The sequence below is a fragment of the Ochotona princeps genome, chromosome 15 (genome assembly GCF_030435755.1).
Source record: "Ochotona princeps isolate mOchPri1 chromosome 15, mOchPri1.hap1, whole genome shotgun sequence".
NCBI lineage: Eukaryota > Metazoa > Chordata > Mammalia > Lagomorpha > Ochotonidae > Ochotona > Ochotona princeps.
The window spans coordinates 15,785,038-15,857,126 of NC_080846.1; the positions used below are offsets into that span (position 1 = coordinate 15,785,038).

Consider the following 72,089-nt stretch of genomic DNA (forward strand, 5'->3'; position numbering starts at 1 on the left):
TTTGGCAAGTACAATGGACACTGAAGAAAATAGCTTAATGCCCTAAGAAGAGTTTTACATAAATTGAAACTCGAGCTTTTCTGGTATTTATGATATAATGCTGAAGAGATCATGAAAAACTGTAATGGTCCATAAGCTGAACAAAATTGAAGCTGCAGTAAAATATTGCAAATCATAATGAGAATTACACTATCATATAATGTATTATAGTAGATCAAGATACTACATAACTAATTCTATGACTCATGAAATGCTAAATAAACATGTAATACTAAAGAAATTGCATTTAGTGAAGTGTATTTTGCAGAGGACAATATTTTAGGGCTTCAGAACAAATGAAAAGCTGAGTGTAGCCATGCTCAAGGGAAATCCACTACACAGCAGAGTCAGAAGGCTACTGAGAAATCCAAGGATGCCTTCTAGAAATCCCTCGTGGTCTGTAATAAAGATGTGGCCAAGACTTCCTCTTGTTCTCTGGAGATCAATTCTTCCAAGGTCAAAACAAGCCAGCTTGGCATGTTTGAGAAGTAGATATTTCCACAGAGTTGCTAGATTCTAATTTGAGTAGCTCCACTCACACCATACACTACTATAATTTCTTGTCTCTTTGTCTTCACTCTTGAAAACTTTTAATTTGATCAAGTGATTGAAGAGTATACAAGCATTTTATTTTTTTACGTCTCTGACCTTTCTTTTTTATTTCTGGCAGCATTTCCCACCAAGCAATCATAAGATAGGTAAAACATTGATTTAGTACAAACTTCACTAGACTTTGGAAAAGAAGTGATGAGTTTATTTTGTATCCTTCATGGAAGAAATTTGTCTCTGGTATGGAAGAGCAGATGGTCAGGCTTGAGCTGCCCATACCCACGACAGTGTTTGAAACTGGGGATGAACTGGTAAGGACAAGATACATGCATTAGGGTTTCTTATATATTTCTAGATACCTTCATGGAAGAGTGAATCCAGAGGATGAGTTTTCTCATGTGAAACAACATTATTAGGGATTAAAACAGTTCCCCACAAAGATGACCAGATCAAGAAGAAAGATGTTTGAATGGAAAACCCCTTTGCTGCCATTGAATGAGCGAGCGGCTGAAATTTCAGGCAAGTAGCTGATTTTCCAACTGGTGCTCAGAGCAAACTGGAAAATAATCAAATATCTCATACTGCCTTCAAGTTAAAAAATAAATACATCTGTGTAAAATACATTCATTTCTAGCAAGTAATACAAAGTAACAAAATTCAAAGATTTTGTTGGAATTACAGAGTTATCAAAAATTAACCAAAAATGTTCACTATTGTTTAAAATAATGTAATTCTTATTTATGGAAACATTTGTCACATACGTTCAGATATAATCCTATCACCTAAACTATTAGATCAAATCATTAGTAATGAAAATATAATAATGAGTTAAGTATTGAAAACATAAATATATTCACTATGATCATCAGATTTGGATTCTAATAAAAAGTGAAGAGCTTTTATTCTGTCTTCTCAGTTTTAGTTTTCACCTTTGATGAAATTAAGATGATCTCTTTTCATTTTCAATGTTAGCATTTTGACATATTCATCATAGAAATCTATGACATATGATTGTTTCAACAAAGTGTGGTATTGTTATTTTACTTGAACTGGACACACAGCAAGAATTAGCAAGTTTGTTTACTATCTCTCAATAGTGTGGTTTGTTATGTGAAGATTTTCTAACTTCTCTTGCTAGGTCTAGAATCAGAGAATTATAAATAAGCCAAACACAAAAGTAGACTAACACACAATATAAAGAAGACAACCCAAATCAAATGGTGATCGACTATCTGCAGATGATACTTGGGAATTGTGACGCTATCAACCATGATGACTTACAGCTTTATTTGCTCTGTTTAATTCTGTCTCCTTGCTCATGTCTTCAGTAAAGGGGGGAACAAGCAGAGACACGGAGAGAGGATGAATCACACAGTGATCACTAAGTTTGTTCTCCTAGGTCTTTCTGATGATCCTCACCTTCAGGTTGTGATCTTTATCTTTTTATTCATCACCTATGTATTGAGTGTAACTGGAAACTTGACCATCATCACCCTAACTTTGGTGGACTCCCATCTACAGACACCAATGTATTTCTTCCTCCGGAACTTCTCTTTCTTAGAAATCTCATTCACCACTGTCTGCATCCCAAGATTTCTGGGGGCAATCATCTCTGGGGATAGAACCATTTCTTACAATAACTGTGCAGCCCAGATCTTCTTCTTTATCTTCATGGGTGTCACTGAGTTTTACATCCTCACTGCCATGTCCTATGACCGCTATGTTGCCATCTGTAAGCCCCTTCATTACACTACCATCATGAGCAGGAAACTCTGCACCCTGCTTGTGCTGTGTGCCTGGGTGGGTGGCTTCCTCACCATTTTCCCACCCCTCATGCTTCTGCTCCAGCAGGACTACTGTGCTTCTAACATCATTGATCACTTTGCCTGTGACTACTTCCCCCTCTTACAGCTGTCTTGCTCAGATACCAGGCTCCTGGAAGTTCTTGGCTTTTACTTTGCTTTGGTTGCTTTGCTCTTCACTTTGGCCTTGGTGATCTTATCGTACATGTACATTATCAGGACTATCCTGAGAATCCCCTCTGCCAGTCAGAGGAAAAAGGCTTTCTCCACCTGTTCCTCTCACATGATTGTCATTTCCATTTCCTACGGAAGCTGCATATTCATGTATGCTAATCCCTCTGCCAAGGAAAAGTCATCCTTGACCAAAGGAGTGGCCATTCTCAACACCTCTGTGGCTCCCATGCTGAACCCTTTCATTTACTCTCTAAGGAACCAGCAGGTAAAACAAGCCTTCAGAGATGTGGTCCACAAGGTAGTTCTTTCTGCAAGCAAATGAAATATTGAAAAGACATTGTAAAAAGACACTTTAAAAAGTTAAATCTCAGGATTTCTAAGCAGCTGTAGAAAACTTAGTCCTCTTTGTAGGGGAGATTTTCCCAGATCATCCTTCAGCTTCCACACCCATGTTTCCATACCCTTATTTCCATACCCTTATTTTTTATTAACTCTGTACGTCATTGATTGTATATTTTACATCTCCTCCATAATTTTTGATATTGATGTGTAATTATTTAAAACGTGTATAATTTAGTGAAGCAGACTTAATTGTATTTAGAGTATTCCTTTAATTACACACACTCTCATTTTGTATTGCATATGTTCTTTTGATACTTTGTGTGATTTTTTTATGTAATTCCAAGAGAAATATTGATAGTATCAGGTGATTGTAAATTCTTCATGTTCTCTATAATCATTCGTTTATGATTCTGTATTATTGTACCCTAGAAGTAACATATCTTGCTGCATAGCACATTGAATGCAGATCTCTGTTGTGTAAAATTTAATGCATGGCATCTTTATTTTCTTTGAAACTCAGTTCTTCTAATATAATAAAAATAATAAAATAAAAATATATAATAAAATATACAGATCAGTGTATAATTGTTTTAATCATTTGAACATCAATTTTATATTTGATCTCTTGGCTTGAAGAATAAGTCACTAGTGTACTGTGAGAGAATTTCAACTTCCTTTTTTTAACTGATTTTTATTAGATAGCTTTAATTTAAACATTTTTCTTCCTGAATTTTTAGGATCTTATAACTAAATGATATATTTAAAAATTCAAATATTTTGGGCCTGGTGCAGTAACCTAATGTCTAAAGGCCTCACCTTACATACCCGGATTCCATATGGGCGCTGATTTTAATCCCGATGGTACCGCTTCCCATCCAGCTTCCTGCTTGTAGCCTGGGAAAGCAGTGGATGATGGCCCAAAACCTTGGGACCCTGCACCTGTGTGGGAGACCCAGAAGAGGGTCTTAGCTCCTGGCTTCGGAATGGAGTGACTCCAGCTGTTGTGTCCCCTTAAGGAGTGAATCAACTGGCAGAAGATCTTCCTCTCTGTCTTTTTTCCTCTCTGTATATCTGACTTTCCAATAATAATAAAATAAATCTTTTAAAAATACAATTATTTATAAAACAATGAAAGTTTGGTTTGGACAGCCTTTATTATAATCAGAACTGTTTTGTCTTTGTAACTCAACTATGTGCTGCTAGTATCTGGAAATCAAAGCATCCTATATGTATGGTAATTACATACACCATGTAATTAAGAAATTAGCATGGTAACATTCTTCTGAGAAACTGATTATTAGGAATCATTATAATGCCTTTAAGTCAAGACTTGCCTGTAGTTTACACAATTTCAAATATCTTTTGCATATGCAAAACTCAGATCACCAATAACTATCATTTACTATGTTCTCAAAAATGTCAAATATTTTACCAAACACATAAGTATAATTATTACCTACATTGAAGATAAAAGTAGTAATAATGTTGATACTTACTAATGTTGTAGCACAAATATTGTAACCAATTTCTGCACTCTTACAGTGAACTGAAAAGCCAAGCAAAAGCTCTGATTTAGTCCCTATTTGGTTAATACAAATATTCTTCCTAAATAATATATTATGTTTATATAACTTTAGCAAAAGAAAAACAAATGTATTTTCAATATATTCAGATATTTTCATTTATTCAAATATTTGAATATTTCCAGAAGACATTGAGCACATCCAGGGTGGTATGAACTATTACATGTAAACAAGATAAAATGATGTTCTTGATCATCAATAAGAACATCAGAAAACTAAAGATACTAGCTTTTCACAACTAATACTAAAGTACTGATATTCTTTAGTTTGTGGGATTAGTCAAAAAATTGCATAGAAATGGTGTTTAAATCAAGAAATAGCTAAAAGTCTATGGTGTGAAAGGCTTGAGCTTGTTTGTAAGTCTATATGCTTCACAAATTTTAATCAAAATATTCCTGTTTTCTAATGATTATGTATAAAAAGGCCAATGTCAATCATTTTCTATATCTTTCAATGACGTCCCTCCTTGGCACTCACTATTTACTTAATGAATTCCCCTGAGCCAGTAAGAAACTCTCAGATAAAACACGTTCAAGTCCATTTGGCTAACATACTGCATAGAAAGGGACATTCTTTTTTACCCCTTGTTCAAATCAGCACTGGCAGAAAACGTAACATTTCTGAGGTCTGGGGAACTGTTACTTAGATTTTACTGAGGTATCATTGTAGGATCATATCATGTTCATTTGAAAATGTGCAAATGAAAAAGGCTTTTTAAGTGTTTTTGTATTACATGGAAAGGTACAGGAAGAAGAGTGTTGTACTAATCACCCAGGCTTACCTGTGTTTATACACAGATCTAAAGTGAAAAATAGGAGATAATTGCAGTGTCTTGCAATGCTCCAACAATTTTATAGGAATTATTGGTAACAACTAAGAGTATTATGGCTCAAATATTATTACCCTCTAATAAAAAAAGTGCATAATGTCTCAAAGCCATGAAAAGCTCAATTACCACAGTTATTTGAGAGCATAAATGAAAATTTTTGAACTAATTTCCAGCTTTGACATTGTTTTAATATTTAAGAAAGTCAGCAGAATTCCAGAGTGAATTATCAAGAACCAGGAAGTAAGTAACTTTGCTCTTCCTTAACACGATGTATGTTCTTCATTTTATTGAAGTATTTAAAATATTACTTTTATAAATTACAGATTTGAAATCTTTTTGATATTAAAAGCTAAATAATCTTTTATGAGAAGCTATAATGACATCCCAAGCAGGGACATAATGTCTTAATTGCCCCTTTTTTCCTGGGCATTTTTTTAACTGCTATGCTATGATGCACTAGATTTTTTTAAAATCATTCTCTATTTCCTCCTGCCCAGGATTTTATGACTGCCTACTTGTCTACTTTTCCAGGGCAGGAAATCTGTACTTGACCTTAGCCAAAAGGCTGAGAAGCAATGGGGCAGGAAATATGAATTTTATATTACAGTATTTAAACTGTTTAGGCCATGAGAGGTTTTAGCAAAAGAGTGTCCCTTTTCTTGTTCTTCTGTTTTGTTTGTTTGCTTGTTTGTTTGTTTTTGCTAACTCAGAAACAAAACATAAAGATGGTAAAAATATCATCCAAAAGCTGAAGTAAGACTATGGGAGACAACGGCAACACTGTGAAAAACTACTTCGTTTTCCATAAAAACTACTTCGTTTCCAAGGAAGATGATAATTCTTGTGATTAGTCGTTCCTCCTGCAGAACTTTACTAAACAGTGTGGGCCTCATTTCTCTTATCCTCATGTGAACAAAAGCCCCTACAGCCTTGAAAGGTTTTGAACTTTATGTGTAGACAGTGCTATGTTCCAACTGCATTTTCACAATATTGAGAAGATTTTAAGAATCAACTCTTTTCATATGACTTACAAAAATTGCTAAATATTTTGAAGAGAATTATAATTAAAAGGTGGCTTAAAAGAAATGGCATCTGGGCTCAGCAGCGTGGCCTAGTGGCTAAGGTCCTTGCCTTGATCCCATATGGCCGCTGGTTCTAATCCTGGCAGCTCCACTTCCTCTCTGTCTCTCCTCCTCTCAGTATATCTGACTTTGTAATAAAAAAAATAAAATAAATCTTAAAAAAAAAAAAAAAGAAATGGCATCTGTTTAAATGTTGGTGATAGAACTATTTAGCCATGACATGTAGAAGTGCGTTTGCAAGGAAAGGCATTCACGTTTGGTCTCGAGTAATTGGTACTTTAATACAAGGTACAATGGAAGTGGGAAAGGGTACTGATGGAGAAAAGCCATTTTTATTTTATTTTGTAAGTTATTCATTGTTATGTGTATTTTGAAATGCTAAACATAGCCTGACTTAAATATTTAACATCCCATAGGACAAGCATATTTTCTGTTCAAAGAAGGAAAATAAAGGATCAGGAATGAAAAACCACTCAGTGCCCACAGAATTCATCCTACTCGGGCTGTCAGATGACCCGGAGCTTCAGATTGCTATCTTTCTCTTTTTGATGATTACGTATATATTAAGTGTTACTGGAAATTTGACCATCATCACCCTCACCTTGGTGGACTCTCGTCTGCAGACACCTATGTATTTCTTCCTGAGGAACTTTTCTGTGTTAGAAATAACTTTTACAACAGTCTCTATACCTAGATTTCTGAGTACCATTATCACCAGAAACAAAACTATTTCGTACAATGATTGTACAGCTCAGCTGTTTTTCTTCATCTTCATGGGCATCACTGAATTTTACCTGCTAACTGCTATGTCCTATGATCGCTACGTAGCTATCTGCAAACCCTTGCACTATACAACCATCATGAACAAGAGAGTCTGCATGTTGCTTGTCTTCTGTGCTTGGCTAGCAGGATTCTTAAACATCTTCCCGCCAGTGATTCTCTTCCTCCAGTTAGATTACTGCAGCTCCAATGTCATCGATCATTTTGCCTGTGACTACTTCCCCTTATTGCAATTATCCTGCTCCGACACATGGTTCCTAGAAGTCTTCGGCTTCTACTCTGCCATAGTGATCCTGCTTTTCACGTTGGCATTGATAATCTTGTCCTACATGTTCATTATTAGGACCATTTTGAAACTCCCCTCTGCAAATCAGAGAAAGAAGGCATTTTCTACATGCTCCTCTCACATGATTGTCATCTCCATCTCTTACGGAAGCTGCATATTCATGTATGCTAAAGCCTCTGCAAAAGAGAGAGCATCATTGACCAAAGGAGTGGCTATTCTCAACACTTCTGTTGCTCCCATGATGAACCCCTTCATATACACCTTGAGGAACCAGCAAGTGAAGCAAGCCTTCAAAGACACCATGCAGAAAGTTATGTTCTTTTCTGGTAAATGAAAGTATTAGCAATGCTCAAAGAACAAAAATCCCCATAAAGGTTGTTATCATGCACACCCTCTCTCCAAACTCTTTTCTTGACTACATGAATTTTTCCCATTTCTGTATTAAAATCCCCCACACACACACATTGTACCGAACAAATTTGACAAAGTAAATACTGTTTCTGTAGCTTTTGAAATTTAAAATATTTTATTCAATTGCATTTGTGTGAATTAGAAAATTCTGTTAATTTTGATTTTGAATATAATAGAAGTGGTTTGCTTGGAAGACACACAAGGTTTTTAGTTTGATGAATATATTATCAGGATAGTATCAGGACTTTCAAAATTTCCATTGTTTGTAGTTCATAGAAATAATTGTTATTGGTGAACTTGATTCCATTTGGCATTTCAGAAAAATCAAATATCTAATGTGGTCAGAAAACTAAAATATCCACTTAACTATTTGAAGATGTTAGAAATTTTCCTACATTCAAATTGTGTGCCATTAGTTGTAGTTACAATGAGAACAGAACAGAGAACATGAGATGAAACAAAGCAGGGTTGCTGTTGTTTACATTTTTAGTGATTATTATAGTGCAGATCTGTTCTCTGTTTTATGTGGATTGGTTCCCTCAATTCTTCCAACAGCATTATGAGAATTCTTAACTAGGTTAATGTCAACAGCTTTATGAGCATTCTTAGCTAGGCTGAGTAATTGCAATGATTTGAATCAAACAGAAAATAGGCTATAAACTGACACAAAAATGTTTAAGAATGCAACTTTCAGGGGAAATTCATTTTAATCTGAGTGTCTAAGAATGACTGCAAGGTTTTTGAAACTTGGGAAAATGAAGCAAACATCCATAGTGACAATTATTTGCACCACAGCTTTGTACAAGGCAAGTTACACTAAATGTTTATTTATAAAATCATTTAGAAAGCATTATTTTTCATTCATAAGGAATAAAAAGTGTGAAGTTAAGATCAAGAGTTCAACATTATGTAAATTACAGCTTTCACATGCGATGTTTAAGTCTATTTTTGATACCACCAACCTTACTCTAAGAGTCACATACACTAACTTTAATTTGCAATGAAACTGATGCTCATATGAAATGCTAGGTCTGTTAAAGATTTTTCTAATGTGTGATTAATTAATTCAGGTTATACTTCTTATATTATGACAGGTTTGGGGATATGGTAAAGGGAAAGCCTAAGTCTTACTCAATTTTTGAAAGCGATTTAGTGGTGAAAAATAACAAAATAAAATTTCTCTTGATAAGAGGCCCAATCTGCAGGTAATATTATTGAGACAGACTGTCAGTTTTGTTGCTTTTTCTCCTTAGCAGTTTTATGACAGGTTTCATAATCATTACTTTATCTGTGTTCACTTTAGCCATGTTATTGCAAGAGCCATGTATAGGGGGCATTTATCCCTTTTGACAGACCCTCAATTTGAATGGCAGGTTAAGATGTAACTGCAGGTCCAGAGATGGCAGAGCTGGCTTTAGAAGCAGAGTGCTGTGGCGAGAACGCAGGCCGAGGGCTCTGTGGATTTCAGGCACCAGTCTAGAAGAAAGCCATAGGATTCATTGTGTTAGAAGGTCTCCACTCAGGTGCTTGAGTATATGGCCTTTCCACCTCTTTCCACTATTTGGAGAGGGAATGCACTTGTTTCCCAGATAATAATGTTTCCTAAAGAGCCCAGACTTGCAGTTTGCAGAAGGCCTTTATTTGACCTCATAATGAATTCCAAACCATCTAATTCCTCTTGAACTCATGTTCTTGGCCAACCTGCTCAAAAGGGAGACATTGCTGACCTGATAGGTATTGTTGAAGCTCTGGTGTTTACTACCAGCAGAGAAAACATTACTGGAACTGTGCTCAGCTCTTAAAGTCACCACTGGCTGGAGCAGTAACAAGCCTGGTGGAAAAAGGCTCTGTGTGTGTTCCTTCTGATGTTAACAGCTGGAGCTCCATACTGAGTGCTTGCTGACCTTTAAAAACTAAAGAGAAAACAGATTTCTGTTGAAATTGACTCAGTTGTCCACATGAATATTATTAGAAACACAAATAATACAAAATGCTGGAAGAAAAGAAAATCCCAACCTTCTGTTGATGGAAATGTAAGTTGTGGTAGGAATTATGGAGAATAGTTTGTAAGTTCCTAAAAAAAAAAAAAAAAAAGACTATAACCTAGCTACCATATGATAAAATAATTCCACTTCCAAGAGTATATCTCTCCCAAAATGAAATCACCATGTTCAAAGAGATATCTGCAGTCACATATTGGTGGCTGCGCTGCTCACAGTAGCTATTTATGGAATCAATGCAGATGTTCTTTAATGGATAAATGGATAAGCACAGTGTGTAAAATATGATAGTCTATCATTCTATCACTTGCATCAAAATAAAGCTATAGTACATTATTACATTATGGGAAATCAGAAACAAGACATACCACTCAAGGAATCCTTAAAAATATCATTGTTCTGAATATAGAATCATGATTATTAGAGATTGGGAAGGGCAAGGGAAGGCAATGAAGGATACCTTCCTACCGAGTGTCGAAAATAGTCACATGGAAGAATTAAGTTTGGATATTCTATTGCACAAGGTTGATGAAGGAGTACAGTTCATAATAACACGTATTACTACAACACAGCAAACTACTACTCCGAATGAATGTGGTGTAGTAAGAGAAAATAGGGATTTTTATTTTCCCTATCTTATCAGTAAATGTATACCTACGCATGTATTGTAGTTCTATGTTGCACTTTGAGGAATGTGATTATTAAATTCTTAAAATGTTTAAGGGAAAAATGTACATGTCAGATAAACTTGTCCAGATGTGATAATATGATTACTGGTTATGAGTTCAATGTTAATGAGTCAGTAACACAGAATGCACGGGAAAAGGAAGACAACTTAACCCACCTGTAAGTGTGATCTATCATGAAAGGGAAAAAATCACAATCTTCAATGCAGGACAAAATTATAGAAAAGATGAACACAAGATACATTTTGTGGATTCATGAGATGAACAGATTTTTTTTTAGAAAAAGCAAAATAGCAACATTATTGTGAGACTGAGAGAAAAGACCCTTAAGCTTATGTTAACCAGAATAAGGAAAATAGTGAACTTTGCAGTGGTGGCTGGCCTGCACACATACCCACTCTTCTACAGGCTTCAAGGCACAAGCTACCAAGCTGGAGCACTCGCAGGCTACTGGTGCTGGAAATGCCTCTGTCCTTTGTGTGATCAGTCAGGCTCACAGGGCTGAGTGGATCACACTGTGTGAGTGTGGGAATCTTGTTCTCAAAAGCTATAAAAATTATGTGAGTGCATAATAGTGGGGAATGTGTAGCTGGGTCTCTAGCCACTCAATGTGTCTGACATCAGAGACTAAGATTCATGTTTGCCCAAGGTAGACCATTGTAGGACATTGTACTCACACAGAAAACTGCACAGACTTTTTATGTGGTACATATGCTGGTATGAGTGAGGGATGTAGTCAACATGGCCTAACCCTTGTGTTGATCACTTTGCAAGAATGGAGGGAACGCTGCAATTATGCTAAAAGTCTTGATCATTGCCTCCTCTGTGTTAACGAAAGAGGAAATACACTCTAGACTCTCACCCTACATTCAAGCGCTGACCAGAGTGTGTTGGCCACACCCAATACACATGTCTAGCTCTCCTCTGAAGGAGTAGTTATTCCACCAAGTCATAGAGGCATCATTCAAACATTAAAAAAAAAAACTTTAACAAAGTACTCCTTCCAACAATGCCTAAAAATAAATGCAGAAATGCAAGAAATAAAAACAAGGAAGACATGATTCCCCCAAAGAAGCAAAACAATTCTTCAATACGAAGCAGATAAGATAGAGTACTATCTATCAGAATTCCCCCTGTGCACCTGGCTTATGTCAACGCCAAAGCCATGGTGGAGGAAGAAAGGCAACACAGATAGTCTCGCATGGAAAAAGGAGAGCTTTGCCAAGCATCCAGACCGTGGAAGACCCCAAAGATTATCAATGAAGCATATGGCCACTGCACATTTCCAGAGAAACACTGCCTCACCAATGAGATCCTGAGTGAGTGTGGTACCTGACGTACTGTCCATTGTCACAACAGCCGGAATGCAGGTCCTTACACAACAGGTCCATTCCTTAATGGTTCATCAGCAGAATCTGGAAGTTCAGCTTCTTCAAACAGAGGAACGACACCAGGAAAAGAAGAGAAAATTCCTGGAGATTAAGATTTCATTGAACAATGAACTCAAGAGGTTGTGCGGTTTGAAGGTACACGTGGATATGAGAAAATGGCATTGAAATCTCACAGGCAGAAGAGCCGGCCCGCAGATGGCAGGAGGTGAGGGGAAGGAAGCAGCAGAACAGTATCATGTCTGAGGAAGAACAAGTGGTCAACAAGGCCGAGGACAAAAAAAGACAACGAGAGCATTCCAATGGAAACAAAGGAGACACAACTGAAAGAAATGACAGAATTCCAATAGAATGGCAAAGAAGGCACATCCACTCCTGAGGACAAAGAAAGAGGGCAGGAGGAGGCTGACAGCATGGCCGAGGAAGGACCCAGGGAGGTCACACTGGCTTGGAGAGCAACAAAAGAGGAACTGCTGTTGGACCCCATCCCGGAGGAAGAAAAGTATATATAATGGAACATGTGGATTTAAGTATCAACTAAGCAGAATTCTCAAAATAGTTGTGTAAGCAAAATCAATGAATCAAAAAGCTGGTTTTTTGAGAAGATAAACAAGATAGACACTCCACTGGCCCGACTGACAAAGAAAAAACAAGAGAAGGCAAGAATTAACAGCATCAAAGATGAAAAAGGCAACATAACAACAGACACCGCATCCATTAAGGCCATAATCAGAAATTACTACAAAGCACTGTACTCCAACAAATCAGAAGATCACCAAGAAATGGAAAAGTTCTTAGACTTCTACCACTTGCCAAAACTTAGCCCAGAGGCAACAAACGACCTGAACAAACCCATAACTGAAGTAGAGATTGAATCAGTGATTAAAGACCTCCCAACAAGGAAAAGCCCAGGCCCAGACGGCTTCACTCCAGAATTCTACAAAACATTCCGAACAGAGCTGACCCCAATCCTCTACAAACTCTTCAAAACAATAGAAAAAGAGGCAACCCTTCCAAACTCATTCTATGAAGCCAACATTACCTTAATCCCAAAACCAGACAGAGAACTAACAGAGAAGGAAAACTACAGACCTATCTCTTTGATGAACATTGATGCTAAGATTCTCAACAAAATCCTAGCCAACAGAATTCAAAAACACATCAGACAGATCATTCATCCAGATCAAGTAGGATTCATCCCTGGAATGCAGGGATGGTTCAACATTCGAAAATCTATAAATGTGATACACCACATCCAAAAACTGAAAAACAAGAATCACATGATAGTATCAATAGATGCGGAAAAAGCTTTCGACAAAATCCAACATCACTTCCTACTAAAAACCCTAACCAAGGTAGGCATAGATGGAAAAATCCACAACATAATTAAAGCAATATATGAAAAACCCAACGCCAGCATCATACTGAATGGAGAAAAGCTGGAACCCTTCCCACTGAGATCTGGAACAAGACAGGGATGTCCACTTTCTCCACTACTATTCAACATAGTCCTAGAGGTACTCGCTGAGGCCATAAGACAAGAAAAAGAAATCAGAGGAATCCAAATGGGAAACGAAGAAGTCAAGCTCTCACTATACGCAGATGATATGATTCTTTATGTAGAAGAGCCAAGAGACTCAATACAGAGACTGCTAGAACTTGTACGAGAGTTTGGTAGAGTGGCAGGGTACAAAATTAATGAACAAAAATCAACAGCCATAGTGTATGCGAACAGCCCCAAGATGGAAAAAGACTTAACCAGCAAGATACCATTCAAAATAACAGAGAAAAGTATGAAATATCTGGGAATAAATCTAACCAAAAATGTAGAAGACTTATTTGAAGAAAACTACAATCTGCTTAAAAAAGAAATTGAACAAGACCTCAAAAGATGGAGTAATATCCCATGCTCCTGGATAGGTAAAATCAATATCATTAAAATGTCTATACTGCCAAAAGCAATATATACATTCAACGCAATCCCAATCAAATTGCCCAAAACATTCTTCACAGATCTGGAAACAATGATCCAAAGGTTCATCTGGAAGCACAAAAAACCACGGATAGCTAGAACTATCCTGAAGAACAGGAAGTTAGCAGGGGGAATCACAGTTCCGGACCTCTGGACATACTATAGGGCAGTGGTTATCAAAACAGCGTGGTACTGGCACAAAGATAGAGAGGAAGATCAATGGAGCAGAATAGAAACGCCAGAAGGAAACCCACACAGATACAGCCAAATAATCTTTGACAAAAAGACAAACGACAACCCAGGCAAATGGGAAGGTCTGTTCAATAAATGCTGCTGGGACAACTGGTTGATAGCCTGCAGAAACAAAAAAATAGATCCACATCTCTCACCATACACTAAGATCAGATCTAAATGGATAACAGATCTAAACCTACATCCAGAAACCTTCAAACTTTTGGAAGAAAATGTTGGAAACACACTGGAACACTTAGGGGTAGGCCCTCACTTCCTAAAAAAGACTCCAGATGCAGTAGAAATCAAGACCAAAATAAACAATTGGGACCTCATCAAACTAAGAAGCTTCTGTACAGCTAGAGAAACAATCAACAAAGTAAAAAGGCAACCCACAGAATGGGAGAAGATCTTCGCACACGACATAGGTGATAGAGGGCTAATATCCAGAATATACAAAGAGCTACAAAACAACCAAAATGTCAAAACAAACAAGCCACTCAAGAAATGGGCACGGGAAATGGGCAGACACTTCACAAAGGAACAAACCCAAATGGCAAATAAACATATGAAAAAATGCTCAAGTTCCCTGGCAATAAGGGAAATCCAAATTAAAACATCAATGAGGTACCACCTAACGCCAGTAAGACTGGCCCACATGAATAAAAGCACCAACGACACTTGTTGGCGAGGTTGCGGGGAAAAGGGAACCCTACTCCACTGCTGGTGGGGCTGCAGGCTGGTACAGCCTCTATGGAAATCAGTATGGAGAATATTCAAACAACTCAAATTCAACATACCGTATGATCCAGCAATAGCACTCCTAGGAATATATCCAGAACACTTGTTCTATGAGAAACCAACATGTACTCCTATGTTCATAGCAGCACAATCAGTAATTGCAAAAACATGGAAACAACCAAAATGCCCATCAACAGAGGATTGGATAAGAAAGCTATGGTTCATCTACTCCATGGAATACTACTCAGCTATTAAAAAAAACAAAATGCAGTTCTTTGTGGCCAAATGGGCCAAACTGGAAACCATAATGCTAAGGGAAATGAGCCAATCCCAAAAGGTTAAATACCACATGTTTGCCTTAATTTAAGATGATATGATGTTATGTATAACATGTTATGTTTTGAATGTTATATGTTGTGTATAAACTAAAATTGAAGTATAGGTGAGGTGGTCACAGAAGGTGGCTGGGAACCCGCATTTACTTTTAACATATTGGTTACTCATTACTATGTCAATTAATTCCATAATGATGTAAATTTTTGCTGATGGTTGGAGCTTTCAATTGACTGGGATGATACTCTGCTGGCTCTGTCATCAGACCAGAGAGGGTATACCTAAGAAACCGTTGAACTTGACGGGACAATAAGATGCTGGACTCTATGTTTGGTATACGCTTGCAATGGGGAAATCTCAACTGAACTTGAGCTGTGGTTATGCAATAAGGTGGAGGAATCCACCATGGTGGGAGGGTTTGGGGAGGGGTGGGGAGAACCCAAGTATCTATGTAACTGTGTCACATAATACAATGTAATTACTGAAGTTAAATAATAAATAATTAAAAAAAAAAAATAGTTGTGTAAGAAGCTATTGCAGGAAATGATAAGATGACATATGGAGGTGGGGAATTCATATCGGACTTGGAAAAGAGATGGTAACATTTCAAGACAAAGTAAAATTTTAGACTCCACTGAAAGATGTAAATTCTGTTCAAATTGCTGTCTTTATTATCTCTCTATTCCCGAAATCCATTCATAACAGTCAAAAATATTTTTTATTTTTTTAACATTTTTATTTTGAATTTTGAATTATGTGGTACATTTTTGTATAGGCTGGGATTTCCCCCAAACACTCACCCCCTCGTCAAATTTTTCCCATTTTGTGACAATAGTGTAGTCCTTCATAAGGAATCATAATTCTATCAGTCTCTTATCTAAGTGTACCCCGACATTGTTGGTACAGACAATGTCAGACAGTCCAGCTTCCCATTGTCTACACATGTCCAACAGTTTCATGGGGATTCCATCTTTCGTCTGGATGCAGGGATGCATGTTCCTTTGTACCCCCATGTCTGTATATGATAAACCCTAGTACTCCATCACTATACATTTCCATAAGTGAGAAGCCATGAAACAAGGTCAACAACCGGTATGAGTTAGAACAGCCACATCAACAACAACATCATCAACAACAAATTATAGTACCTTGAAAAAATAACGTGCCACTGAGTAACCAACATGTGAGTGACAAAAAGGAAACACAGAAGTCTGTTGGGAAAAATGATGCCATTGTATAAATCATGAGACTGTGATGAATTCGCCTAGAGAAAAGAGATTATTTGGAAGGAACCAAACTGAAATAAAAACATTAAAACATATGGGATACAGCCAAAAAAGTAAACAAACAATCAAAAAACAGTATGGATTGGACTATTGGAGTTACACTTTCCATGTTGGCTTCTTTATATAAGAGAGAATATATGGTATTTGTTCTTTTGTTCCAAAAATATTTTTAAATGAATACATGGTAGTGATCATAATCACATTCAGGTTTTCTGTCATTATTCAGTAGAAGCATTCAAAAATGTAGACAGGACTGAAATTTTAAAAGCTGTGTGTGCACTTATTCTCATTTTATCTGAAAAGCACAGAGACAGAGATCTTTCATTGTCTGATTCACTTCTTGCCTTGCATCATCACGACTGGGTCAAACCAGAGTCAGAAATCTGAAATGCAAGCTGGGTCTCCAATCAGAATGACCGGGGGGGGGGGGGAAGTATTTGATCTACTGCCACCCAGGGCACACGTTAGCTAGAAGATAAATTTGAGGAAGAGTAACCAGGATAATAAGTAGGCATTTGGATATGGGTTCTTTGACATCCCAAGCAACAACTGAATCCTTGTGCTGATGTCTGCCTCAAGATTTAAATGCTTCAGCCTTACAGAATAATGAAGACCTTAGTTTATTCTGAAATGTCGCAATTATCTTTTAATTTCATTTTAAAAAACATCGTAAAGTACCCTCATATTGTCCATAACCTTTATTTCACAGGATATTTAAAAAAAGCAATCTATAATATGCTCATGAGAATGGAAGATGTTATTCCACATAGTCTCTACACAATCCTGAATAATGGCATATTTATTATACACTAATATAACAGATGAAACAAATGAATAGTCCAAAAATTAAGAAGAAGTAAATAAAGATAAATTACTGAAGAGGTCATGAAAATCCAGGAAATTAAGATTTCAGAAATAAATGAATTTTTCACAGGTGAAATCAGTGTCTCTAAGTGTTTTTCTTTGAGGATCAGAGATGAGAATGTGGATGTAGACTAAGCAGGGAACTGCTTCAAGAGTCAGAAAAAGGGATAAAAATGATTGACAGCCCAATAGACCTTGGGTGACAAAAGGGAAAATTGTTGGCCTTCGAATAAATGGCAATCTTATTACTGAAGACTTTTATCCAATTCTAAATTTGGCAAAATTGGAGACTGGGAAGTAAATATCCAGAGTCTCCTTTTAAAGGTATTTTCCAAAATTTGAAGATTAACACAGCAGAAATCTAAAATCAGCTTTATATTTCTGAAATGGCTATCGATATTCCTACAGGTTACCAATGGCAAGAAGATACTTATTTTACCTCCCACCACAAAGTAGTAAGTAAAATTACAGTCTTTGGAGAACCAAAAACTAGGCTTGAAGTAAACTAGAGTAGGTTGAAATTATCTAAATTCAGCTTCAACTCAACAGAATTTCAGTTTGTGTTAAGTTGGTAATCCTCATTTCTCCTTGTATGTCACTAAAAAATCAAAAACAGGGCCCGACAGCGTGGCCTAGCGGCTAAAGTCCTCGCCTTGAAAGCCCTGGGATCCCATATGGGCGCCGGTTCTAATCCCGGCAGCTCCACTTCCCATCCAGCTCCCTGCTTGTGGCCTGGGAAAGCAGTTGAGGACGGCCCAATGCATTGGGACACTGCACCCGCGTGGGAAAGCCGGAAGAGGTTCCAGGTTCCCGGCTTCGGATCAGCACGTATCGGCCCATTGCGGCTCACTTGGGGAGTGAATCATTGGATGGAAGAGCTTCCTCTCTGTCTCTCCTCCTCTGTGTATATCTGGCTGTAATAAAATGAATTAAATTTAAAAAAAATCAAAAACATAAAATATTACACGAATAAATAAATAAAATATAAGGTTATATAAATCCAATGAAACACAACAGAATAAAATTACAGATGACTTAGAAATGGGGAGTCAGGTCACAATTGTCACAAACTATTAAAATGTTCCAAAAACGTGTTTAAAATTACTAAATGGTTGAGTCTGCAATAGATATCTGAAATTTGAGGAATCACTTAGACTGACAACTTTGCAGCAAGTGGTGAATTTCCAGAAGGCAGATGTAACAGCAGGTGCCTGGAAGAAACTGGCACCCAGAAGAGCATGATATTCTACAGTGGTTCCAGGTCCTGAGAACACAGCGGAGGGGCCAGGGCATTAGTATTCACTTCTTTTTTGTTTTGTTTTGTTTTGTTTTGTTTTAAAGATTTTATTATTATTGGAAAGCCGGATATACAGAGAGGAGGAGAGACAGAGAGGAAGATCTTCCATCCGATGTTTCACTCCCCAAGTGAGCCGCAACGGGCCGGTACGCGCCAATCCGATGCCGGGACCAGGAACCTCTTCCGGGTCCCCCACGTGGGTGCAGTGTCCCAAAGCTTTGGGCTGTCCTCAACTGCTTTCCCAGGCCACAAGCTGGGAGCTGGATGGGAAGCGGAGCTGCCCATATGGGATCCCGGGGCTTTCAAGGCGAGGACTTTAGCCGCTAGGCCACGCCGCCGGGCCCAGTATTCACTTCTAAAGAGAGGGACTGACATACTGCTCATATGTCCGAGGGCCAAGATACTGCCAGTTCTAGGAGTGGCAAAACAAGGTAAAGCCTAAGGGCAAATATCTCCATGAAGTCCACTTCTGCAGGTATGGCCATCAGCCAGGAATTTCAGACCCAAAAAAATGAGGGAAAAAAAAGAAAAAAACTTATTTTGGGGCCCAGTGTGGTAGCCAAGTTGCTAGGATGCTATATGGGGTCGATTCATTTACTGATTGCTCCACTTCCCAAACTGCTCCCTGTTTGTGCCCTGGGAAAGCAGTCAAGGACAGCCCAAAGCCTTGGGACCCTGAACCCATATGGGAGACACAGAAGAAGCTCCTGGCTCCTGGCTTCAGATTGGTTCAGCTCTGGGGAATGAAACAGAAAATGGAAGAGCTTTCTCTCTGTCGCTCCTTTTCTCTATAAATCTGACTTTCCAATAAAAATAAATAAATCTTTCTTTAAAAAACTTACTTTCTTCTGTTCCCTCATTTTACACAGTACCTCTCACTGTCATGATCTGTTAGGAAGGAGATTGGATGATACAGTTTGCACTGTTTAAGTCCTAGGATCCCAGAGCTAAGCAAGTACAATTTGAAAAGTACATAAACCTTGATTCTTTTATTTCCAATTGGAAAGAAACATTATTTAAGGAGTTTTTAAGATACCAGTTTTATGGGTTTTTTGTGTACATTACACTCTCAATTATTGTCAATGTCTTGATTATGTGCCTACCTTCCTATCTTGCCTAAAATACATAATGTGTTTCTCATTAGCTAGCAAAATATTTGAATATCGGATTATACATTCCTTTGGTCCTTCTATTTTCTTGTTTCTTGCATGTTTACATGTGACATGCAATTGATTATATTATTTTGACAGGTATACATTTTCAGTTAAAACAAAAACAATCTTAGAATCAAAATTCCAAAACCTCATGATTTGCTTCCTCACTGTTGTCAGCATCATAGATTTCTATGATGTTTTGTATAAAAACATCAATTTTAACCAATGCCTAATTAAAATTATTCAACATAGCATAAGGGCACATGTATCAGTACCACCTGTCTCTGGAGGCATTTTAATTCTTGTTTCTGGAGAGAATCCCGTGTCTATTTTGAGGGGGGGAGGGGAGGAAAGATAAAACCAGTCTGTTGGGGAGAGAATATTCAGAAAGCCAAATTTTCTTGCTAGAAGGTGAATAAATAAGAGAAAAAAATTCACCAAGCCATCTTTCTTACACAAAGCATTATTGAGAACCAAGTGAAATATTGTAGTAGTACATTATCCTAATAGTCATTTCAAGAACTTCTTTTTCATGGAAATTTTGAATAACACAAGGCACTAAATATTTAGCCTTAAACTGTAAAACTTGGGATAGTCCTCCATATCAGTTTGCAACACTGTTCTTTCTTCACAAATTTCATTCATATTCATACAGCTCTCCTCTTTCCAAAAGCAATTATTTCTTATGAACTAACAGCTTCTCTGAATTAAGAAACAAAATATATAATCTGTCATTCTAAGTGTCCATTTCAATGTAAGTATTGCCGGGATTCTGAAACAGGAATCACACAATATTCACTCTTTCTTTCCAAGTCCTCCATTCCCTTTGGCTTTCTGGCTTGCCCTTTCCTCCATCTCTCTCTCCTTGCCTCCCTTCCAAGCTTTTGTCTGTCTTTTTTAAGGGGTTTGGAAATAGTCTTAACCACATTCCAGGAAAGGTTAACTTCTGTTTTGCCCTATAACCAGTTTCAAACTATCCTTTCTGCTCCTGACCTCTCTAGTTGCAAGCCTCTAACTTTGCTCCTCAATAATAAGTAGATTATCAGGGACATTTATACTCCTAAAAATTTTTGCATTTTCACCTGAGTTTCAGACTTTTACACCTGGCATACACTGACTGCTTCCGACTGCCCATAGAGCTTCCACTGCTGACCCCAACACCCAGATTTCTGGCCAAGTCGACTCTCTCCTGGACAAGCTACAAGACCTCATGGACGTTTCACTGAATTCTGGTTGTTGATGCCTCTACTAGTCCTGGTTTACATCACCTTACTATCCATGCCTTCTTCCTTTAATGATGTATTTTGTGTTAGACTCAATCCTACAGTGTGCTTTGCTACATGGTATGTAACCAGGGTCATCTCACCTAGTTCAACCCACGTACTATATGGTTATGTCATTATGTAAAGAAGCTGAAGGCACAGGATAAGACATCTATAAAATGCTTCAAAATAAAAACATCAAACACTGACATTCAAAGAAAGAAACGGAGTATTTGGATTTTAGCAGGTAAATGGTTACCACATAGGATTACTTAATTGTAAGTATGTTTTTCCACTTTTGCTTTATTTTTCCAATTTCTAATAAATGCTAAATGTAAATCACTTAAAGCTGGTAATTAAACTTTGTTCTGGAAGTTTATAAATTATTATGTAATTTGAAAAGGGAGTCTTAAATCTTTTTTAAAAACTTTTTAAAAATCTGTTCCTTTTAGGATTATATAAATTTGCTTTTGCTGGCCCTAATTTGTCATTAATGTCTATATGATAATATTGACATTTAATATCTTCAGATATTGTGGAAATAACTGTAAGAACACAATCCAAAATGTTTCATTTTTAGAAAACTAGAACAATGAACAAATTTAAAATTTTCTACCTGGTTTTTGTGCATTGCACATTTGATCAGATTCTTAAAAGCAGGTATATTTTCCATACACAGATTCATTAACATATGTATTAAGTGACTTACGCAATATGAAACAGTGAGTGATGTCTGCAAGATAAATATCAGACTTTGTGATGGTTAATACACAATTTCTTTCAGAACTCAACACATCGTGCTAGTTGGTTTATTGCTTCTTAATGGACTTGATACTTCCTAATCCAGCAGATGTAATAAAAGTTAATCCTAAATCATTGCTCACTTTCATTTATAGACTTTGTAGAAATCAACAATAAAATATGAAAAATCGAACAGTAGTGAAAGAGTTCACTCTTTTGGGATTAACAGATGACCCAAAGCTAAATATTTTGATCTTTCTGTTTCTGCTTCTCACTTACATTCTTAGTGTAACTGGAAACCTTACAATTATTACTCTCACCCTAACAGATGCACATCTCAAAACACCCATGTATTTCTTCCTTAGGAATTTTTCTTTCCTAGAGATCTCTTTCACAACCGTTTGTATTCCTAGATTTTTGGTGAGCATTGTAACAGGGGATAGGACCATTTCCTATAATTCTTGCATGGCCCAGGTGTTTTTCTTCATACTCCTTGGTTCCACAGAGTTTTTCCTTTTGACTGCTATGTCCTATGACCGTTACGTAGCTATCTGTAAGCCATTGCATTACATGACGATCATGAACAGCAGAATCTGTATGCAGCTTGTAACTGCCTCCTGGCTGGCTGGATTTCTCATTATCTTCCCACCTGTGATCATGGGACTCCAACTGGATTTCTGTGACTCCAACATCATTGACCACTTCACCTGTGACTCTTCTCCTATGCTACTAATTTCCTGCACTGACACAACTTTCCTAGAGCTCATGGGATTTTTCCTGGCAGTGTTTACTCTCATGGTAACCTTAACGTTGGTTGTTCTTTCCTATGTATTCATCCTTAAGACTATTCTGAGGCTCCCTTCTGCGGAGCGAAGGAAAAAGGCCTTTTCCACCTGCTCCTCACACATGATTGTGGTCTCCATTTCATATGGAAGTTGCATTTTCATGTATGTCAAAACCTCAGCCAAAGAAGGCGTGGCTTTAACTAAAGGTATTGCAGTACTCAATACATCTGTCGCCCCAATGCTAAATCCTTTTATTTACTCCCTAAGAAACCAGCAGGTAAAACAGTCCTTTAGAAATCTTGTCAAGAAAATGTTTCTCAAATAAATTTTATTTGTAAAGAAGTCCATAGCCTGAGGATATGCATGTTGGTTTACTCCTTGCTGTGAGTGAATGTCATCAAAGACATGGGTGCAAAGTCTCTTTCCTCCCAACATCATCTCCTGAAGAGCTACAGCAGCTGTGGAAGCTGTCCACTAGAGGGCTTGGCTCTGAAATAACGAATGAGTTCTGAGAGGCCATTCGGAGCAATGGGCAATGTTTGCACAGAGCGTGGTTAACTACAGATCTGAACACCAAGAGCTCCAGGGCTCTGTGGTGTCACTGATGCCGCCATGGAGGCAGTGGAAGCAGCCATGAATTCAAAGACCACACAACCACGCAGGGTGATTGGAGGGGTAGTGGGACTAAAGAAGGCTGTCTTCGGAACATAGCCATCTGACTATGAAAGGCATCTGTTGGTGGCATTGAAGACACTGAAGAACATCACCTTGCAGATTATTTTAAACAGTCTGAGAAAATCAAACTGATTGAGAAAAAAACAGTGACAAGAAAAGGGACTTTGCGTTTGTGACCTTTGATGACCATGACTCTGTGGACCAGTTCTGCAATGAATATCACACCACTGGCATTTGCTAAGCATTCCAAAATCCATGTGTGATTCATATATCCAGGACCATATTGTGTATCTTCAAGCTTTGAATTTAGAAATATCACACCATGACTGCTCAGAACTGTGAAATAAGGACAGTCCTTTACAAGTAGAAGATGGCCAGCACTTCATCCATTCCAAGAGACTGAAGTAGTTCTGGAAACTTCATAATGGTCATGGGGATGGTTTTGGTCAAGGGGGAAACTTCAGTGGTTGTGATGGCTTTGGTGGAATCCAATGTAGGGTTGGATGTGATGGTAGTGGAGGGTGGTAATAGAAATAATAGAAACAACTTCAGAGGTGGTAGAAGTTACAATGATTTTGGTCATTACAAATATCAATCTTCAAAGTTTAAACCAACGAAAGCAGCAAACTATAAAGGCAGAAGGTCTGGACCTTACTTGATTTTGGCCACTATTTTGCCAAAATGTGAAATCAAGATGGCTTTGACACTTTTGCCAACAGCAGCAGCTTTGCCAGTGCCAGAAAATTTTAACTGTCAGGAGAGGACAGCCAGAGAAGTGGGAGGAGAGCTACAAGTTACAACAAATGTGTGAGCTCAGCCAGACCCAGTGGTGGTTGGGCACAGATGCTACAAAACTTGTTTAGGCAATAGTCATGTGTATGGGGAAACTGGAGAACTGTGTTATGCCTAATTCTGTAGCTGATTATTGTAATGTCTATTCTGTGCAAAGTATTTCAATAAAGTATTTTAATGTAGTTTTTCTTTTACTTTCATTTTTTTCTTGCACCCATTTGTTTATTACTCATTGTAATAGTTTGATAATGATGCTGAATAAATGTGTCTTTTAAAAAATGTGCTGTGTAAAGTTAGTCTCCTCTGAAGCCATCTTGGTCAACTTTCCCAAAAATGTAAAGTCAGAATTCATCAGAGTTATGGCACATTCCATTTGAAAGTAATTTACAAACTGCTTGCAAGCAGAAGCTATTGTCATCCAGTTACCATTCCTCATGTGACCTTCTGAAATTCACCATTGTCATCTAAGAAAAGTCACAAGGTTACATGCTTATGAAAATGATAATTGACACAACCTGTGCAACCTATCTAGATTGAATAACAGCGCCAGGTACAATTAGAGATGGCAGTGAAGCAGTATATCACCCATTATCATATGTGATTGATAGATGATTTAGCTCTCTTGAAAGGAAAAAGTCTAAATGGAATCTCGGCTTGTCCTCATTCACCATTGTAGCTCACTTTCCTTTTGTGTGTATTGTGTTCTGTTCTTGCCATTCAGATCTCACTTGGTATGACTACCTTCTTTTTTTGACATTTATATGGCCTGTAAACTTCCTACACATGAGTGATTTAATGTCATGATGATGAGAATAACTCTTAATAAGAATACAGTATTTGGTTTTAATAAGTCACCAAACAACATTCCTTTTGCACTCCAAAAAAATGATAAATGTGAACTATTAAGTATTTCTGAAGAATTATTTTTCCCAAAGCATAAAAACAGAACACTAAACAACTAAAATAAGCTCTTTTGTTAGGTAAAGACTCCAGACTCTAGTGTGTTTCTTTTTTTGTTTTCCTGGCATCTCCTATGGTTTTGTATCACAAATGATGGCATATAGTATTTGATGCATAGATGCTATGCTTTCATTGTGTATTCCATCCATTAATATTATCTTAATACTTTTGTAGCTTGAATTCCAAGAGTATTATAAGGACAACTTTCATATTCCCAAGAGGCCCAATATCTCACTGTGAAGCATCTTTGACGAGCATTGGTGGTTTTTCTATAGTCCATTCTTTTCTGCTTACTTTTTATAGCCTATTTACATATTTATTTGAGAGGCAAGTAGACAAGACAGATGCAGACAGAAAGGGGTTTCTTCAACTGACCAGCATTCCAAAGGCAGAGGTGGGTGAGTCAAAAAACAGGAGCCAAGAACACGATCAGGAATTCCCTATGGGTGGCAGAGATCTAAATAATTGTGCCACACTCAATTCCCTGCAAAGTGCACACTAACTAGTAGCTTGAAGGCAAAGAGGGGATACAACAAATGTCTACCCATGTTACTTTCTTCTAACTTGCTAATGCTGAGACTGGAGCTCCTTCAAATCCCTTTCAGGAAAAAAAAAAAAATCAGCTTGCTTCTGATACTCAGTGCCCTCACCATTGATTTCTGGAAATTCAAACCAATATACATCTCTTCCAGGTAGTTTTCCAAAGTCCTGTTATATCCATGATATTCCAAATTGTGTCTAGGGTTTGCATGGTTTCAAATTTTTTAGTGGGCCCAGTACAATGTCTCAGTGGCTAAATTCTCGTCTTGCAGCCACTGGGATTCCATTTGAGTGCCTGTTCGTGTCCCAGATGCTCCACTTTCCATCCAACTCCCTGCTTGTGGCTTGGGAAAACAGGAGATGATGGCCCAAAGCCTTGGGATCCTGCACTTGCATGAGAGACCAGAAAAAAGCTCCTAGCTTCTGGCTTTAGACTGGATCAGCTCCAGCCATTGAGGTCACCTGGGGAGTAAACTAGCAAATGGAGGATCTTCTCTGTCTCTCCTTCTCTATATGAATCTGCTTTTCCAATAAAGATAAATAAACATTTAAATAATTTTAAAAATATTATTGTGGATACTGTCAGATATGGAATTAAGTAACTTTAAAATTATCTGTACCCACCTTAAGCAATTTTTTTCTCTAAGAAGTTGCTGATTATACACAATATATGCATACATGAAATCATTTAGTTTATTATCAGAACTTCACCCCAGCTCTAGGCAACTGCTGGGAGAAAAGCAGCTAATATCTGGTATGCATCCAGGGCCTGGTTAATACCAAGTTTGTGTTATTAAACCAGTGTGCCAGAATAATTGCCTATTTTTTTTAAAGATGTGAAGGGCAAATGCCAATACGCTGGCAGAGTCTGGGGACCCTATGTGAGTGTGTGTGAGCCCTGGGTAGGCAGGCAGGACCCAGGGCAACATGAGACACTACCAGAAGACTGGGGTTGGGGATCTGCTTGCTCATGGGCATAGGGGCCTGTGGATTGGACGGCAAAGGGGGTCTGAGGATGTGTGGGAGGGAGGACTCCTGAGGGAGAATGTCATAAGTGAGGAGTGACTTCTGGAGGGCTCTATCAACCAAGCTACTGCACTTGCAGGCAAATGAAGGGGCTGATTTGAGGTGGTTTGGAAGAGGGAAAAGTGAGAGACATGAGCTGTGCTTGATGGTATCAATACCATCTACTGGCATAAACAAAAGCCAATACTGCAGTTCTACCTGGCAAGGCTCAAGCACAGTACTTACCAGTGAGTGTCAGAGCAGGGGGTGGACCGTGTCACACTAGGCCATGACACTAACCAGCATGTGAGAGAACCAGGTCTGGGAACAGATTCTATGGAGGGTTTGTGGGCTCATCCCTGTGGGACTGTATATCAGCTGGTTTGCTCAAGGGCTGGCAATTGTGACGGGTTGAACTAGGCATGGCCATGGAACTCATCAGTACTCATGGGTACTGGGGTTGGGAACAGGCCAGGCTGGTCCAGGCAACAGCATCTACAGGCACAGCCAAGAATTGGGTGTGGGGTGGGCCGGGCCACAACATTCACCAGCACACACAAAAGCCAAGACTGGGAGGCAGATTGTGATGGGTAAAGGCCTAGCACCTACTGGCATGCATGAGATCAGGGTCTTAGAATGGCTCTGGTGGGGGAAGTTGGAAAACTCACATGTTGGTAAGCATGTCAGTCTGCTGGTTGTTAGGTTGGGCAGGGATTCTTCAATTATTGCCAGGTGTGTGGTTGGTTTGGTGGGGAGAGTTAGGGAGAGTTAGGCCAAACCATAGCACACTGGTATGCATAGGAGCTAGGATGGGATGTGGGCCATGCTGAGCTAGGCTAGGCTATATCTACTGGTTTGCATGAAAGCTTGAGATGAGGGGCATGCTGGGCAGAGCTAGGCTGTACCACGCACCAGTGAGAATTGAGACTGGGGATGGCCCAGGCCAGGCCAGGCTGCAGCATTCAATGGCAAAGTTCAAACCAGGTTATGGGTTATGCCAGTTTGGGTTAGAGCAACCACTGGCATGCACAAGATCTGTGGTTTGGACAGGTCTAGTTAGGAAGCTAAGGGGATGCCCTTAGTGGACTGAGATTCCCATTAGTGAATGCAAGAGCCAGAACGAGGACAGCAAATTGACTGGACATGGCTGCAGTACCCCTTGGCATGGATGTGGACTCTGGTCTGGGATGTGCCAGACTGCGCTATGCTCCAGGCCCACTATTTCTCACAGGAGCCAGGGTAGCTGTAAGCCAGGCTGGGCTATATCTCAGCACTCATGGAACTACACAAGAGCTGAGTCTAGGGGTGGGCCAGGTAGGGCTGGACTGTGACACCCAACAGTAAGAACCAGAATAAGTATGGACTGGTCGGTCAGGCAAAGCCACTTTTCCTGCCAAGACAAGGGGTAGGCCAAGTCAGGCTGAGCCAAAAACCCACTAATGTGCTCATGATCTGTGACTGGGAAGTGACCTCATAGAGGATCTTGGGGAACTCCTCTGTCAGGAAGCAGTCCCGAAGATGAACACAGGAACCAAGGCTGGGAACAGCCCAGACTAAGAGACTTTACAGTACCCATCAGCATACATGCGGCTAAGGTCTGGGGGTAGAGCAGGCTGGGCCAGTTCATAACACCCATTCACAGTTGTGAGAATCAGGACAGGGTGCAAGACAAGCCATATTGGGCTGCAACTCCAGCCAGCTCACATAGGGCTGGTACCAGGGGCTGGCAGGGCTGGGCTAGGCTTCAGTACTCACCAGCATGAGCTGGGACTAGGGGCAGACTGGGCTGGACTGTAGCACCTACTGATGAATGCTGAGGTGAGGGGGGCCATGCCAGACTGGAGTGCAGCATCTATCAGCACACGTAAGACCCAGGGGGGGTGGCAAGCCTGGTAAAGAGCTGTGAGGCCTTCCCTGTTGGGCCACTGCTCTAGCTGGTGAGCATGAGAGCCAGGGCTAGGAGCAGACCACACTTGACAGGAACACATCTGGTGGCCTGCATGTGAGCAGGGTTGAGGGAGAGCCAGACTGGGCTAGGCAACCATATCCACTGTTGTATGCAGGAGCCAGAGAAAGTACAGGCTGATCAGGCTTTGCTATAGCGATTGCTGGTAAGTGCTTGGACTGGGGACAAGTTCTATCAGGTTACGCTGCAAAATAAACTACTACCTTAAACTGTAAGATCCAGGGCTGCAATTGGACCTAGTAGGGAAACTGTGGGCACCCTTCTGATGGGCTGCAGCTCCAATTGCTAAGCATGGGAACCAGAGCTGGTGGTGGGCCTGGCTGGACAGGGGGTGGCACCAGCTGGCATGAGTGTGGAATGGATAGTGGGGTTGGTCAGCCTGAGCTTGGGTCCAAAGCCCATTGATGTATACAAGAGCCAATGGGATACAGGACCAACTGGACCAATCTGCTGCACACATTGACATGTGCAGGAGTCAGAACTGAAGACAACTCTGGTGGGAGTTACTGGGGGTCATGCTGACTAGGCTGCAGCTCCTGCTGATGTGTGTGACGGCCGAGTGTGTGGTGGGAAGGGATGGGCTGGGCCAGAGCATCTGTAGATATGTATATGAGATGGGGCTGGGGGCAGTACTGATCAGGTGACTACAACCACCAATGTGTGTAGGCTGGTGTGGGTGATGCCTGAAAGGACAACACACTGGCTGTCACACACAGGTGTCAGGTCAGGAGTACCTCTGCTGAGGTTTCTTTGGACCACTGAATTCAGAGCTCCAATCACAGGGAAAAATCACAGGACCTGTGGTCTGACCGTGAAGTACATATGTCAAAACTGGGTCTCCTCAGTTGTCGAAGCCTGTGCAGCAGACAGCATGACCAAGTGCACATGGGAGACATGACAACAGGCTCATTGGGGCCTGCAGAGGATGTCTAGTAACATGGAGAGCAGAACAAATTGGACAGCTCTCCTGTGCCCAAGCTTTGAAAGTGACTCTAGGGTAGTCCAATAGACCTTGGAAGTATTTGCTCAAACTTGGACCAATCAAATCAACAGCATCTCACAACTACCAAAACCACTTAAGCAGTACCCTCAGAACATGCTTCAATCAGGGGCTCTGGGATGACATCGAGTGGCCGTCCTCTATTCCAGGGGTACTGACGTGGTTGGGTTGCTGGGCATTTCCCTCGCCTTATCTCTCTCCATTTTCCCCAGAGAAAGAAAAAAGGAGATTGGAAGCAGTTGTCTCATCCACTTCCCCCCCAGTCCATGTCCCTCCCCACCCTAATCAGTGGTCCACATGGGCATGCATCCATTTTAATCATGTGAACATCATTAAAAATAAAATTATTATAAAATAAATAGATAAATAAAAGAACACTTCAGTATTTATTCAAATTCTCAGGAGCTTGAATTCTTTTTTGCTATTCTTGTATATTTACCTTAATCTGCATTCTGTCACCTAATCATTTACTGCTGACAACTTTATTTTACAACTTTGTCTCCCAAAGAAATATCAAACACAATCATAAATTCTTTTTCATGAAGTGTCTAGCATTTAACCATTAAATAATTCCTATTTTCATAATGAACTATTCATATGACTTATTGAATGCCTTGACTAAGCAGCAATTACATGTGTTTGAAAATAATAACATTAAGAGGGTTCTGCAGTAGTGCATCTTTGCTTGACAGGTGTGTGGAAAAAATGCATTGGGTATTAGCATGGGATTCTGAGACTGTGCAAGCAAAGTAATGTTCTATCACTATTTCAGCAGATAAGATACAAAGTAGCTAAGTGAAAAGCTCAGCTTAGCCAAAAACCAGTTATGTACCAGGGCATTCATTTTAGCAAGGAGACCCATTTCCTGGGGAAAGAAAGTCTAGAATCCATCCTCTGTTTCCTGAGACCCAGGACCCAGAGACAACTGCAGTTCAGCCTACTCAAGTCCAGGTCTTAAGGACAAAGCAGAGACTTTCAGCAGGTATGTGATTTCTCTTTCTCCACTTAGTTTCAAAAAACAAAAAGAATGAAAGGAAAAGGAAATTTAAATAATTCATTGTTCCAAGTTTTTTATTACATTTAAAAATCTTGAAAATTTTGGTGTATTTATTTTAAGAAATCTATAATACTTTGCAGAATCACTCCACTCAAAATTCATGATCTTCCCCAAAGGATTTCAACTCCACTAGAAAGCTGTATTTTCACCTTGTGTCATGAAATCTCAAAGCTGGGATTTCTTTTCAGGACTCAATTATAATAGAACTTCATAATTCATATTTCTCATTGAAACTTATTAAAGAACCATGGTAAGTTTCTCCTCAATTAAAGTAATAATCAGAATGATAATTGGAAGGAATAATCAAGCAAGAGATAACTATTTCATCATTCTTTCCCTTTGCTCCATGCAAAGTTTAACACTATAAGTAGAATTCTATATTCCCCCAGCACTAATGGCTCCCTAGTGAATATAGTTTAAGTGTTGCTAAAACTAATTGTGTTGCAGCCAACCTAGAGTTTCTAATTCCCAGGAGCTTTCTGTTATGTTCCCTCAAAAAAATAAGCTTATTTAACATTATATTCAAAGTTACATATATAATACCTGTGTTTCTTTTGAAGAAAAGCTTTCTGAAAAACCTGTATCACTAACCAATATCAGGAAAATTATGAAATACATAATACTGTCTTTCCAAAAAGACATTTTAAAAGGATGCTGATTCAATGTTTTTTCATCCTCAAAGGTTGGCTTTTGAATCAAAATGTCCATGATTTATGACAAGGTGGAATCTTGTCAAAAATCTTTCTTAATAATTGAGTGGATTTACAAAAGGGAATTCATTTTACTAAAGATATAAAAGTAAGGAAAATGTTTCTACTTAAAACATTGTATTTTTCTTTAGATAATCAAAAACTATTTCAGTTGAAACCATGACTTGAGCCTGTCAAGAACTAACATAAAAGTGAGTATATGTACCTTGTCTACCCACATTGCTAATTTTTCTTCCTTGACCCTGAAACTCTTAATAATTACACCCTTAGAAATAAGTCATGAAGGTATTGTGTCAATTCTTGCATTACTTTTTTTCCCCTACATTTTCCTGATTGAGTTCAGTACTAAACAGTCAGAGAACATATCAAACTAGGTAAATCTCAGGCTATCGAGTTTCTGCTACACTAAAAGAACTCTACCCCAGGATTTTTCTCACCCCAAATTCACACATTTGTTGGCACACATCAATACTGTGTCAATCAGAATTGACTAATTCAGAATAATTAATACATAAATGTAGAACTGAGCCCATTGAGCTAACGTAAATCTCTGAAACTTGAAATCAATCAGGGTCTTACACACATTATTCAATCATTATTTCATTCTGCCATCAACTGAAATTGAATCCAAGACAGAGTCAAATACTGTAAATGATGCTGTGGAGGACAAATGTGGATGTGACACCAGAACATTAGATACTATATGTCTTCCACAGAAATAAGAAAGGGGATGGGGAGGAAGAAAAGGAAATAACATTCATTGCACTTTATGCTTTACAGTTATATTATTTTTAATATTGTCATCATCTTTCTTGTGGCATATTTCCTTTATCACATTAGTGAAAAACCATATTCTTTTTCAAAGTGTTTGATGAATGCTGTCACACAGAATTTTTCTAAAATAATGTCTTTAGTTTTCATGGACACAATTTGATTTATTTTATTCTTTATACAAGTGACTATATTTGAAAAGTCCAATTGAAAATTTGAAGTTATGATCTTATTTATTAATAAGATCTGATACTGTGTTTGTGTCAATTACTGATCAGAGAGGAGTCAAAAATAAGCAGTTTTGCATAAAGGTAAGATGGAGTGAATTTCAATGATTTTACCACAAATATACCATTTCCTGTTTAGTTTTTGCTACACACAGGAATCAAGAAACATTTAGAAAAGCTTGAACTGTGATTCAAAAATAGGCTTTCCGGGGATAAAATTAGCATTCATATCTTATGGTCAATATGTTTTCAAAGTTATTGTGTATTTTGGTAAGTTATTTAATATTTCTCAGATATAATGGAGTAAGCATTTATTGCCATCAACTGTTTTTTCTATCTATACAAAAATATTTCTGTGTGTTAACCTAGTAACCAATAAATAACCTAGTAACTAAATAGCAGTGAATTATCAAAGTTTAGAGTAAACCATTTTTCACAATAATAAAACTCAGATGAACAATTTCCCTTCTTATATTAGCATTCCAGTCTGATGGACAACTGCTTTGTCAATTCTTATTGAAAGTGTCTATTAAAGTTCTTTATGTAGTTCATGAACACCACAAATAGTTTTGAAATACATCATGAGTTGACATTCGGTCTTCTTTTTACACACAGATCTGTTAAAATTCAGAATGTAAGCATGCCAAATAAGACTTCAGTTGGAGAATTCATTCTGCTGGGACTTACGAACGACCCAGAGTTACAAGCCAAAATATTCTCTTTTATGTTTATCACATACTTACTAAGTGTAAGTGGAAATATGGTCATCATTATACTAACGTTGACACATGTTCATTTGAAAACTCCTATGTATTTTTTCCTGAGGAATTTCTCCATCTTAAAAATTTCATTTACAACAGTATGCATTCCAAGATTTCTGATCAGCATTGCTACAGGAGACACAACCATTTCCTACAATGCCTGTATGGCCCAAGTATTTTTTTAATACTTCTGGGAGCGACTGAGTTTTTCCTCCTGGCTGTCATGTCCTACGATCGCTATGTGGTATCTGCAAACCTCTACATTACACGACCATAATGAGTCACAAAGTCTGCAACCAGCTTGTGATCAGCTCCTGACTAGCCGGTTTCTTTGTGATTTTCCCCCCAGTGATTATGGGCCTCCAGCTGGATTTCTGTGACTCCAACGTTACTGATCACTTCACCTGTGACTCTTCACCTATGCTGCTGATTGCTTGTACAGACACACAGTTTCTAGAGCTTCTGGCATTTTTCTTAGCAGTGTTCACACTTATGGTGACTTTGACCCTGGTGATTCTCTCCTGTACACTCATCCTTAGGACAATTCTGAAGATTCCATCTGCTCAGCAAAGAAAAAAGGCCTCTTCTGCTTGTTCCTCTCACATGATTGTGGTTTCTATTTCTTCTGGAAGTTGTATTTTCGTGTATGTCAAAACATCTGCAAAAGACGGTGTGGCCCTTAGCAAAGGTGTAGCAGTCCTCAATACCTCTGTAGCTCCCATGCTGAATCCCTTTATTTACACATTAAGGAATCAGCAGGTAAAACAGGCTCTGAGAGACTTCGCCAAGAAAATGTTGTCATCAAGCAAGCACTGATTATTGTGAAGTCCGTAACTGAACTCATTGTGTGTTACCCATGAACACAAAGCACACAACATTCACCAACACACAGGTAGACAAAACATGAAAAAGGGCACTTAGCTATATTATCAGGGATAGTATTTTCTTAAGGTTCATTTTATTTCAAAGGCAGAGTTAAAGAGAGAGAGAGTTGAGAGAGATCTTCCCTGCATTCATTCACTCCCCAATGACCTCAATGGCAAGGGCTGGGTTCCAGGCCACATTCAAGAGTACTTGCTTCATCTGAGTCTCCCCTGTGAGTTCAGTGGTCCAAACACTTGGGCCATCTTCTACTGCTTTCCCAAGAGCATTAGCAGAGAGCTGGTTTGGAAGCTCAGAAGCTGCAACTTGAGCCAGCAGGGGTCGGTGTTGCCAGCATTAGCTTAACTCCCTATGTCACACAATTAAACCCTTTTACGTTTAGGAGCAATAGGGAGAAAATTAAAATTATAGAGTATCTGCACAAAGGGTGGATGGGCTCTAGCAAGGGAGTTGGAGTGGGAAGTGAGGGCCAAGGAACAGTTAAAATACAATCAAAATGGATTTACAATCATTCTAAATCCACCCTTTCAAAAAATGTTTCTTTAATTTAGAAAGTTGGTCAAAAAAGTTAGTGACAGGGCCCGGTGGCGTGGCCTAGCGGCTAAAGTCCTCACCATGAAAGCCCCAGGATCCCATATGGGCGCCGGTTCTAATCCCAGCAGCTCCGCTTCCCATCCAGCTCCCTGCTTGTGGCCTGGGAAAGCAGTCGAGGACGGCCCAGGGCTTTGGAACCCTGCACCCGCGTGGGAGACCTGGAGGAGGTTCCTGGTTCCCGGCTTCAGATCGGCGCAGCACCAGCTGATGTGGCTCACTTGGGGAGTGAAACATCGGATGGAAGATCTTCCTCTCTGTCTCTCCTCCTCTCTGTATATCTGACTTTGTAATAAAATAAAATCTTTAAAAAAAAAGTTAGTGACAACAAATGTGACTATTCCACAATATGAAAGAAATGAGTACTTACATTTGCTGATTATTACATAGGCTACACAGTTAGTAGGCACTTTTTACTAAGGGTTCACAATTCCTCAAGATAAAACTAAATAACAAGATGTATTCTGTGTGGGGAAAAAAAAAATCTCACGAGTCCTATGGTTAAGAATCTTATAAGACTAGTTATTAGGGTTTTTATAAAATCAGTTGTACCACTCCCTAGATTGAGTTAATTTGTTTTAGATTTTCTTTATCTGAATAGAATTATCATATTTCTTTCATCTTTATTGATCAATCCTTTAAAGCAACTGAAATGCAGATCTAAGTGTACTAACAATACATCATGGCCTTCCATGAAGATGATTGGAAATTATTAGTACTCTACTTAACATGGAATAATGGCTTGAAATTTTTTGAAACCTACACTGTATTTGTAGTCCTTAAATATTTGAAATAAAGAAACCCCCACAGCTTTACTCACCTTTAACAGTATTATGTTGATATCTTTTTTTCCTCTAGAATGTCTGAGGAACCATAATGAAAGGCACATTGCCTTATTGTGAAATAATATTCAATGTTTAATATAGTCAGCAGAAAAAACATAATAAATCTCTCAGGTTAATTCAAGCAGAGAGCTGAGATATGAACATTTTAGTAGTATAATTTAGTAGTATAATTTTCCTTCACTATCACATATATCTGATGATACAGTCAGATGCATGTCTCAGATACTGAACATTCCTAATAAGCTCATTATTTTAATAAGCAGATTCTAATATAATGCATAAGTTTATATACCTAAAAAGCCCCATCTCACAAGCCTTCACAAAGATTAACATAACTGAGATGTTTGCCTGTGACTTTCAAAATATTCACTGGACTCAATTGCTTAAAAACAGCAATATTTCTCTGTGGGAAATCTAAGGGGAGACTGTCCCTATGGAAGGCTAATAAAGATTTTCATATATCCAAAACAACATAAAAATCAGTGGCGAGTTTTATATTTATACTTAATAAAAATGTAACTTATTGCCTTGATATTATGATACAAAGCCTTATGCTTCTCAATTAAAAAAATCATCATTTCAGGATGATTATTGTTTTATATTATATGAAGGTTTATTTTTTGCCAATATATGAATCTTCCATCAGAAGAACCATCTAGGAGCACCCAGCAAAAATTTTACTACCAATTGTTTTATAAGAGCAACTGAATTCAATATTAGGAACAGCATTATATTACATATTTACTATGTATGAAGCACTGTATTAATTTGTGTCCATCCATTAATCAATTAAGCCATCATGCTAGGAAAAGAAGACAAACAAAAAAAAAATAAGAATTAGAGAAATCATCTGCTTTCTTATATTCTTGGCAGAGTTTTGGTTTATGGGAACAAAATGACAAGCAAATCTTGGATTTCAAAGTATAAATTGTTAAACATTATGATCGTTTTTTGAGTAAAGCAAATGCATAGATTAATGATTAATGAAAGATAGACACATACATAGACAGATGCAAAAGAAAGGTATTTGATTTAAAATAGGTATGATTCAACTCCTAATACTTTATGTGTACATCATGGAGCAATATTTTGGTTGAATAAATGAATACCTTAAAAAGTGACTTTTTAAATACAATACACATATTTTTTTTAAAAAATGAAATGAAATGAAGATTTTTTATATAAAATCTTGATTATCCAATAACACTGTTATTTTATGTATTTTGAAATAAATTTTAAGATTTCTGATTTTTTGTTAGCATCCGAAGTGCTTCAACTCTCTCTAAATTAAATTATTTGTACTGTTCGTCTGTTTTCTCTTTGGGCTATTACTCATTTTGAGACACTGTTACTTCATTGCTTATTTAATATGACATTTTAAAATATCGTCTTTAAAGAAATCGTATATCATGCAATGATTTCATAATTTCACTTAGTTAATTGTATTCTCTTGTAGTTCTGTGAGTCCTCTTGTATTAATTTTTTTAATTCTTTATCAAGAGTCTCATTCACTTTGTTAAAATTAAAGCATGATTCAGTTCCTTTGAAGCATAATAAATCCTTGTTTTTCTCACATTCCTTGTGCCTCTTTGTTGATAGTTAGAGTATCTGGTGGATAATTTATTTCCCTGATAAAATTTTAATTATTTTTATCCTACTTTATTTTTTAAATTTTTTTATTATTTTTTATTTGAGGGACAGAAATAGCAATAGAGCAAGAGAGACAAAAAGACAGATGGAAGAACTCTCATCTATTGTCTCACTCCCAAAATTCACATGACATTGGGGAACAATCTAGATCAATACTGGGAGCAAGGATCTCAATCCACAGGACACAAAAGTAGAAGCATTCCAATTACCTAATCCATAGCCACTGCCTCCACAGGTCTGCACTGAGAAAAAGTTGGAATCCAGAGTCAGAGATGAGAATTGAACCAGGAAACACCAATGTGAGATACAGGTGTTTTTACCACCAAGTTAAAGACCTGCTCTATCACTTTAATTGGGTGGATTTTGTAGACTGAAGGATTTTCCTTGAAGACCTATTCAGGTGTCAATTTGGTAGGTTATTTTGGTTTTAGTTTCAGGTAGACAATAACAGTCTCCCAACCATGCCAACCCATTCCAACCAGAGCTTGGGCAACTGCAGACCAGATCCTGGATGTCAGTGCCAATGTAGGCTCAGGAATGGAACCAATACAGAATTGGAATGAGTAAGCTGTGTGCAATCAACCACACCCAACAAAATTGGGGTGAGCTCAGGCTCTGGTGGGACTGGAGGCTTGGGTGCCCACCAAGGCCAAGATAAGTTCAGAGCGAGGACATCAAGGGCCTGGCCCTGGTCCTGGATGGACACATGCTGCCCTGAGGAAAGGCATATATTCTCATTATTTCTTAATGCATGTTTTTATAGCTTTCTCCTTCAGAGAATCTTATAAAGCATTTTGATGGCATCAGCTTACTCAAAACTCAGAGGAAAATTTCCAAATCATACAAGAATTCGCTTGAAAGCCAAATTTGTGAAATAATCAGTGTCTAAAGAATATTATAATAGTAAATACAGATGCTTAACTTACAATGGAGTTACATGCTGATAAGCACATCAGAATTTGAAATATCATAAGTGAAAATGTCGTTAATATATCTGAAAACCTGAACATTATAATTCAGAATCAAAATACAGGGGTAGGGTTGTTGATCCCTCCTAGTGAGGAGTTGCCAGCATTGTGAGAGTATTGAATTACATATCACGATCACAGAAAAATACCAACATTTAAAACTGAAGAAAGGTTTCTGCTGAATGGACATTGCTTTCACAATATCATGAAGTTGAAAGATCTTAAGTGGATCCTGGTGGGGTGGGCTATAAGTGTTTTGACATGGGGTTTTTTGTCAACGCGTGTAATGCAGCAACCCATGTAGGCACTAATTTATAAATCCTGGCTGCTCTGCTTCTGATCCAACTCTCTGCTAATGTTTCTGGGGAAACAGCAGGAGATGGTTCCACTGCTTTGGGCCTGCACCTACATGGGAGTCCCAGAAGAAGCTCTTAGCTCCTTGCTTTGACTTGGCCCAATACTGTATTCTTGTGAAAGACCATTAAACTGAAGGTATTCATAAGAATATGGACAAAGGGCCTGGCACAGTAGCCTAGTGGCTAACATCCCTGCCTTTTATGTGCTGGGATGCATGTGGGCACTGGCTCATGTCCCAGAGGTACTGCTTCCCATTCAGTTCTCTGCTTGTGGCCTGAGAAAGCAGTAAAGGAAACCCCCCGCCCCAAAAAAAGCTTTGGGACCCTGCACCTATGTGGGAGATCTAGAAGAAGTGCCTGACTCCTAGCTTCGGATCAGAGCAGCTCTGGACGTTGCAGTCACTTGGGGTGTATCGACAGACAGAAGATCTTCCTCTCTGTCTCTCCTCCTCTCTGTATATCTGACTTTCCAATAAAATAAATGAGTCTTTAAAAAAAGAACAGGGAAGTAAACCTTGTTAGACATGCTGCAATATTCACAGAGTAGGTCCTCAAAAAAAAGAAAGATTGAAAGAAAAAAGACTGAAAAACTGTTCTGGATATCAGAAATCAATCATTTCACTGGTTTCTGGACTGCTAGAACTAAATAAAATACAGTAAAAGTCTCTATTGGATCAATTAGGAAAATTGAAATATGGAATATTATTTTCCAAATAATACTATTTGAAACATAAAGAGTTGACACCGCATATGACACGTTCAACAGGCGAATCTTACTAAATTTGAAATCAAGACATCTACATTTAATAAGCAGAAAAAAGAGTTGTTCAAAAAGTATCATTTGCATTAAGGATAAATGTGTGTGACAAAGTTTTCATGATATTGGAAATTTTTTATTAATATGTTCAATGTCCTAATTGTTCAAACCTACACACCACTGTTAGCAGTGCCTTAGATATTCCTAAAGAATGACAAGGTAGGGGCAAACCTTTGGTGCAGAAGGTAAGACACTGCTCAGGAAATGAAATCCCATGTCAGAGTGCATGCATTTGAGTCACAGCTTCATGTCTGATTTCAGGTCCCGCTGATGTGCAACCTGGTAGACCGATGACTTAAATGTCTGTCACTCACATGGAGTTTTAGTCTCGTGTTGGGTTCCTGCTGCTGTAGGCATTTGGAAACTGAAATGACCAATGGGAGCTCTCAATACTTTCTGTCTCATTAGCTCTCAGCCTTTCCAATAAGTGGAAATACATATGTTTTAAGTACATATACAAATCTTACTTTATATAACTTTTATCTCTATATAACAGTGAATTTTCTTTGATGGGGAAATTTAAAAATTAAAATTGCATAAAAACATGGATTTAAAAAAAGAACTTAGGTTGGTGAAGATGCCTTGAGGAAAGGAGACTTCACTGTCATTCTGACTTTGAATCATGGTTAGGGACACTTTGGCACCCTCATCATGCCCCTGGTCAACAGCAAAGAGCAAGACTGGGGTCTGTGAGAAACAGACTTGTCTTTTATCATAAGGGAAAGAATAATGCTGAAAAAGAATTTGGGAGAAAAAAAAGGCTTCACACCTAGATCAGAGTATAGCCTTAATAAAAAACATCTTAAGAAACAGAAGACAAAGTGTCAAAATATCCAAATGTTAGATCCTTAAAAACAAATAGGTTGTTATGGTAAGGTGCCAAATTATTCCAACATCTGAAAAACACTAGTGTTTTTTTCAATACTTCCAGGTGGTTTTTTTCTAATTGTTTTACGTCTGTGATTATTTTTTGGTCAATATATTTCAAAATTCACTTACGAAGGCCTCTCTCTCTCTCCCTCTTTCTCTATTCCATCTCCATTCTCTCCTCCATCCCTCTAGCTTTTCTTTTTCTTCTGTGGGCAAGAATACATTGCCAATATTTCCACCTCAAGTCCTCAGTTCATTTGACCTCTGTTGTTCCTTCCACCAACCTCACAACGTGCTCTTCCAAGATGATTTTTGCTGATTCCTCATTATTCTGATCCTGCATGTGGAACTGGGTCTTGCACTCAGCCTTTCTTTTTTCTCATTTCAGGGATGCTTTCTGTTAGTCTCATGCTTTAAAGCTCCACTAATATGCTGATACCTCTCCTGTTCTCTACACTACATACTACCTGTCTTGTGAACTCCAGACCCACAAGAATGTCTGTTGACTCAGTAAATCAAGTCTAACAATTCCAAAAAAGGAACCACCTATAATCGCCAGTTGTATTGCTTGGTAACACTCTAGATTCTTGAACCAAACACATCAGTATCTCTCTTAATTTCTTTCTTTTGCATTCAAAACATAATCTTGCTAGTAAATAATGCATTATCATTCTTTAAAAAAAACTGAAACCTAACCTGTCAGTTTTGTGGTCACTCTTCAGCTAAGAAACAATTTTCCCAATGTTTTATTAACATTTTAGAGGACAAACAGGTTGATACAGATGTCATTTCATATGATAAACTAGTGTTGGCCTCCATGGAAAATATGCTGCTTCATTTTCCACCTCAGCTCATGTACTGATTCCATGTATTCATTCTATGTGTTGTAAACAAACCCAATTGTCTACTCATTTTATCTTTCTCAACCTCTGATGAGACCCAAACTCTGACCTATAATGGTGTTGGTGAGCCTTACATAATGTAGGGACAGCTGAAGGAATAACAAGAGGCCAATGTGCTAGAAACAACTTTGAGAGGGAAATGGGCAGCAAGGGAGATTAGAATACCAAAATAAGACTGTCTTAGACATGGTTTGTATGAAGATACGTAAGAAAGAATCCAACAAAGAAGTTATAAGGAATGCATCAGCATGTTTCAGTGCCAAGACAGGAACAACCGCTTTATACTTACGGCACATTGTCAAAATGTCCAGAAAGTATAACTCCATCATGAAAATGGCAAGCACAAAATGATAACTTAGACAAAATGACAGATTAAAGCACATCTTACAAGCATCCTTATGTTTTTATGTTCAAATGTCTGTCATTTTTCCATGTCCATCTTCACCTTTTTCACTTTTTTATTTAAAAGAAATTAGATACATGGGGCTGGCATTTTGCACAGAGGTTAAGGTGCCACTGAGGACACCTTCACCCCATATCAAAGTGTGTGCTTCCAGTCCCAGATCCATCCCCTGTACGAGTTTCCTTTTAATGCATCCTCTGGGAAGCAACAGATGATGGCTCAAGTGCAGGGGTCTTTGCCACAATTGTGGGGGCCTTGTGAGAGCCAGAAGATAGGTGGGTGAGCTCCCTCTCTGGGTGTGGCGTCTGTACTCTTATGCAAGTTTCATCAGCCTTCCACAAGGTAGGGAAAAATAAACACCATTTGATTTAAAGTGTCGAGCACCATCACAATAGATCTAATGCATTTGTGTTTTCTTGTCCCTAGGGATTACTTCCTATTTTTGTCTGTGTGAGGTTTGTTGCCAAAACTGATTATTTGATTCCGTTGGTGGCTTTTAAAACAGGGCTCCAAGGAGTCTTGTCTATTGATCTTATTAACTTCTATTAAAGCAACTAGTTATACTATTTAGAGCCAAACATCCAGAAGATCAAGTCCTCGCACTACTCAGCACTACGTGACATCCCCAACACCTTACCATAGTCATGCTTGACAGTGGCCGGCCAAGGGACAAGAGCCCGTCGCCTTGGTTTAAACTGCCTAAAGCCACTTTTAGAAAAGCTCAGAAGTGAGGTTCTAGGTATTACCAGGGCCTTTTCAGAGTGTGTTTACCTGAGAAAACTTAGTTTTCTCCAGTCTCTGCAGGTTTGTCACTCTTCAGCCTGTGCCTCATTATGAGCAATGGCCAATTAAGCAGATGCCGTGAAGCAACTCCCTGCATAAGCAGTAAGTATGAACATGATTATAACTCCTGTCATTTTGCGTTGTGTGTGTCTACGTATGCACATATGGTGGCAGGAAAGGAGAGGTGAAGGGAGATAGTGTTGATATACTCTATTGTATAAGAAAAGTGTTAGACAAATCATCAGTATGTTGAATACTAATATTGGCATTTCATGGAAATATTTTTAATTCACTTCTGAAACATATGTAATCTTAGAGATAAGGATCAAACAAGTTCAGAATCATGACCAGTTCTGGTTAGGGAAAATTCAGACATAAAATTCTTCATCATCATATAAATACACAATTAAAATTAAAATGTGCATATAGTAAAATACAGTAACAGGTTAGAAAATTGACTTCTGGTTGTGTATATATACTACTACCTTGCAAATATGATACTTTCTGTACATTAGTCAAAGCAGGCTGTAATCAATATCAACACCATAGGATTATTCGATGGTTCATGTTTAACAAGATCACATTCAGGAAAGCCAAGATACTGATGGATGAAATTGAAGGTAGTGTTAAGACCTGAGCAAAACTGATTCCAATACCAGAACTATGTTGTGAACCAGGATTTAGAGTACCAATTGAAAATGTGGGACTTGGTGGCTCTTATCCAATCATATTTCTCTAGGAAAAGGTGGAGCCCCAACTCTACTTCTTTGCCTCACCCTCCCATATGTAAAGTGCCAAGAAAAGGACCACTCAACTTCACAGGTTGTTCTAAGCATTACATTAACTATATTGTAATACACCCAGAATTGTACCAGACCATGGCACAAGATTTGCATTTGTTATTATTGTAATTATACTGAATTGATGAGACAGAGTAGTTTTGAAAGGTTAGTGAGGTCCCAGGTTGATAATAGCCCACTGAGGAGTGCATACACAGAAACAGAAACAAGAGAATGACCTAAAGAAAACAAGAGAGGAGGGAATACAATGTCATGGCCAGGACAGGAAGTTACTTTTATCTTGATATTTTCTCCATGGTATACTGTATAAACATGTTCCCACATGGATCCTTAACTGAAAGCATGGATATAGTCTCACTATAAAGTTTTAACAGTATTCATCATTAAGGGACTTCTGTCACTGAAGGCTGCATTTCAAATCTCTGTGACATTTGCATCTAGGTTTGGCAGAATCCAATAACCAATGATGAGAAACCACACAGCGCTAACAACATTCATCCTCCTGGGACTAACACAAGATCCTCAGCTGCAGATCTTCCTTTTTATTTTTCTATTTACTACATACACTTTGAGTATAACTGGAAATCTGACCATCATTACCCTCACCATTGTGGATCTCCACCTTAAAACTCCTATGTACTTTTTCCTCCAAAATTTCTCTTTCTTAGAAATCTCATTTACTACCGCCTGTGTTCCAAGATTCCTATACAGTATTTCAACTGGGGACAGGACCATTACTTATAATGCATGTGCCATTCAACTGTTTTTTACTGATCTCTTTGGAGTAACTGAATTTTTTCTTTTGGCTATCATGTCCTATGATCGTTATGTGGCTATCTGCAAACCCTTGCATTATATGACAATAATGAGCAACCAAATGTGCCAAAATATGATTATCTGTTGTTGGACAGCATCTCTTGTGGTAATTGTCCCCCCACTTTGCTTGGGACTTAATCTGGATTTCTGTGACACTAACATCATTGATCATTTTCTTTGTGATGCTAATCCTATCCTGAAAATATCATGCTCAGACACTTGGCTGATTGAGCAGATGGTGATAGGATGCGCTGTGCTGACCTTCATCACAACCCTGCTTTGTGTTGTCCTCTCCTACATATATATCATCAGAACTATTACAAGATTCCCCTCAGCCCAGCAAAAGAAAAAAGCCTTTTCCACCTGCTCCTCCCACATGATTGTGGTGTCCATCACCTACGGCAGCTGCATCTTCATCTATATAAAGCCATCTGCAAAAGAAGATATGACCATTAATAAAGGTGTGTCAGTGCTCATTTCTTCCATATCTCCCATGTTAAATCCTTTCATATATACCCTGAGGAATAAGCAAGTGAAACAAGCCTTTAACGACACAGTCAAGAAACTTGTTTTCCTCTTAAAGAAGTGAAGCACCTAATCAGTGAACCAATTCAAATTCCATGTGCACTTCATATTTTTAATAAATCCAATAGCCAACTTGGTCATTCCTGAGCCTCTGGACCATTGAGGTGGAACTCACAAAAAAATCTGATCACTAATTTCTGCTACTCCATGTTCTGAGGGACCCATTTTGAATGATATCAGTGACAGACAAAATACACAACTTTCCTTCCTTCAGCCTGAGCCTACCACAATTGAATAACTATTTCTCCTTTTTCACAGATGATCTTCCTACATAAATTTATAATATGGATGTGAAGCCACTCTTTTCTTCCAATTTCTGTTAGATCTCTGTTAACAGAAAACACAAATTAATTCCCTCTTACAAAATAATACATTAAGCTGACAATCTTCACAATTCCTCTAAAAAGAGGGGTTGAAAATATTATAGAGAAAATAAGTACAATAATAGCTATGTAGTACAGCTTACATGAAAGTATTGATATCATCAATATAAAAGCTTTTAAGAATCAATAAAAAGATATTTCACTGAAAGTGCTAAGATGAAAGAAGAAATTCAGTTTACTAAAAGTGTATGATATTATCTATAAAAATAGGAAACAATACACAACTTCATTGTTAATCATCTAGCTACACATTAAACCACGATTCAAAGTCACCCACCACATTTTCACAAATTAGTTTTTATTATGTCCATGCTAAAAATGATGCTAAGATTTGAACTAAAACAGACATTAAATGTACAACCTGGGAATGTTGCACCTGAAAAGCCTACATTTAGAAGTTATTCCATAATTCTAACCGCAGTGAGCCTGTTCATTGCATTCATTTTGTAATGGTAAAAGGCTCCAAATAACCAAGTGAACATCCCTTAGCAATGCATGATTCAATTCATCAATTATAGTATAACGTATAGTAGACACCAAATGACATAGACTTGATATTCTAGTGGGAAAATATTGAAATATGTACAGGTTAAAAACAATGTTTGAGATAGTCATAAAACACTAAGTTACCTAATAAAAAAACACAATGTTATGTTGCCCATAAATGTATGATGATAAACGGTTCATTTACGCCACACCCTTCCAGCATTCTTCCTCTTGGCTCATTTTGACAACAAGTTATCTTGGAAGTATCCTGACTTCCACAACTCACCAGGTCTAAGCCTTTTCTACTCCCCCTTCACCTAACTGAGAATAGAGCAAAGTCCCATTTTTACCATGGGTTTGTTTCTAGAAGAAATAAATATTTCTAGAAATGTCAGTATTTTCATCTGAATTGGTTTTGCCTACACTTTATTTTTAAAATAATCTTACTATTTTTCCTATGAGATCCACTTACTCTGTTTTCCCTTGCGGCATATGCTGCATTTCTGCAAAACATGCACAATTTAAGGTTTACAATGACAAAGAAATACCACATCTCCGTCCAACAGCTTGTAATTACACCGAAGATATAATTCCTCAGAAACTCTCAAGGCCCATGCACCCTTACTTCCAGTTGGTGGACTAGTAGTGCTGTGTAGATCTCTAAGTTGGACATTTTCAGTGTCCTTTTCAAGTAATGCACTTTAAATGTCAGGGTAAGAAACACATCCATCATGACCAAATTGCGAGTACCTGTGTTGATCTATGACAAGTTTACTTCAATTCTATGACAATCCTTCATGCTTTTCTATCCATTAGGAAATGACTGGTAGCTGCTATGCATCATTTTCCCCAGGATTTCAAATAGAAGCCAACTTCACTATCATATTCTCTCTCCATCATGGTGTTTGAAGGTGACCAACATTATCTAATAATAGCTTGCATATCTGAGCAAAAATCATCTACACTAATAATATTAATTTATTACTGTCCAACAATACTGTAATTGAAGGAAAGTATCTTTGACCTTGTCTTTTCAGAGTTACTGATTACATTATGTGTATCCCTGATTATTTTCAAAAGCCTATATACTAATATGTTATATTTTTATAGGTTGAATTTTATGACATATAAGTGAAATCTCAATTCTTAAGTATAATTAAAAAAGCATTGAGAATAATTAACATAGAAAAAGACTGTGTTTGTGGAAATCTGGCTACCAAAATGCAAATAAATACTCATGTTATAATAAACCAATCTTGGAAATCCTGCCACACATGTGAGGGCCTTGTGAGAGCCAGCAAATAGGTGGGTGAGCTCTCTCTCTCTCTGGCTCCTGGGTCTGTGTTCTTTTTTTTTTTTTTTAATTTTTTAGATTTATATATTTAATTATTTAGATGATTTTTACATAGTTAGTTAAGGTGATAATGGTCAAGGGCTACAGGAAGGTGGGTGAGATCACCATTTCCACATTCTCTTTTTTTCCTTCCTGTATTTGGGGGAAGGGTCCACGTAAGGGGAGAAGCCACACCCAGCCTCCCAAATGCCTCTGTACCCTGAGATGGAGGACAGTCTCCTGATACCTCCAGGGTCCCTGATGTGTGCATGATCCAAGGGTCCTGCTCAAGTAGTTTTGATAGTTCAACAGTTCTGTATTGCTGCCAATCTTGCCATTTCAATTACGATGGAATCTCTCCATGTTAGAGTCTCCTCTTGCCCAGAAATTCAATGTCAACATTTGACTGGAGTAGTTGATCCTTTTTTTTTTTTCTGTTCTCTGTCCTCTGTTGTGGTACAAACAATCTGAGGCAGTTCCAGGCATTCTGGAGAAAAGAGGGCAGAAGAAAGTATTTGCGGTTATGTTACAAGCTAACATAAATTTTAGGTTCAATTGAATAACACACACGGGTCAAACAAAAACAACTTTTATCAAAACCTTAAAATACTAAACTCACATTATGCTGAACCTAAACAATGCTGAGCAGGGCACATCCAGGTCTACCATGTGGGTGTGGAAACCCAAGTACTTATGCCATCTTCTGATGCCTTCCCTGGTGCATTAGCAGACAGCTGGGTAGACAGTACAGTAGCCCACCATGCCAAATGGTGTCCATATGCGATACCTGCATTGCAGATTGTGGCTTAACCAGTTATGCCACATTGCTGGCCCCAAAACTTTTAAAATTGAATTACTTGCTAGTCTATTTATACTACTTCCCAGTAAACACTAGCTTAACTTCAGAAGTCAATGTCAGGCCCAGCGTGGTGGCCCAGAGGCTAAAGTCCTCGGCTTGAATGAGCCGGGATCCCATATGGGTAGTTGGTTCTCATCCCGGCAGCCCCGAGTCCCATCCAGCTTCCCTGCTTGTGGCCTGGGAATGCAGTCGAAGATGGCCCAAAGCCTTGGGATCCTGACCCTATGTGGGAGGCCTGGAAGAGCTCCTGGTTCCTGGTTCCTGGCTTCAGATCAGCGCAGCTCTGGCCGTTGCGGTCCCTTGAGGAGTGAATCATCAGATGGAAGATCTTCCTCTCTGTCTCTCCTCCTCTATATATATTTCTGACTTTGCAATGAAAATAAATAAATCTTACAAAAAAATAGTCGATGTCCACATGCCCACACATAACATCCCCACAGGGAATTGCTTATAGGATAGGGGTGTGAATGTGGTGGTGAGACATGATGAAGAAGGAAGACAAAGGCCAGGCACACAGCCAGAACCTCGAGTTTACTACGAACGTGCTGCTTCTGATTCCGTCAAGTTTGGAAAGTTTTTGAAACCCAGTTTCTAAAGTGCTCACACCTGTCACGTGGGTACAATTGGGCCCTTCAGGTTGAGGATGGCGAAGCTCTCCACACAGACAGTCAGAAATCAGACACGGATTTCTCCACAGTGAGAACACACAGGTTACCCTGAGTGAAGCAACAGGGTCCCCAAGCAGAGCCAGGCTTGCCCTCCACCCTCCCCTCGGCTCACTGGTGGGTCACCAGGTCTGGCAGACAAGTCCTTGAGTGTACAGCCTACAACTGTCACTACCGCAGGACACACACACACACACACACACGTCTGCCTGGTTCCCTTCCTACGCACAGACGCCTCTGCCACCCTTTGCCTCCTTGAGACTTCGCAGGACCAAATAAGGGGCGCGGCATGCGGGGTGCTAGGTGTCCACCTGCGTCCCCAGGGTGCCCGCCCTGCCCCACTCCTCTCAAGTCGAGCCGCGAGCTCCCCACGGCCTCAAGCGCCAACAGATCCCGACCGGGCGCGCTGGGCTCCAGGACGGTCACCACCTCCAAATTGGTGCTACTCTCCGCCCACTGCTGCCACCACTGCCTCCTCACCCCGGGCACCCGAGGGCACAGCGGGCCTCGCACTGGAGCCGGAGCAGGCGGCGGCAGCAGCAGAGCCTAGCCCGCCAGGTGCCCACAGCCCGCCTCTCCACCCTGCGGTCCCCGCACGCGCTGCTGGTCCTCGAGCCATCACTTCCTGATTCCTGGCTTCTCCTGTCGCGAGATGCCACCGCCATTCTCAAACCTATAGGACCTGCTTTCAGGCTGCATTAGAAAAGCTACAGTAATTAAAACATCATGATAGTGGTATAACAACCAAAGCTCCACATACCAGTGAAACAGAATAGATCGCCTAGAACTGCAAACACAACACCTACAGCCAAACGATCTTCCACAGGGGTCTAGAAACATGAATGTGGAAAAGCACATACTTTTCAAGAAACTGTGCTTGAAAAACGTCATGCCCACATGCAAAGAAAAATGAAATTAGAGTTCTAGTTCTCACTGTGTACCAAAATCAACTCAAAACGAACTAAAGGCCTAAACCTTAGATCTAAAGCTTAGAAACTATTAGAAGAAAATACACAGCAATGCTTCAGGACATGGGAATCTAAAAATATTCTCCAAAATCGGTTTCCAAAGCACAGAAAATAAAAACAGAAACAGACTGATGTGGTTTCATTAAAGAGTTTCTGCACAGCAAGGGAAACCAGCAGAGTAAAGAGACAGTATACACAATAGGAGAAAACATTTGCAAGCTATACCTCTGGCAAAGCATTAATATACACAATATATAAGGAACTCAAAAAATTCAACAGCAAAAAATAAAAATATCGGAAAGCACAGACAATCCGATTTTAAGAGATCTATAGGAGGGGATCAAGAAGATTGAAAGAAAAGGCTTACTCAGGTCAGTAGTAGAAAACATATCACAACAAAGAAAGAACAGCATTCCCAGGGAGGGACTGAGGCACCATGTTGAAAGAGAAGTGATAGGAACGGCAACAACACTCAAACTCCGATGGCCAGCAGAGAGCGGGACATGAAGCCTGCCACGGTGGGTCCCTGCAACTTCCACACCTTGCTGCCCAGAGTAACCTGAGGACTATCCTTCCTACCCATCAACACAGCCCTAGAGCCACTATTGTTGCCTGAGTCCCAGCATCACGTAGGTTTAGCTGGTGAGACAAGCTGTGCCCCTTAGCAAAATGAATGAGATTCTGGCCACCACAAACCCGCCCTGTGTGATTGACAACCACCTCTCCTGGCTCCTGACTCCAGTCTGATCCAACACAGGTCATCGCAGCCATCTAGGGAGTGAACCAGTGGGTGGAAGATCTCTCTTTCTGTTTCTATCCTTCCCTCTTTCTCTTTGACTTTGATTTTCAAAATAGATAAGTGACTCTATCAAAAAAATATAAGACAACACAAAGACATAAATGTACATTGCTAAAAGTTTAAAAATATGCAATATAATCTCCATGACATTGTATTATATCAAGTAACACCAAAAGCATAAACAAAGAAAAGAAATACTTAATCTGGATTTCATCAGATTCAAAACCTGTGTCTCAACTTCCAAATCAAACATGGTCTTCCAATGAAATTGTTGAAATATCTTGACAATAGGATGCTGTCTCTCCTCTCTCTATGTCTTTCAAATAAAAATGTTACTAAAAATAATAATAAAATTTTGCTCCTAGAAATTATTCTGATAATTTGTCAAAAATCTACACGAAGATTCTTTTGTCATGTGTTATAATTAAAAACAAGTGGGACAGAATCTAAAATTATTCATCAGGGAATAAATAAAAGGTATCCAAATATATTTAAAATCGAACTAGCATGTGGTAAATGATCTATCTCATTATTTGTGCTTTCTTAATTTTATATTTATGCATTTGTGGTTATTATACATAAAACATATGAGTATTTTGTAGGACAAAGCACACAGAAGAATATGCCTCAAAATATTAACTTCTGCTACCTTTTTAAGAATTATTTTCCCTTTTTTCTTTGCATTTTTCTTTTTCTTAATTTATTTTATTAAATTTTCTTTCCTTTTTCTGTTTTTGGGGGGTTTTTTGGTTTTTTTATCATTTTTCTTTAATTCATTAAACATCGCAGGAATATGTCATTTCCCTATATGTGCCTTTAATTATATTGTATGATAGAGATTAGCAGAAATTGACCTAGCTATATTTTTTCCTTCCAGTCTGTTTTAAATTATTCTGGTGATTTGTCCTGTCCCTAAAGGCTTTGTCCTCAAAATTAGGGTACTAAATTTGGTCTAAGGTTTTTTTCAAAGTCCATTCCACAAATGACTCATTAGCTACTTTTAAACCCAGGTCACCACGGACTCTTGTTTATTAACTTGTTGCAAAATTGGCAAACAAAACAGATCTCGGGCTTGAAATTGAAAAAACAAAATCACTCTCTCTGCCAAGATAATATAGGCATTGCTTCTTTCAAAGCTGCTAGGAGCTCCTCTCCACTGGCATCACTTTCTACTAATGGAGAGGCAAAGAAAATGTTTCCCGGATGTATGACAGTGCATCTGCCATAGGAAATTTGCACCACTAATTGAGGAAAAAGATCTTAGTTTCTCCAAGCTTCTGTAACTGTGAAATGGCTTGAGGTGGTAGTTTTCAACATTATTTTGTTTTCAAATGTGATGTTGTGATAATAACTATTTTTAAACAGCTCACAGAGGGAGGCTGATTAACTGACAGAAGTGTAAGTATAATCTTTCCCAAAATTTCAATTATTTACTCATTGATGACATTGGGTCATATTTTCTTCTTAGGCAATAGATTTTTTCCTGATTATATAAGCCCAACAAATGCCAGTTTCAATTAAAGATACTAGTGAAATGCCATTTTCAGGATGCATTATCTTGAATGGATTCTATTTACTGATGTGAAAATTAGCATGCAACAGTAAATAGAAAACCTTTAAAGAAAGTACAATTCCAGGAACATGAACAAATAATAACAATCTACCAATGCTCTCCACCCCTACCATAATGGACAACTTTTGCAAAATGGCATCATCTCACAAGAAATCGTGTCTTAAAACTTTTCAAATAGAATATAAACAGTAATCAGCTGATAATATTAAAGTTAGTTTATTATTCAACAGCTGCTACATAATATTAGAGTGTTCAAGAAAATGCAGCTCCAGTGACTTGCTATCTGAACTGCATTAGAGGCCACAGAGAAGCAAGGGTCTCACGCTACACGCGGGAAAGTGGGTAGCACAGGGAAGCGGGCTACAGAAATACATTCACTGTGGCTGGTGTAACTATCAAGGTTTTCACTTTTGTTGCATAGGACCATGCTAGCCCTCAAGTGAACCAGAAGTGCAAAGCCCCTGGCTTCTGGCTTCAGTCCTCCAGAAATAAGCAGTGCAGAAGAACAGGGTCTGAGCACGCACCTGCTCCTCCGCCTGGCAGTTCAAACGGGAGAGGAGATCGTGCTTCTGAGAGTGCAGGGAATGGGAGTGAGCAAACGGTGCTTCCGTATGAAACGATCCTCTCCCATGGCCAGCACACACACACACACACACACACACCATATACTTAAATACAAATCAAAAACTAAAAAAGCTACATATAGCAAATTCACAAGTAAATGTAAAATTCTGGCAATTTTTAGACTAATCCTAAATTAGAAAAGCACAGCTTCATGTGACTATTTTGATATAATTTTGTCATTTAATTTGGAGGTATTGAATATTTAGCACAGTGATACACACTGTTTAATCAACCTAACCATTTTTCCTAGTTAACACCTTTATGTTCATCTGAAAAAAATGTGCTTTCTCAGGGTAGTATTAAAATAGGGTTAAGGCTCACTTGTTTTGAATGGTACTTCACCAAATATCTGAGATTATTAAGTTCTTAGAACCATTGGGACAGGGTTTGCAAGGACAGAGTTAAGAGAAGAAATAGTATCATAGGAAAACTAAGACCGAGAGATCACTCATGTTTGGTGATTAACTCATGGGAAATGAAATTAAAAATAAGGTTTTTTGCTGCAAAAAAAACTAAAACATACAATATTCAAATACATATGCTTACAAACTTAAAATATCCATCATATGTAGTAGCCACAGTCTGAAGACCATCTTTACTGATAGCAAGGTTTTAAAAGTCAGGATATTACCTTAAAAGAAAAATACTTTCTTAAGTTACAGGATTCAAAAGAGGAGATTGAGAAATTTATGCAAGAAAATTCTACAAACAGGCAGAAATTAGAAATAAAGTGGTAAGAGGAAAAATGTCCATGATGTGCAGTTATCAGAGAATGTTATGAACACCTTATGGTCAAAAGTAAATATTTCACATAGAAATCTTACTAGTTTATACAAAAAAGAAATTTTAAAAAGCTTTTCAAAAGAAAGCCTTTGGTAAACGTTAGCAAAAAAGTGTTTGATTAAAATGGTGGGAGCAAAAATATAATTACAATAGGAGACACAATGAATGGAAAGTGACTGAAAAAGAAACCATTGCAGAATAAAGTGTTGGAATGGTGATTGTATATTTACTATTTACTAGCAGCTAAGTACTTTATAAAAATATATTAGCTATAAAGATACAAAGGCAGATATATAAATATGCTCATGTATATTTTTCAAAAGCATTGTATAAAGATACTGAGAAGTTTTCTAGTTTTAGCTAACAAAAATGAATGTGAGGGAAAGCAAACAATACTTGGGAGTGTGACTGTATTTCCAATCTAATTCTTTGGTACTTGAGGCATTGGTGCTAAGCAGTCAGATTAGGGTGCTACATGGTTTGAAAAGTAATAACCACAGTGATGTCACATAGCCTATGCAGGGCTTATCAAACACCTGTTAACATTCCAAACAAAAACTTTCCTATCTAAACACTGAGTTCTTTTTTTTTTTAAACAAGGTGGGTTTTTTTTTTTAATTTATTTCTTTTTATTGCAAAGTCAGATATACAGAAAGGAGGAGAGACAGAGAGGAAAATCCTCCCTGCGTTGATGATTCACTCCCCAAGTGACTGCAACAGCCGGTGCTGTGCTGATCCGAAGCCAGAAGCCAGGAACCTCCTCTAGGTCTCCCACATGGGTGCAGGGTCCCAAGACTTTGGGTCATTCTGGACTGCCCTCCCCGGGCACAAGCAGGTTGCTGGATGGGAAGTGGGGCTGCCAGGATCAGTACTGGGGCCCAGATGGGGTCTCAACGCATTCAAGGCGAGGACTTTAGCTGCTAGGCCACCGTACTGGGCCCTAAACACTGAGTTCTTTACAACCCTGGAAAATGGCTGTAAATGTTAGGCTGAGAGAAGTCACGAAGGAGGGTAAGGTGAAAGGATATCAGAAAGTAGTTAAGAAAACACTCAAGTTTAAAGATTAGTGATAAGGCTACAACTCAATCTTAACCAATGGGTTATAGATTCTCAAAGTAAGAGTCATATTTGTAATGTTTTCACAGTTTATTACCAAGAAAATTATAAAGAAAGGCATGAAAATGCTCAAGAAGTTATAAATTTGTCTATTGGAATTAGCTCAACAAAAATAATAATTGTAACCAGTGTTAAAATAAAAAACACAAGTAAGAAATTGAAAGAGCGGGGAATAAAAGAACTCATTATTTTTGCAGTGTGGAATACATTCAATAATTCAATTTTTAAATATCCCCTAGATTACTCCAAAGCAGTAATGGAACTTGTGCTACTAATGTAATTATACTATTTATAAATGAAGAAAAGAATTGTGTGCTGTATGATTTTGCATAGTTCTTGAGCAACTCATTATTGCAATGTAATATCAACACCACACCTCTCATAGCAGATACCTCTGAATTATAATTGCAGACTGAGTATTAGGATTCAGTTATGAAAAACCACACAGTAACTACATTTGTCCTCCTGGGACTGACTGATGACCCACAACTGAAGGTTGTGACTTTCATCTTTCTGTTTCTCGCCTACATGTTGAGTGTAACCGGCAACCTGACCATCATCTTCCTCACCTTTGTGGACTCACACCTTAAAACTGCCATGTACTTTTTCCTACAAAATTTCTCCTTCCTAGAAATCTCATTTACAACTGCTTGTATTCCCAGATACTTATACAACATATCAACCGGTGACAAGACAATCACGTATAATAATTGCATGATTCAGATTTTTTTCACTGATCTGCTCGGGGTCGTAGAGTTTTTTCTCCTCACCATCATGTCCTATGACCGCTACGTCGCCATCTGCAAACCACTGCATTACGTGACCATCATGAACAGCCAGATGTGCAGCAGACTCATCCTTGGTTGCTGGGTAGCTGGCTTGTTGATCATACTCCCACCCCTCAGCCTGGGACTGAACGTCAAATTCTGTGACTCCAACGTTATTGACCATTATATCTGCGATGCATATCCCCTCCTTAAGATCTCATGCACAGAAACGTGGCTGATAGAGCAAGTGATCATAGTCAGTGCTGTGTTGGCCTTTATAATGACCCTGGTGTGTGTGAGTCTATCTTATCTGTACATCATCAAGACCATTTTAGGATTCCCTTCTGCCACACAAAGGAAAAAGGCCTTTTCCACCTGCTCTTCCCACATGATCGTCATCTCGATAACCTACGGAAGCTGCATCTTCATCTACGTGAAGCCTTCGGCGAAGGAGTCAGTGAGGGCTAACAAGGGGGTGACGCTGCTCACCACTTCCATCGCTCCTATGCTGAACCCCTTCATCTACACACTGAGGAACCAGCAGGTGAAGCAGGCCCTCAGTGACTCACTCAAAAGAATCTCATTGTTTTTAAAGAAGTAACGGTATTTGCTAATGTCTTTGGAATCATTTCATTTGAACTTAAGTTGTATCTTCAAAATGTCAACTTGTTTCCTAACCACAAAAATCTGTCAAGATTTTTCAATAACAAGAAAGAATACATTTCTAGCAAGCAAAACAAGGATTTTGCATCTTAGCAAATCTTTTTAAAATTTAAAAGGAAACAAAAAAAAACAAGCAATCCATCCTAGCACTCAGAACTAGTTCTGGTTCTTATTATTTATTTTTATGCCAACCCTTGAGAAAATCTCGGATTTCACGTAGAGTTCTAAAATGCAGCTTTCCCTCCAGATCAATAGATCAGAATCAGGAACTCTAACAGGTAGCAAAACCTGTGGATACTCAAATCAGAGGTTAAGTACATCTCCCTGTAAACTTCATGGCAGCCTAGTCTACTTAGCATGTCTGAAACAGTGTAATTGTGTTGTATTATTTAGGAAATAACAAAGGGAGGAATAAGCCTTTCACATGTTCGTTTCAGGCATTAATCGTTTTCCAAATATTTTCACAATTGGCTGAATCCAAGGATATGGTTATAGAAGCATGAGTTCCTTTCACATTCATGAAAAACATTGTCACTGTAAACCTGTACTTTAGTTATCGGAGAGGTCATTTATACGACAATGCTTGGTCCCTATCAGAATAGTCTCACCATTGCAATTCTCTAATCTGTTTATTCCATATTCCTGAGAATTGGATGCTTTGCTCCCTAACAATTTTCTATCAGTTGAAAGTGCTGAAGTTGGAATTCCATTGCCCAAACTATGGATCTCATTATATGTTATAACCCAATTATACCAATCATCAGCAACTGAGAAAACACATATTTGATGTCTGCTCAATAACACACACTTTCACATGTATCTAGTAACCCTGAAAAATGAGCCAGTATTCTATAATACACCATTATTATTACTCCAGATACACATTTTTATAAGTTAAATGTACATTTTTTTCGATGCAAAGATTTGGAGACTTTTCAACAATATTCAGCAGGGCTGAATTTTTATGTCTTTCGATCTTCAACCTTGAAATCTCCTCCCTCACCATTAAGAAAACATAAACGCTTTGTGAGACTGGAACACACAGTGGTCATTCAGAGTAGAGGAAGAATCAAAAGCATAAATGAAAAAATAAATGCTTAAGTTATATTTCATTGGAGATCAGAACTCCACCGGTGGACAAGTAGGAAGGGGAGATCACTATCATAAGATGCAGAAAGAAAGGGGATCCTAAAACAGGACAGGCAGCAAACCCGAAATAAACCCCACCAGAAGTGATCCTTGCCATGGCACATCATAACCAAGCTCTCTTTGGCTGAACAGAAAGAAAAGATACAACAAATGCCAGGGCACCTCGCTACATGAAATAATCGCTAGTGGATTTAAAGAAAGACATTGATTCCAAGGCGATAAAAGTGGGAGGCCTAAACACACCAATCACTTCAATGGGCAGATCTATGAGACTGAAATTCAGCAAGCAGAACACAGGATTCATGCAGACAATAGAACAAGTAGACTTATTTGGTATCTGTCGAACTTTCCATCCCACAGATGCAGGACAATCCTTTATTTGACATGAATGCACAGGACCTGCTCCAGGATGGAACACATTATGGGCCACAAAATGAGCCTCAGCCAATTTTTAAAAATCAAAATCATACCATGCATCTTCTCAGAGGATCATGGAGTGCAACTGGAAACTAGCAATTCAAAATACCCCAAAAAACATGGACATAGGTGCAAACTGAACACCATGCTACTAAATGAAAAATAGGTTATAGAAGAAATCAGAGGAAATTCTTAAAAATTGCTTAAAACAAATGAAGGCGTCAACACAGTACATCAAAACTTGTAACATGGGCTAGGTGCAGTAGTTTAGTGTCTGAAGTCCTCATTTTGAATACCCCTGGATCCATATGGGTGGCTGGTTCTAATCCCGACAACCCTGCTTCCCATCCAGCTCCCTGCTTGTGACCTGGGAAAGCAGTCCAGGATGGCCCAAAGCCTTGGGATTCTGCACTAATGTGAGAGACCTGGAGCGGCTTTTAGCTCCTGGCTTCAGATTTGCTCAGCTCTGGCAGTTACAGCCACTTGGGGAGTGAACCAACAAATGGAAGATCTTTCTCTTTGTCTCCTCTTCTCTCTGTGAATCCACCTTTCCAATAAAAATAAATACATTTTTTAAAAAAGCGAGAGATGCCTGTGGACCTCTCAGAGTGCCTAGGTTCAACACTATTTAGACCCCTGTCTCCAGTTTTCCTGCAAATGGAAACCCTGGGAAGCAGCATGGATGTATTCCTGTTACTTAATTAAGAGATCTGAATGGAATTCCCGGCTCCTGACTCTACCCTCAGCTCAGCATTGGCCTTATTGACTGTCCATCTGTCCCTCTTTCTATGTCTTATTTGTTCTCAAACACATCCACAAAAATTGACATATATAACTCATCAAGAACACATTATGATTATTTAAGAGACCGAGACAGATAGCAACAGCCAGAAAGAGAATCTCATTAGCAAACCATGGGCAAGAGATGAGCACTACATGATGTTATGGATAGATTCATCCAGACTTAGGCTTTTATTACTTTTGCATTAAAAACATTCGATTTAACTGGTGCATATTTATGGGATTGTTATGGAACATTTTTGCAAGTCTACAGTGTTCAGTGTCTAGTCAGGGAAAACATACTAATCTTTTCATAATATTTAATAATCATTTAATAAAATTTAGTATTCATTTAGTTTAATAAGCATTTGATATTTCCTTAGAGACACTCAAACATCCTATCTTCTGGAGAAATACACTGCAAATGAACAATAGCGGTTTTTATCGTACAGTGCAGTAGCCCCCCTGACCTTCTTATTCTAATTTATCTCTATTGGGAAGGCAGATCAGATTTATGGGGTGAAGGAGAGAAACAGAGAGAGATCTTCTGTCCACTGGTTCACTCCTCAAATGTCCACAACCATCAGACCTGAGCTGACTCTAAGCCAGAAGTCAGGAGCTTCATCTGAGTCTCCACATCGGTACAGGGGACCCAAGGTTTTGGGTCATCTTCCACTACTTTTCCTGGCCAAAAGCAGGGAGCTGGGTGGAAGTTGAGCACCTGGGAAACAAACCGGTGCCCATATGGGATTCCAGCACTTGAAAAGTGAGGATTTAGCCATTGTACCATTGTGCCAGGCCCTAGACCTAATTCTGTCTAGCTATAACCTACTACTGTAAATCAATCTTCTCTCCCAAGCTTCTCATACCAATACTTAGCTTTTCAACTTCCATGGCATCACCTAAACGCAACATGAGTGAGATTATGTAATATTTGTCATTGTGTGCTTGGTTATTTCTATTATACAGTCTCCTGCAGCTCCATCCACATTGTTACACATGGCTTAATTCCATCTCTTACTTTCCAGTAATATTCATTCATATGTGTAAACTACATTTTCTTTATCTATTCATCAGTGGATAAACACTTGTGATTTTCACACCTCCTAGCTGTTATGAAAAGTTCTGCATTAAACACAGGCGTGTCCCTGTCTCTTTTCCTCCTCACTCTGTTGATACTTTGCTTTGCTATCAGAAGCACTTGAGTATGATGATATTCTATGCATCTACATTTACTTTTATTATGTATGCCTTTGGGGTCTAATCAAAAAAGTCCTGTTTCTTCTAAACTCTAAAACATGTCTTGATGTTTTCTTCTAATAATTTCAGTTTTCATTTTGAGCTTTTTTTTTAAATGTTCAAATACAGGGATTTAGTTTCATTCTTCTGATGTGAATATCCAATTTTCTAAGTACCATTTATCAAAAAGTTGTTTTATTTTCTTCTTTTTATTCAATTTTTTTGTAGTCACTTAAACTCATGATATAACTGGGGTTCATCATATGTCTTCTAAAATGTGCGTTTCAAATTTGCTGCCCTTGAATGTGGTATTTTTTATATTCTACAACTTTCATGTCATATTTTATTATAACTAGGTTGAAATATATTCTATTTTTTTTTAATTTTTAAATTTTAATGATACAGTTCCATAGGCTCAGGAATTCATCCTTCCACATTCCCATTTACCCTACCTGCCTCTGTTTTCCACTGTACTGTTACAATAGTGTAGTCTTTCAGTCACAAGTACATCATTCTGCTATTTAAGTGTTCATGACATTGTAGATATAGACAATGATAGAAAGTCCAGCATCCTATTGTCCCTTCTTTTATTTGGGATACTGCACTGTATCTTCACTTCTTGGTATACAAGTTTCCATTATACAGTTCCCCTTGATGAATATATTTATATAAATATTTACCTATGTGGCTATTGATCTTGTATTTTGTATGTTGCCTTGTATCAAAGAGAACATGTGATTTTTACAGCACCTGCTGGTGTGGATGTGGAGAAGAAAAAATATTCTAATTTACATTGTGGATATTTTCTTTCGACTGTAATTTTTAGAATTTATATAAATCTAAAATATTTGTGTTAAAGTGTTTGGATAATAATCACGATAAAAATAAAATGTTGTATTAGGTAAATTTCCCTTTATATATAAGACAAAAGATACAAAATTATCATAAATAACATATTTGTTATTAAAAGGTAGATATAATTGTTGTAAAAATGAAATATAAGGACACAGAAATTAACATGAACATCTACAACCTATTAAAAAGTTTGTAAGTTTTATGGAACATAGAATGAATTTCTCTAAATCTAAACAGGATAAGCACACAATTCAAAGAAATGGAAAGCTGATGGAAAATTTTTCACATAATATGTAGTCATTAAATATAGCTACAAGCATTAAACTAAGAGTAAATTTTTAAATATAATTTACTGCAATCTGTTTGAGGGGTACTTTGGAAATTTAATATGAAATCCTCAGAGTAAGAATGCGTTTTAATTTTCAATTTCTATATCTAGTAACATGTGCAAACATACTTTCTTCAGCAACTGCTAGCTATAAAGAAAATCCCTAGAAGTTTAATATGTGTGATGATACAATCACAGAATTCAATATGATTACTCTTATGTAACAGTGCTCATTTTACGTTTATTAAAAATTAAGAGTGGTTTAAAATACAAACAACTATTCAACAGATGTTTTATGTATCACTGTATCTTCTATGATTTCTGAAAATCATAGAAAGTAGTTTATCAATTGGGTGAAAAAATACCAAATTAAATAATATAAATTTATTTTAAAACATTCCTGTAAGTATGAATGTATTTCTTTAAAATACAAAATAAAATCACTTGTTATGTGTTGTCCAATATTTTCCCATTTTTATTATGTTTTTAGTGATTTTGGCAAAAAGTAGAAGATGGCATGATGTGTTTTTTCAGCTTGTGTACATGAAAGTGAGAAAATGCAAGATGGGCTTGTGTTTGATCATCTTGCCTTTTTGCAATTATCTCTTGACCTTTTGTGTACCTGTCATTAAGGTTGCATCTTTGTCTCCCCCAGGACACTGCCCCTCCTTAAGCTTTTTCCAGGATTTGGCTCAAGTTTGTTACAGAAAAGACTCATTACGGTGTCACGAAGGACTTAGTTGTTTACTATTTAGTTTCAAATTTAGCAAGTAAATCAAATTTGAATCTTCACAGTGTCCATGTGGCTCAGACTATGCAGAGACGATGATGTACATGCCTTGAAACCAAAAGGCAATAATGTTTCAAACAATATATTTTCGGCCAGGTAAAGAGGAAAGTATTTCCTAGACAAAAACAAGACCACAGTTCTTGAGGAAAAACACTCAGGAGTTCTGGCCCTGGAAGTGCACTGGTCAGGTTGAGTAGGAGATCACAAATGGCCGGGAAGGTTTCACATCGGTCTTTCTACTTAGCACTGCTGCCTTAGGACTCTTGCAACTAAAAGCATCATCTGAAGCTATTACACAGTGCCAAAAGAGTAAGTACTATGGCTATTTCATGTACGCTAGCGTTTGGTAGCTCTAAATGTAGATGTTCTCTGAAAATTTTGCTGTGAATTAACAAAATGAGATGTACTTATTTTAGTGATTATGTAAAGTTCCACCAATATTTCTCAGTTGTATTTCTTTGGATGTTGCTTTTATTTTTTCAATTAAAATAGCCATTGTAGTAATTACAGTGTTTCCCTATTTTCCCTTAAGATTGTTTCAGAATTTCAAGAAAACATCATCACTCCTTCCCAGTGACTTACTGGATTAGACTATCAGCTATTATAATGATCAGGTGACCATTCCAGATTTCTGAAGAAAGTGAACATTTTAATTGAACAAGTGGCAATAAAATAGAGTAGGACAGCATGGAAAAACCACAGAATAACTGTTAGTGCAAATCACAAATTGATTAATTTTCATTTAAAATACTATAAAAATATTTACATAGGAGCAGAAGCAGAAAATCTAGGGGAAAAAAATTCCAACTGCAGAAGACAAGGAGGAAGATCTTAAATGTGAACTGAGCAGATAATCATTCCAGGGTGTAATTGTGTGAGGAAAGATCAAAACAAAACTTAGGTCAAATAGCAATATTAACTCACTTAATACTATTGCATAATAACATAGCAATGTATTAGTTCACTTTACACCATAGCTGTATTTTAAAGATTTTTCATATGGATACCATAACATAATTATAAGAAACTGAAGGAAATGTAAATTTTGTATATGTTGTGTTGGTAAATGCACAAAGTTTGAAATAAATAGATCCTTTTTCCTTAAATTTCTAAGAATTACTGTTAGTTTATTAAAACATGCTGGCTGTAGACATTATCACAATTATGAAGCAAAGAAATAAAGCACGCTGGAAATTGGTTTAAAACTTGTAATTCTTAATTTTAATGTAAGTAAAATTTTGAAATAGCAATTACAAAAATAAGGAGACATTTAAAATTGGCAGGTACAAATACAGTGAGTTGAAATGAAATGAAGGGATATAAGTGCATTTATGAGATGTAAACTGTTTACAACATATTTTAAGATGAATAGCACATAAAAGTTAGGTATTGAGTAGTGTAAATTTGTTGACGTCTGGTTTGACTCAAATATCTCCATTAACAAAGACACAATATTTGTATACATTAGAGCTAACACATAGTGGAGAGAATACAGTTACCAGTTCATTTAGCTTAGAAGATAATTATATAAGCACAGAAATTTCATGATACGAACATTAACTAACAAGAATCCTGTTCCAAATGCTAACCAACAAAAAAAAAAGGCAAAACCAAACACCCTTCTCCAAACCCCAAGATGAGCAGCAGTACACAAACCTACATATTTTTCATACATAAGAGACTGAAAGCTTAGAGAAACATATTTTTTTTGTTTTTCAGCTATATATCCTTGGACTGAAGATTTCTTCACATGTACCAGATAAGTTATATACTAAAGTACTCTCTGTGTGGTATGTCCCAGAGGACGTGGAATTTAAACTGCATACCAGCAGAAAAACAGGACTGTGCATGGAGTGAGCCAACTATGTGGAAAAAAATAACATAAGCATGTGCTTAGTACAAATATTTTAAGTCACAAAAATGATTACAATTTCATAGTCACCTTGAAAGAGAAGCAATCCTAGAAAGAACAAAAAGTTTTTTAAATTGTGAGACGTTCTGACACAAATGTCAAATTAGAATCATTTTTGTCTTGAGTGTTGATTATAAACAAAAAGCAAACAAGGAAATTTGGATAATGAGCAATTTTTCCAATTATTAAAAATGCATTAAGCAATGTGGTAGTAAGCCCATTACTGCATAGAGGAAACACAACATATGAATTTAGCTTGTTGTCACTGTGTATTGCTATTTGGCCTTGATACTCCTTACCCAAGAAAAATACCAGAAACTTTACCAGTGGAATATAATTCATTCATTCATTTGATTATATAAAATAAATAAGATTGTATAAGATTAAGTCATCAGTGATGAGAAACTACACCATAACAACCTTCATCCTGTTGGGACTGACCGATGACCCTCAACTTCAGATTCCAGTGTTTGTGTTTCTGTTCCTCACTTACATGTTGAGTATAACAGGGAATCTGACCATCATATCACTCACCTTTTTGGACTCCCACCTCCAAACACCCATGTACTTCTTCCTACAAAATTTTGCCTTATTAGAAATTTCATTTACATCTGCTTGCATTCCCAGATATTTGTACAACATTGCAACAGGTGACAGGTCAATCACTTACAGTGTTTGTGTCATTCAAGTGTTCTTTACAGACATCTTTGGAGTAACGGAATTTTTCCTCCTGGCCATTATGTCCTATGATCGCTATGTGGCCATCTGCAAGCCCCTGCACTATGTGACCATCATGAGCACCAGAGTGTGCAGGAGCCTGGTCCTTGGCTGTTGGGTGGCTGGTTTGTTGATCATACTTCCACCGCTCACCCTGTTCCTCAACTTGAAATTCTGTGACTCAAACATAATCGATTACTTTTTCTGTGATGCCTCTCCTATCTTGAAGATCTCGTGCTCTGACACATGGCTCATAGAACAGCTGGTGATCGTCTGTGCCGTGCTGACCTTCATTCTGACTCTAGTGTGTGTGGTTTTGTCCTACATACACATCATCAAGACCATTCTGAGGTTCCCTTCTGCCCAGCAAAGGAAAAGGGCCTTTTCCACCTGCTCTTCCCACATGATTGTGGTCTCCATCACCTATGGAAGCTGTATCTTTATCTACGTCAAACCTTCAGCAAAGAAGTCTGTGGCCATCAACAAGGGTGTGGCAGTGTTGATGACATCCATTGCTCCCATGTTGAACCCATTCATTTACACGCTAAGAAACCAGCAAGTGAGACAAGCATTCAGTGTCTCCTTCAAAAAAATTGCATCGTTCTCAAAGAAAAAGATTCAAGTCTAGAGGTAAAATATCAAGCTAAGCATAAACCCTTGAGCTTCAATTCTATTTGTCTCTTTCTGATCTAGTCTCTATTCAGGTCAACATTCTTAAACATTTATTACACTTGGAAGAAATATTTTTCACTACCAAAGTTTATTCTCTTAATATCATGCAAACTACTCTCAGGGTAAGTTCCTAATAAGAAAATGTAATAGTATTTTTGTGGTATGTTACCTTGATTTCACTTCTAATGTAGCAACAAAAATTGAAAGTCAAGCAAAATGGTACAAATTCAACAAGAAAATAACCTGTCTTACATTTGCTTGCACTTAAAATAATTTAGAGTGACTGCTATCTCTTCCAACTTGAATTTTACTGAATAGTGTCAATGACTAAATCAGAGAAGTTAAAGTGTCCCCTTGGCAGACAGAATTCAAGACAAGGACAAAAAAATTATATCCCTTAACTTACTTAGCTTCACTAAAAATTTCTATAAAGATACTACAGTTAGTACAAAAATGGATTAAAAGGCTAGTTTCTTTTCCAACCAAACAACTTACTGTATAATTCCATTTTTTCGCAAACTTTTTGAAGTATTTACACATATAAATTTCTAAGATTTAAGTGCCATTTTCAAGAAGTGATATAATATATTTATGAAATAAAGAGAAAATGCTTGTCCAAATAAAAGTAGAGTTTGACATTTAGGATCGTGAGCTTTTCTCATTACACGTAAAATATATGTGAACTTGTGAAATAGCTAAGACTATAATTAAAAGATTCAGAATATATAGCATAAAAGTGAGTAAAAGGGTCATATCTAGTAAGATGTGAATTTGTAAGTCTGATGCCAAAACGTTAGGTGCAGTTGAACAATTTAGTTATGAAGAATAAGGAATATATTTAATTGCTAAAATAGAAAATAACTTTAAATGTAGCTAAGTGAATCAATAAATTTCTAATTTCACTAGAAATCAAGTAAACCAAAGTATCAATATACATATTAAACAATTTAAAAAGAAATCCAAATTTAAAAGCTAATTTGGGGTCGGCTTTGGAACGCAGCCGATTAAACCACCTCCTACTATTTCAGTATCCCATTTGGATGTAGGTTTGAGTCCTGGCTGCTCCACTTCCTCTCCAGCTCCCTGCTAATGCACCTGGGAAATCAGCAGATGACCTGAGCCATTCGTTCACTAGGCCATCCTATCACCAATGAATTGCCTTACACCTTGTTTTTCCGTTATCCTGCCAGTTTTTACTCTTTCTACCAAACCACTGTCTTGATTACCATGGTCATGCAATAAATAATAAATGCCTAAAATGAGGCATTGTTACTTTTCCAATTATATTCTCCTTTCTCAAATTTGTTCTGGCTACTGGATTTTGTTTTCACTGGCAGTTAAGTGTTCTACCACAATTAAAACATACTAGATTTTTTTATGGCAATCAATCTGTGGATCAATTTGAATATAAGTGAAAAACTGATACAATTATTCCATATTCAGGAATACAACATTTCTTTCCAATTTTTACCATCTTCTTAATTTCTCTCAGCAAAAAATTTCTTGTTTTTAGGATAGAGAGCTTCGCTATCTTCTGTCAGGTTCAAAATTGTGTTTCATATTTTGAATGTCATTGCTTGTTTGTTTTAATTTCAAGCTCTTTTTCTCTATTGCTAATATATAGGATTCAACTAGTTTTGAATTAATATTCGAAGAGTCAGAGAGAAAGATCTTCCATCCAATGATTAGCTCCCCAAGGGGCCACACCGGACAGAACTGAACTGTTCTGAAGCCAGGAGCCAGGAGCTTCCTCTAGGTCTCCAAAGTGGACGCAGGGCTCAAAGGCCCCAAGTCATCCTTCACTGGCTTCCCAGGTCACAAGCTGGATGAGAAGTAGAGCAGCTGGGACACGAACCAATACCCATATGAGATCCGGGCACTTGCAAGGCAAGGATCCAGCCATTGAGCCATCACATGGGACCCTGTAAAATGAAGGAAAAAAAAATTTTTAAAAAATAAAACCATTGAAGTATCACCTAATCTTTCTTTAGATAAGAATGCCACCATGGGGTTAAATCTCATGGGGTTGAAACCAAGGCAGAGGGCCCAGCACAATCGCCTAGTAGGTAAATCCTCACCTTGCATCTGCCAAGGTTCCAATGTGGGCTCCAGTTCATGTCCTAACTGCTCCAGTTCCCTGCTTGTGGCCTGGGAAAGCAGTCATGGATGACCTGATGCCTTGGGACCCTGAACCTGCATGGGAGACCTAGAAGAAGCTCCTGGCTCCTGGCTTCAGATCAGCTTAGCTCAAGCCATTGCAGCTAGCTGGAGAGTGAACCAGTGGGTGGAAGATCTTTCTATGTCTTGCCTTCTCTCTGTATATTTGCATTTCCAGTAAGAAAATAAAAGTAAATCTTAAAAAAAAAATCAGGGCAAAGCCTCTAGGCTTTCTTCTGTATGACCTACAGGAAAAACTACTTCCTGGACTCTCCTAGATTGCCCAATACATCCTTAGTGCTTGTCTAAATGATTCCATTTACCTCCAGCAACACCGCATTTCTTGGTTTCACATGGTCTAAACTTCCTCTGATTCTCTTCAACTTTTGTCCTTATGTATTCCTGTATTGTATTGGATCTGTGTGGATAATCCACAATTTTTTTCTCTATTTAATTCCACCTGCATACATGTTTTATGCCCTTTTCCAGGTAAGACAACATGTTCATAGATTTGAGAGCGTCACAACGTTATTCTTGCCACAGCGCCTTGGATGGGCCACCCATCTTGTGTTTTTGTTTGAGTTGATGCTTCAGGATTTAGAATATACATTTTCAGGTTGCCACAGTCTAACCGAAACATCATTGTACTGCCCATATAAGATAGCATTGTGAAAGTGTTCTACTAGCCTAGCATTTGTTCCATGGGTGTTACTTATTTTTGGTATTATTATTATTGTTAGTTTAGGCAATCATCTTTCTTAACAATGCAGAAATATTTAGATGATTGCCCACACAGTTACCATTTGTGACACTCTCCATTCTTTTAAAAAAAATTCATATTTCTATTTTAAAACAATTTTCTTCTTCCTTATGATTATATAATTTTATGACAAAATTCACTAAGTTGTGCACTTAAAATTTTCACATCCCTTATATGTATACACTAATATTAAATTCAACATAATGGCAAGAAATACATAACAGGAAATACAGATAATGCTAAGAGTTATATGTAGACAAGGCATCACCCTCAAAAAGACACATTCATGGGCCTGGAGAGATAGCGTAGTGGTTAAAGTCCTCACCTTGCATGCGCCAGGATCCTATATGGGCGCTGGTTCTAATCCCGGCGGTCCCACTTCCCATCCAACTCCTTGCTTGTGGCCTGGGAAAGCAGTTGAGGACGGCCCAATGCATTGGGACCCTGCACCCGCATGGGAGACCGGGAAATGCTCCTGGCTTGGCTCCTGGCTTCGGATTGGATCAGCACCAGCCATTGCTGTCACTTGGAGAGTGAACCATCAGATGGAAGATCTTCCTCTCTGTATATCCGCTTTTCCAATAAAAATAAATCTTTAAAAAAAAAGACGCATTGATAATATAATGCTCAGGGTCATGTTGTGGCACAGTCAGTTAAGCTACTTCTTGTGACACTTATACCCCATATCCCAGTTCAGATCTCTTCTATCTTCCTGCTAATGCTCCTGGGAAAGCAAAGGATGATGGCCCCAGTGCTTGGACCCCCCTACCCTCCTTACGAGGGACCTAGATAGGACTCTAGAGTTCATGCTTTCATCATTGGGGCTTGAAGAGGCAAATCAAAGGTCTCTCTCTCTCTCTCTCTCTCTCTCTCTCTCTCTCTCTCTCTCTCTTTCTCTCTCTCTTCCCCTTTTTCATTCCTTCCCTCTCTCCCTCCTCCCTTTCATTCCCTTCTTCCCTGTCTCCCTTCCTCTTCAAATCAAACAATTTTTGTAACAGTGTCAAGCAATTCCTCTCAGAAAGCTTCAACTACCCCAAGTCCAGGCAGCGTCACTACTAGGGCAGATGGCATTGCCTGCAGTCAACATGAAGAGGAACAAACACTTTTTTGAAGAGGCAAATGAATGTGGAAAATACGATGTAAGACTTAAAAATCATTTTATAAATTATTAAATGGCAAAAACATATGCCAGCAACTTATTATCTCTAAAGGGGCAACAGGATTTACTATAATTTTTAAATAATGTAAACAAATCTGAGGCCTAATTAAAATGACAGAAAAAAGTGTTTTCAAATATATGAGAACAGAAATGTTCGTTGGCTTAAAATAATAGTAAGACTTGCTAAAATTAATGTTAACACAAAAACACTCAAACTAAAATTATATATAGAAAGCGGTATGGCCATTTGGAGAGAATTTTGATAACAGAATGTAAAAGCTAAGACTTCTTTTTTTCCCATTTTTTTAATTATATTTTTGACAATCTTTACATAGTTAATTAGGGTAAAAAGGTTCAAGGGATATAGGAATGTGGGTAAGACTATTATTTCCATATTGTTTCTTTCATGTATCTGAAGTAAAGGGGGAGGGAGAAGCCCCACCCAGGTTCCCTCCCACCCCAGGTCCCGGATGTGGGGCATGCTCTGAGATTCTTGCTCAAGTGGTTTTGAGAGTTCACCAGTTATGAATCGCTGCCAATCTCGCCACTCCAAGCACAATGAGGTCGTTGAAGAATCCACTGATTGACATAATCCATCATAGAGTCTCTGTTTGCCCAGTTTTTCACTGCCAACATATAGCTGAGGTGGTTGATTGACTTGTTCTGTCTTCTGTCTTTTCATGGTTAGGGTTCTGAGTCCGGCAGTTCAACATTTCTGATAATAGAAACTTATAATCACTTTACTTCTGACATTCTAAACCTAGGATTTAGCTTAAAATTTGTAAAACTATTTGTGGAAGGATGAGATACAGCAAAAAGCTAAAAAAGTTACTGGAAAATAGCTTGGATAATTATCACTAGCTTAGTGCTTACTCATGTATTTTTTATTTTAATTAAACATGTAATAAGGAGGAACACTGTACTCCAGTCTTCGTTTGGGTTTTTTTTTCTTTTAAAGCCTATTTATTTTTATTGGAAAGTCCGATTTACAGAGAGAAGGAGAGACGAAGATCTTCTGGCTGGAGCTGAGCTGAGCTAATCTGAAGCCAGGAGCTGGGAGCTTCTTCCGGATCTCCAACGTGGGTGCAGTGTCCCAAGGCTTTGGGCCATCCTCAACTGCTTTCTCAGGCCACAAGCAGGGAGCTGGAAGGAAAGTGGAGCACCCAGGACACAAACCAATGGCCATATAGGATCCTGGCACACACAAGCCAAGGACTTTAACCACTAGGCTACCACCCCGGGTCCTACTCCAACCTTCTTATAGCCACCTGAGATGAGGAGCAAATGAAAAGACACACACACTTTGTCATCTGGTATTTTTTCAGTGTTTATTTCTTTAACAGGCAAGACAGCCGAGACAGAGACCTTTCTGCTGCTGATTGATTCAGTCTCCCAAATGCTTTCAATAGCAAGAGTTCAGCCAGACCACAAAAGGAGCCAGGAAGAAATCTCATTCGAGTCTCACATGTGTAGCAGATATTCAAGTACTCCGTCCATGGGCTGTGTCTCAGGTACATTAGCAAGGAGCTGGATAGGAGCTGACTCTCGGGGTCTCCAAAGCAGGCAACCCCTTTTGGACTATGCCAGCATCCCACGCTGTGGCTTAGCCCACCAGGCCCCAGTGCACACCCTTAGCAGCTTATTTTTAATGCTGTTGGCTTGTATGGGCTGCTTTCTGGCAATCTCCCTCTCCTGCTACACTTTTTGGGATTTCTGCCAAGTTCATTACACATAAGATTCATTAGTGATTTAGAAAATTGGTCACCAAGGTCCCTTTTATAAATGCCTATCAGTTCTGCTTTGGCAAATGAAATAAGCATTTATCTATTTAAGCAAAAACTTACCCTTTCCTTAGGAATCAGAATATCAACTAATTAAACCAGAGAGAGTTCCTGGCTTCTCAAAATCTTTGAATACTGTATTACTTTCAAACTTAGAACAGTTTAGAATGGGTAGAGCCCTTGATGAGGAAGCCTAGGCCATGTGTCATGGATGAAAATGTTGGGGATCCGAGATGTTTCTGAGGGTAATAGATGGAGTGACAATCCATGAGGCGGAGCGATCAGATTCAATCAGGAATTTTCAGAAGGAATCCACCTTCCTGGTACACTGCACAAAAATACTTCCCAAAGATCCAGTGGAAGGTATGTTGACTCACAGAAACTTTAAGTAACATTTTTGTGATTTTACCTATCTTTTCTTTCTTAACGTTTTCAAAAGTAATAGGCATCCATGTAAAATTTTACATATTTTAGGGTACTATGTGATGTTTCAATGCAAGTACACATTATGTAGTGTCCAGTTATTGTAATATCCAATCAAGTTAAAATATATATATATGCAAATATCTTCTGACGTTTAGTATTTAGGGTTTTTTTAAATATGCATTTTGTAAGCTTATTATTCGTTTTACTTTTTGAAAGGCTGATTTACTCCCCACATGTCCAAAACAGCTGGGGCTGACCAAGTCAAGCTTAGAGACTTGAACTCCTTCCTGGTCTCCCACAGGAGTGAAAAGGATCCCCAAGTAAGCCTTCAGAGGAAGCTAGAGATGGAAGCAGAGCTGGCATTTGAAGTTAGTCACTCTCCCGTCTAGGATGCTGACATCCAAAGCAGCTGCAGAATCACCACATCAAACTCCCATGCCCACATTTAATATTTCTTTATGATAAAAAAAACATACTTCTTTTTGAGAAACAGCTCTGCATTTCTACCCTGATAGAAATCAGTGATTTTGCAACTATTTAAAATATAAAACTAAATGTATATGTGGATTGTACATTTTGTAGAAAGCAGAAACTCTGGACTGGGTGGGGCTTCTCCCTTTATCTCCTCCTTTACCCCAGACACAGGTAAAAAAACAATATGGGAGGGGTTCGGCAGCGTGGCCTAGTGGCTGGGGTCCTCGCCTTGATCCCATATGGCTGCTGGTTCTAATCCCGGCAGCTTCACTTCCTCTCTATCTCTCCTCCTCTCAGTATATCTGACTTTGTAATAAAAATAAAATAAATCTTAAAAAAAAAAAACAATATGGGAATAATAGTCTTACCCACTTTCCTGTAGCCCTTGAATCTTTTTGCCCTAATTAACTTTGTAAAGATTGTCAAAATTAAAGAAAATGAAAAAAATTAAAATGAAATAAAATACTTCCATAATAAAAAAAAAATAAGAAAAAGAAAGCAGAAACTCTGAATAAGCAAAGTAGCCATGATGTTAAGTAGTGATCGTTATCAGACTGTGGCCTGATTCTTCTCTGATATAAACTCACCCTCCGTTTAAAGTGAAAGCAATGTATATTTATATGCACAATCATAACTACACATAAATCATTCATTCAAGATTTATATAATGACCTCTATAATCTCAAAAAAATTTTAATCTCACATAGGCTATAAGGAAATCAGAAATATCAGTTACAGTTCAGTGTCAATAATTTTCTCGAACTTTATCTGTGTTTTATACAAGAGAAATCTTCTATATTGTGAAAGTGAAGATATTTTTACACAAAGGTTGTTATTCAGAGTGGCCAGTGTGTTTTTACTGAACTATGTCAGAGCTAGAGAAAGACAGCAGCCATGATGAGCTGCTAATCATCCTGCTTATTTCATTTGATCTGCTAACCTAGTCCCAGCGTCCTTGTAATTCTCGGAAATGTCATGGAGCTCCCCAGAAAGCCCTGGAATAGTCTCCTTTCTCCATGACGGTGACTTCATTCTCTAGGGGTTTGATTGGAGTCTAGATACGTCAAAAGGAAGGAAACTTTTAAACTAAACAAAGGAACTTATT

General features: G+C 38.1%; 6 protein-coding genes and 2 pseudogenes across 7 annotated transcripts; all 8 read left to right on the plus strand.

Moving 5' to 3' along the window:
- The first annotated feature begins 1,917 nt into the window (after window positions 1-1,917).
- Window positions 1,918-2,886, plus strand: LOC101533189 (olfactory receptor 6C3). Its single transcript, XM_004589631.2, has one exon. The coding sequence runs from the start codon at window positions 1,951-1,953 to the stop codon at window positions 2,884-2,886; it is 936 nt and encodes a 311-aa protein (XP_004589688.1). The 5' UTR covers window positions 1,918-1,950.
- A 3,966-nt stretch (window positions 2,887-6,852) lies between these two features.
- LOC101532062 (olfactory receptor 6C3-like) lies at window positions 6,853-7,800 on the plus strand. The gene has a single exon (XM_004589794.3). It carries the CDS (start codon window positions 6,862-6,864, stop codon window positions 7,798-7,800), a length of 939 nt encoding a protein of 312 aa, XP_004589851.2. The 5' UTR covers window positions 6,853-6,861.
- A 2,843-nt stretch (window positions 7,801-10,643) lies between these two features.
- Window positions 10,644-12,463, plus strand: LOC101532303 (SWI/SNF-related matrix-associated actin-dependent regulator of chromatin subfamily E member 1-like; annotated as a pseudogene).
- A 9,549-nt stretch (window positions 12,464-22,012) lies between these two features.
- Window positions 22,013-22,942, plus strand: LOC101532544 (olfactory receptor 6C76-like). The gene has a single exon (XM_004589795.4). It carries the CDS (start codon window positions 22,013-22,015, stop codon window positions 22,940-22,942), a length of 930 nt encoding a protein of 309 aa, XP_004589852.4.
- Window positions 22,943-32,960: 10,018 nt separating this feature from the next.
- LOC101533423 (olfactory receptor 6C65-like) lies at window positions 32,961-33,897 on the plus strand (annotated as a pseudogene).
- Window positions 33,898-43,414: 9,517 nt separating this feature from the next.
- Window positions 43,415-44,353, plus strand: LOC101533652 (olfactory receptor 6C68-like). Its single transcript, XM_004589632.3, has one exon. It carries the CDS (start codon window positions 43,415-43,417, stop codon window positions 44,351-44,353), a length of 939 nt encoding a protein of 312 aa, XP_004589689.3.
- Window positions 44,354-54,367: 10,014 nt separating this feature from the next.
- LOC101533903 (olfactory receptor 6C2-like) lies at window positions 54,368-55,306 on the plus strand. Its single transcript, XM_004589633.3, has one exon. The coding sequence runs from the start codon at window positions 54,371-54,373 to the stop codon at window positions 55,304-55,306; it is 936 nt and encodes a 311-aa protein (XP_004589690.2). The 5' UTR covers window positions 54,368-54,370.
- A 7,817-nt stretch (window positions 55,307-63,123) lies between these two features.
- On the plus strand, window positions 63,124-67,681 carry LOC101532783 (olfactory receptor 6C2-like). Of its 2 annotated transcripts, XM_058673469.1 has the most exons (2): window positions 63,124-64,130; window positions 67,677-67,681. In XM_058673469.1, the coding sequence occupies exons 1-2, from the start codon at window positions 63,236-63,238 to the stop codon at window positions 67,679-67,681; spliced, it is 900 nt and encodes a 299-aa protein (XP_058529452.1). In that variant the 5' UTR covers window positions 63,124-63,235. The 2 variants fall into 2 exon arrangements, with proteins under 2 accessions (XP_058529452.1, XP_004589853.2); XM_004589796.3 differs by lacking the exon at window positions 67,677-67,681 and having other exon boundaries at window positions 63,124-64,183.
- Window positions 67,682-72,089: the final 4,408 nt, after the last annotated feature.

Excerpts from the sequence above, each read along its gene's own strand:
- LOC101533189 (XM_004589631.2), top strand. The coding sequence starts at position 1,951 with ATGAATCACACAGTGATCACTAAGTTTGTTCTCCTAGGTCTTTCTGAT.
- LOC101532062 (XM_004589794.3), top strand. The coding sequence starts at position 6,862 with ATGAAAAACCACTCAGTGCCCACAGAATTCATCCTACTCGGGCTGTCA.
- LOC101532544 (XM_004589795.4), top strand. The coding sequence starts at position 22,013 with ATGAAAAATCGAACAGTAGTGAAAGAGTTCACTCTTTTGGGATTAACA.
- LOC101533652 (XM_004589632.3), top strand. The coding sequence starts at position 43,415 with ATGAGAAACCACACAGCGCTAACAACATTCATCCTCCTGGGACTAACA.
- LOC101533903 (XM_004589633.3), top strand. The coding sequence starts at position 54,371 with ATGAAAAACCACACAGTAACTACATTTGTCCTCCTGGGACTGACTGAT.
- LOC101532783 (XM_004589796.3), top strand. The coding sequence starts at position 63,236 with ATGAGAAACTACACCATAACAACCTTCATCCTGTTGGGACTGACCGAT.